At 50.5% G+C, this 69,231-nt stretch overlaps 5 protein-coding genes, 1 long non-coding RNA gene and 1 other non-coding gene across 7 annotated transcripts in view; 3 read left to right on the forward strand and 4 right to left on the reverse strand.

The window, feature by feature from the left end:
- Positions 1–3,833, reverse strand: part of shdb (Src homology 2 domain containing transforming protein D, b) — an 18,709-nt gene extending 14,876 nt beyond the window's left edge. The window contains 3 exon segments of the mRNA XM_067230255.1: positions 335–485; positions 2,508–2,890; positions 3,718–3,833. Of these exon segments, the coding sequence (XP_067086356.1) occupies positions 335–485; positions 2,508–2,846 (490 nt within the window). The 5' untranslated portion in view covers positions 2,847–2,890; positions 3,718–3,833.
- A 1,585-nt stretch (positions 3,834–5,418) lies between these two features.
- s1pr3a (sphingosine-1-phosphate receptor 3a) lies at positions 5,419–8,200 on the reverse strand. Its single transcript, XM_067230256.1, has 2 exons — positions 7,977–8,200; positions 5,419–7,345 (listed from the first exon to the last, which is right to left on the reverse strand). Exon 2 carries the CDS (start codon positions 7,229–7,231, stop codon positions 6,035–6,037), a length of 1,197 nt encoding a protein of 398 aa, XP_067086357.1. The 5' UTR covers positions 7,232–7,345; positions 7,977–8,200; the 3' UTR covers positions 5,419–6,034.
- Positions 8,201–18,758: 10,558 nt separating this feature from the next.
- Positions 18,759–20,807, forward strand: LOC136937021 (uncharacterized). Its single transcript, XR_010875206.1, has 4 exons — positions 18,759–18,880; positions 19,007–19,441; positions 20,375–20,585; positions 20,712–20,807. It is a non-coding gene; the product is annotated as an uncharacterized lncRNA (long non-coding RNA).
- On the reverse strand, positions 19,374–21,775 carry LOC136937020 (insulin gene enhancer protein ISL-2-like). The gene is made up of 5 exons (XM_067230745.1): positions 21,720–21,775; positions 21,138–21,266; positions 20,648–20,874; positions 20,369–20,530; positions 19,374–19,506 (listed from the first exon to the last, which is right to left on the reverse strand). The coding sequence occupies exons 1-5, from the start codon at positions 21,745–21,747 to the stop codon at positions 19,426–19,428; spliced, it is 627 nt and encodes a 208-aa protein (XP_067086846.1). The 5' UTR covers positions 21,748–21,775; the 3' UTR covers positions 19,374–19,425.
- A 2,736-nt stretch (positions 21,776–24,511) lies between these two features.
- On the forward strand, positions 24,512–33,359 carry mier2 (mesoderm induction early response 1, family member 2). Its single transcript, XM_067230253.1, is given in 17 exon segments — positions 24,512–24,537; positions 25,820–25,968; positions 27,203–27,328; positions 27,442–27,556; positions 27,732–27,823; positions 27,971–28,040; positions 28,235–28,320; positions 28,322–28,387; positions 28,577–28,658; positions 28,954–29,048; positions 29,219–29,248; positions 29,250–29,350; positions 29,625–29,740; positions 31,754–31,770; positions 31,772–31,849; positions 31,851–32,015; positions 32,017–33,359. Coding segments are annotated over 16 exon segments (1,599 nt in total). The 5' UTR covers positions 24,512–24,537; positions 25,820–25,827; the 3' UTR covers positions 32,236–33,359.
- A 3,291-nt stretch (positions 33,360–36,650) lies between these two features.
- On the forward strand, positions 36,651–54,892 carry plpp2b (phospholipid phosphatase 2b). Its single transcript, XM_067230556.1, has 6 exons — positions 36,651–37,055; positions 50,825–50,976; positions 51,501–51,763; positions 52,090–52,147; positions 53,387–53,563; positions 54,596–54,892. The coding sequence occupies exons 1-6, from the start codon at positions 36,995–36,997 to the stop codon at positions 54,743–54,745; spliced, it is 861 nt and encodes a 286-aa protein (XP_067086657.1). The 5' UTR covers positions 36,651–36,994; the 3' UTR covers positions 54,746–54,892.
- Positions 54,893–62,167: 7,275 nt separating this feature from the next.
- On the reverse strand, positions 62,168–62,239 carry trnaq-uug (transfer RNA glutamine (anticodon UUG)). Its single transcript has one exon. It is a non-coding gene; the product is annotated as a tRNA-Gln (tRNA).
- Between the last annotated feature and the right edge of the window lie 6,992 nt (positions 62,240–69,231).

Consider the following 69,231-nt stretch of genomic DNA (forward strand, 5'->3'; position numbering starts at 1 on the left):
AGGATCTAGAGGCAGGAGGAGAGCGTCCTCAGCGTACATGTCTGAGCGACTCACGGTGAGGGAGATGCCTGGTGAACCATCAGAAAAGCTCTTAAAGGGATGTTTGTGCCAACCACAAGGGAGAGAAGCCACACGCTTCCAGACCTTTCTAAAAGAGGGAAGACCTCTCTGGTAAATGTTCTTTTTTGTGCTTAAGTATTCTCATTGAGACTTGATTGCTGACAGACTGATGCTTCAGACCTTCCACTCATTAGACCAGGAAGTGAGACAGGTATTAGCTCAGTGGTTAGAGCATTTGACTGAGGTTGCAGGTTCAAAAAAACCCTGTTCTGACCTGTTATGACCCGTTGGGCCTCGTAGGGTTCCATGTAGCCACTGTTCTCACAGGGAACGGGCCCCTGGTCCGGTTCTGGTCGGGGGTCCGAACGCACGTCGAACGGATCAGAGTAGTCTGTGTCTCCTACTGCTGGTGCGGATGGAATCACCTGAGGAACACACACACACACACACTCACTCTCAGTTCTGGAGGAACACACAGTACACACCACACACACTCTCAGTTCTGGAGGAACACACAGTACACACACACACACACTCTCAGTTCTGGAGGAACACACAGTACACACACACACGCTTAGCCGTGTCATATATACATCATATATCATTGTTCCATTGAGGTATGTATGGTTTGAATATGTGATGCACAAAATACAGTATGAATCAGAAGAATCAGAATGGGATTTATTTGCCATGAAAGTTTGCACAGACAAGGAATTTGCTTTGGCAGGAAGGTGCATACAATAAACTTTTTTTTATTTTTTATATGTGGACTATCTATACTAAGGGTACATAAACTAGCAGTACTAAGTGGAATTAGAATTAAATAAAATATACAATAAAATAAAATATACAATAAAATAAAATATAAGTTGCCATAAAATAAAATATAAGGTATTAGTAACCATGGTTTGAAGGAGTGAGCGTTTGATCTCCCATGCACAGGCAGGATCAGTGGTCAGATGGCATACATTTACATTTAGTCATTTAGCAGACGCTCTTATCCAGAGCGACTTACAGTAAGTACAGGGACATACCCCCCGAGGCAAGTAGGGTGAAGTGCCTTGCCCAAGGACACAACGTCATTTCGGACAGCCGGGAATCGAACTTGCAACCTTCGGATTACTAGCCCACTTCCCTAACCGCTCAGCCACCTGACTCCTGGCGCATACTGACAGCTACACAGACACAGCCATATGGTCGCACACACACACTCCCCCACCGGCTACACACACACACACCTACACACACACACACACAAAACAAGCCAACAAAGGTGGCACAACATAGACCCGTTAGACACACACACACACAGTCGGTACACAAACGCACACGCAATCTCCCGTTGGTCACTGGAACAGGTTATCGACGCGCAGGAATGTGCAGGTTGATTAGGGCAGGGATATTTCTCACGACCAGATCTGCGGACTAACGAGGTCGGAGGATCCCGCAGATTGCCCAGGGTAATGACCCTGCCTCAGACCACAACTACCCTCAGCTTTCAGACAAACACGGAGAGGGAGAGGGGAGAGAGTGACCTCACAATACTCTCATTAACTTGCTCATCGTGTGCGAATGGGTTCTGTACAGAATCGATACTATCCCTTTATCCTGTTCTCACACAATAACACACTCACACACTGTCTCCTGACTTTCCTCACACACTGTCTCCTGACTTTCCCCCTCCCTACCTCTCTCCACATATATATATTCCATTTCTCTCTCCTTCTATCTCTCTCTGCCTCTCTCTCTGCCTCTCTCTCTCTCTCTCTCTCTCTCTGTGTGTGTCTCCTTCCTTCTATAGGCCTCTCTCAGTACAGCTGTGAATGCATTCCGCTTCCAGCCCACCCTGTACCGATACAGGCTGTGAAGCCGGTGTATCTGATGGGACCACAAGTGTAGCAGCATGTGGTGGTCTGAACAGCCTGTCTGCCCGGGGGGGGGGGGGGGGGGGGGGGGTTCACGGGGGGCTACGCTTGCTAAACCAAACGCCATTTATTATTTATAGAGGGACATAAACTCTGGAGACTGCCCCCTCCTCCCCCTCCCTCCCCCCCCCCCCCCCACACACACACCCATCCAGCTCAATGGTGCATTCAAGACATCAATAGCTCTTCCTGTCATTAACCATCTAGGCCAGTCAATTCAGGCGGCACTTCCAAGGTGTGATTCATGGTAAGGTTACCTCTTGACACCCAACACTGTGTCAGAATCATGTCACTTTCTTTTAAGGGAGTCAGGTGGCTGATTGGTTAGGGAATTGGGCTAGTAATCAGAAGGTTGCCGGTTCAATTCTGGCCTGGAAAATGACGTTGTGTCCTTTGGCAAGGCACTTGACCCTACTTGCCTGAGGGGGAACGTCCCTGTACTTACTGTAAGTCGCTCAGGAAAAGAGCGTCTGCTAAATGACTAAATGACTAAATGTAATGTAATATGTGGTGTGGACCTACGGGTTCCTGTGGTTCCTCCAAGGACATGGAGCTCAGCAGGATCTTGGTTCTGCCCAGGTCTTGGGAGTCCACCTTGATAAGACGATGCTTGGGCGACACCACCTTCATATCCAGGCTGGAGGACTTCAGCGGGGAACCGAAGGCGAGGTGATTGGAATCCGCCGTCACGGAGTCGCTTCTGGCGCGGCTCTCGGAGTCCTCGTATGGGTCTTCAAAATCCAGATTCTTCTGGAGCCGGTAGGCTTTCAGTATCTCGCTCTCGGTGTAGTCGGGGGTGGGCGGCTGGGGAGGCACGCGCCTGCTGCCGAAACTCAGGTAGTCTTTGAGCCACTTGGCCATCGGACCACTGCCGCCAAACACTCAGTGCTGTTAAAAGCTGGAAGCTGTTGATGGAAGTTTTTTTTTTTTTTTAAGGATCAAAATATAATTAATAGGCCTATTGGATCTGAGGATGTTAGCCTACAAATAGATTAAAACAGTGTCTGTTTTCCATAAAAGCGTCACACAACTTGTGAAAACTGAGGTTCGAATTCGACACAGCGATTTAAAAATCCATTAATGTTTTATTCTCTACTACGTTAATCCTCAACTCGTGGACCCGTGCTCTCGTCGACCAGTGCTCTCGTGGTCACAACTGTGCCGGAGCGCAGCAACAGAAACCCAAACAGCTGGATGTGTAGGACTGCTATTTTGCGCTCTGCTGAGCAACAACAATGTCTACACTGGACTTTGCCCGAGCAAAACGATTTCAGTTGACGCCCTGGTAATAAACGCTGATGTAATTCACAAATTAAATGTTTTTCGTGAGGGGGACACAAATAAAACCACAAGAGATGACCTATATATACAGAGTAGTTGGTTCTAACACACGGATTTCACACAGGGCATATTTACATCCTACTTTCTAATCATTTTAAATTTCATCGGAGCTATTTTACTACTGTAGTCTAACACCAATACAGCAATAGTGTGTCAAGTTTCGCATTGATTAGAAATACATCTCACTACAACAGTAGGCTTCGCATATAGGTTTCATACATATCCCATATGTATGAAACCTTCAAATATAACGAGAAAGAAGACGGTTTATTCCATTCATAATAACTTTGGAAAATCGTTAATTTTACTTTCTATAAGTTCACGCATAAACAAAGCCCACAATTCGAATTAAATGTCCTATAGTGACTGACAGCGCAGCTCTGAAACAAACCTCCAGTTCTCCTACCACTCCGGACCTGAGCGCTTCATTGCACGTATTTTCACACTGCTAAAATAAAGTGCAAAAGCCAAGAAACCTCCGATTAAACTGGCTGTTGTCGGAATGTGTACATCTGAAAGGAAAACGAGAAAAAACAACATCGGTTGCAGAGCGAGATGGGTGATGAAGCAGGGCAGAGTTCCGCTGTATGGAACGACTGATCGCAAATGTGAGCGTGAGAGAGACTGCGAGAGAAACCACGCGGTTAAAGGGGACGCTCTCGCTTTCCAGTTGGTTATTCCTTTTATGGTGAGCCGACTCTTTTACTGAACATGCGCAAGCACATCGAAGCCTCAAGCGGGGGTGAACCAAAATGATAGAAGGGTTATGTTTTGTGATCGACTTACATGTAGACAAATGTACACAAGTTGTCAATCAGTGTTGAAAGTCTTGGCTGTGGGGTTTTTGATACCGTTTCTGAAATAGATAGCTATTCCAAATGTAATACCAACTCAACGACATTAGTTTGCTTTGAAAGAAAATAATTGGGAGTACTGGGATTCACTGACACTTACACTTACAGGTACTAACAAGCAGCCACGCTATCAACTGAATCTCAAACTGTCTGTCAGAGACGGATGTGAAAATAAGTGGGAACCCAACACACACGCACACACACACACACACGCACACACACCCACACACACATAGAAACACAATTATAAGACAATCCCTTTTTGTTCCAAATATAACATACGAGTCCACGTGTCCGCACGTGCTCCATTCTTTCACATCTGTCACATTCCGACTTGAGTCGTTATAAGCACTAAGCTGAGTCGTGTGATATAAAGGTCTCTACCGTCTAGGGCAGTAAGACATCATAAATGCCTCTTTTTATGACAGCCATGATCTCACTCCGTCCCAGGGGGGTGGGGGGTGGGGGGGTACGGATGAGGTAATCACACCAGAAGCTCTTCCCATCATCCTCTTCTCACCTCCCCCCTCCCCTCCCTTTACACACCCCCTCATCCACACTCCCTCTCCCAAAATTGGTTCAAACAGCGAACAAAAGAATGAAGCAGGCAAGCAACGCACCGTCACTACCACTGCCAGCAAGCGAGAAAAACAAAGTAACAATGTGTTTGTTACTAACAGGTATTTTGTTATAAAATGGGGACACAGTTTCATGCGCTCACTTTTATGATTGTGATAGCACCACCTAGTGGACGAGAATATAATGCATTGCATCTTGACATGGGAAGTGCATCATATTTCACTCCAAGTCCCTTTAAGGTTCTCCTGCTGTCTGCATTAGTTCCATTCCTGTTTGGTCTTTGCATCAGGTGCCTTCATTGACTGTCTGACACCTACACAAGTCGTCGGTGATTTGACACCGCTAATTTCACCCACTAGATAGTGTTGGTCTGTCCATTGACGACGTCAAAATAATGCGGTGGAAACAAATCGTAGAAAAAGGAGGAATTGTATTTTATTCATTTGTAAAGGTATTCGAAACCAGAAATGTTTAGGTTGAAATGTAATCACAGTACATTTGCTAACTAGTAAAACTTTCATCCTTTTAAATCCAACTTTTATTCACTAGTGGTTAGTGTAAGTGTAAGTGGCATGTGTCTTTGTTTTTGGGAAGCAGAACTAATACTGACTGACGGTTCATTTTTACAAATCTTAACAATATTAATACTAAAGCCACTGTACCGTGAAAGCATTTAATACACACAAAGAATTATCACACATTTCATAATACTGAGAAGGCCTGGAACTTCTTGGAAAATAAATATTGTATCCTATAATTATTATAATAAAAGTAAAGGCAGGTGTACTGATAAGTTCATCGTGCACTGCAGGTGCAGTAAACAGTGACCTCATTTGTCCTCACAAGCCAGTCAGTGGAACACCGTGGAATGTCAATCACCAGCTCGCTCCTGCATCCTGATTGGATGACCCCCCAAAAGCATTCCGTTCCATCGCGAAAAGATTCATGTGTTTACACGGGCAGAAAACACCAGTTCAGTGGTGCTTTTGAAGCAGACTGTAAAAAATAGTGGCTTTATATGGTTAGAGTCCAAGATAGTCATATGTTTCTCCTGTTTGGACCCTCTCCCTCCGTGCTACAGGAGCCGTGAGAGACACCTGATGTTCTCCCACCAGTGCTTGTGGGCGAGCCGCCATGCTCTGAGTCCCCCTCACGCTCCACAGTCTCACCCTCTCACCACACATGACCAGTACCGGACAAACGGGCCACCTGACCAATCAGAGCTCGCTAACCCTAACCTGACCAATCAGAGCTTGCTAACCCTAACCTGACCAATCAGAGCTTGCTGAGGGAGGGCAGTGCCCCTGCCTTCACCAGCACGGCCGAGAGAAGGTCGGCGGGCCCCGAGGGGTGTGGCGTGCCGGCGGGCGACGGGTCGCCGTGCCCGTGGTTGGAGATGACGGGCGGGGCCGCTTTCCCCCGGGTCAGGGCGGGCCTGGGCCCTCCGGCCTGGCCGCTGCCCCCCATGCTGGTCTTGCTGTTCTCCACGGTGGGAGCCAGCGTCCCCGGGTGGGGGCTCCCCGGCGCCGGGGCCGTGGCCTCCAGCTGGCCCTGGCAGCAGCACAGCAGCCGGAAGAAGGCCGCCCTCATCTCCCTGCTGGACAGGGTATAGATGAGCGGGTTGAGGGCCGAGTTGAGCACGGCCAGGGCGATGAACCAGTCCACCTGGTAGAGCACGGGGCAGCGCTCTGGGCTGCAGCCCACGTCCAGCAGCAGCAGCAGGAAGAGCGGCGCCCAGCACAGGACGAACACGCCCAGCACGATCACCACCGTCCGCAGCAGGGCCAGCGAGCGCTCCGACGGCCGGCTGCTGACCCGCCGCCCGCTCGACGTCACCAGGCGGTAGATCCGGATGTAGAGGATGACGATGGCCACCAGCAGGGCGCTGAACACGCTGATGCAGAAGGCCACGTAGCTCTTGTCGTACAGGGGCAGCACGGTGGAGCAGGAGGCCAGGCGGCCCAGGCAGTTCCAGCCCAGGCTGGGCAGGGCGCTGAGCAGGAAGGACACGGCCCAGCAGCAGCCCAGCAGGGCCAGGAGGCGGCCCCGGCCCGCCGCCTCGCACGGCCTCAGACGCACCATGGTCATGTGCCGCTCGATGCCGATGGCCAACAGGCTGAAGGTGGAGGCGCTCAGGGCCACGAACATGCTGCCCTCGCGGGCCAGCCACTGGAAGGGGCTCAGGTAGAACGTCCGGCTGCCCGACGTGAAGATGTTGACCACGTACGCCACGCCCGCCAGCATGTCCGACAGTGCCAGGTTCCCGATGAGGAAGTACATGCGGCTGTGGAAGCGCTTGTTCCTCCACAGCGCCAGAAGCACCGTGACGTTCTCCAGGACGATCAGCAAGCAGATGAGCAGGAGGAACACGGTCTTGCAGGCGCCGCTGCTGCGCGGGCGATCCAGCTTGCCCGAGTGGTTGTAGTGGTGGACGATGACGGAGTTCATCCCCTCCTCCAGCTGAAACGCCATCCTGCCCGTCCTTCCCCTACCACACAGCAGAGGGCGCCACAACACTGGAGACTGCGCGGCGGACTGCGGCTTCTCTCCTTTGAACTAACAGCATCACCGAGATTCCACAGCTGCCTGCCAGGTAGACGACGCAGAACAATGTTATCAAACTGTCATGAATAACGTCAATAGAAAGGTTTCGATGTAGGTGATAGAGAGATTCGATTTTGAAGACTTTAAACCCCCTAAATAGACTCAATGTTAATACTTTCTTAGCTTATACATCCGCTGGTAATGATTTCTCTAAGTTAGTTAATTATTAATTTATTCAGATAGTTTAAACGAAGAGTTATGTGTGTCAAAAAGCCAGATAATTCAGATCAGGGTTGAAGAGTAGTGACATGTCACATGTGAAGTCAGACACAAACGTCGCCTACACAGATGAAAAACAACCGCCTTAAGCATTTTGGTTATAAATATTCAACTTAGCACAGTCATAAATACTCTTCATAACGATTTTTTTTTGGGGGGGGGGGGGGGGGGGTTGAATAAATGGAAAGAATGCATACTATTCAAACTATACCACAAACGTTAATCCAGTTACTCATAGAGTTATGTTACCCCTGGAGTTAAACAGTGGAAGTTTTTCCAAAAACATAAGATTCGAGAGACAGCAATCGGTTAATCGTACTGAACGTTTTCTCACTCTAAAAGTTGACCATGTTACATCAAGAGTGATCATTTTCCCTTAAATGTTTCCTCTTACCTGGTGCTTGGATGTTGGTTCAAAATGTATCCTATTCTTTATAACCTGATGTTCATCCAACTCCGTTATGTGTTATACTCCATCATTTAAAAACCCGAAAGTTTCGGTTGTTGATATTTTTGTTGATTGGTCAGTTCATTAGCTTTAGGTTATGTCCGTTAGAACGCAGTGCCTTAGCGGTTCTATCCTCTGCCTTCCTCTTTTTGGTCCTTTCAACGTTTTCAACTCTCACGCTACCCAACCTGGGAATGGGCGGGCTTGTCCCGTGTTCCTGAACGCGCTCTGGCCATTTATGAGTCACGGATAAAGACCCAAATCGGATGTGCTTGCTTGGCATGATTGTACGTTTTAGAAAGCCAGGGTTTTACTAAATCTATTTTAGTTTGACAGTATTTTCAAAGTTTTTGGAGGTTTGTTTTACTGACTGTCAAAAATGGATTAATTACACATGTAATTAATCCCTTTTTGTAGGTCAAGTGTTTTGTTTGTGTGAAATGCTTGGGTAAATTACTACTTTTGGAAGAGAGGGATCTTTTTGTGCCTTGAATGTGTCATTGACCCCTTCAGCGCATGACACTTTTGTCATCATTTAAGGATCTGTGTGGACTTCTGTGTAGCCTCTGGCTACTTTCCTAACCTGTATTTTACACCCATGTGAATCATGTCAACACCACACTGAATTTAAAACCACATACGTTTCTCACTGGAAAGAACATGAATGAGATCATACATGGTCTGTTTATCTCAGTGAGATCATTCCATGTCTTTGATAAAACAAAGAGAAAAAACAGGCGCTCATATTGTTTGTTTATTTGCCTTCTGTGGAATTTACCCTTTTCTGACTGGTCAAGAAGTTATAACCCTTCATAGGCTTTGATCAGAGGTTGTTTTTCATGCTCGGAATGAAGACTGTCTTTTCCGTCTCTGTCCTTCCTGAGTGTGAGATACGTCAGAGCTGAGTCCCTGCCTGGGAGGAGAGAGACTGACTGTTACTGTGCAGGCATGCTTTGTGGATGACACGCTCTTCCCCCGCCTTGCTGATTGTGTGCTACCAAGTGTTGGAATGGGAGGGAAAATTGCAGCTGAATATCCCCGGTCCTTCCTGGATGAGTTGCGTCCCTAGGCCTGTGACCCCAAGCACGCAAGTACCCCTGTCCCCCCTCCACCACCACTCATCACCCCTAGACATCCTCTCCTCCACCACCACTCATCACCCCTAGACATCCTCTCCTAAACACCACCCGCCCCTCCACCACCACTTATCACCCCTAGACATCCTCTCCTAAACACCACCCGCCCCTCCACCACCACTCATCACCCCTAGACATCCTCTCCTAAACACCACCCGCCCCTCCACCACCACTCATCACCCCTAGACATCCTCTCCTAAACACCACCCGCCCCTCCACCACCACTCATCACCCCTAGACATCCTCTCCTCCACCACCACTCATCACCCCTAGACATCCTCTCCTCCACCACCACTCATCACCCCTAGACATCCTCTCCTCCACCACCACTCATCACCCCTAGACATCCTCTCCTCCACCACCACTCATCACCCCTAGACATCCTCTCCTCCACCACCCGCCCCTCCACTACCACCCCCCCCCCCTCCACCACCACTCATCACCCCTAGACATCCTCTCCTCCACCACCCGCCCCTCCACCACCACCCCCCCACCACCCCCCACCCCACAACCACCCCCCCAATCACTTCTCACCCCCAGCCCTCTTCCCTGCCTCCTGCTGGTCTCGTGGTGTTTACAATATGACAAACTGCACATTCTTCTCTAATTCCCTAAAGGAAAAGTGGTCCAGTCTAATAACCCAACCATCAGAGCATGTACTGCCAAACATGGGCCATTATTACATTTTATTGTGTTTATGCACTGCATTCTTTTGGTGTGTGTGTGCAACTTCCCACTTGTCTGCCAATTTCTAATAGTTACCATAAAACACTTTGCAACCCTGGGAAGATAAGGGTCTGTGTAGTGAGGAGAGCGGGGCAGGGGGGGCGGGGGGGGGCGGGGGGGAGTCGCTAACGGGACTAAGATGGAGGACGGAGATGAACACCGATTGGGGACTGGAGCCGTGGTGGAACATGTGGAGAGCAGAGAGGGGAGAGACAAGCATGGTCCTGGGGAACAGAGAGGGGAGAGAAGAAAAGAAGGTAGAGAAGAGAGAGAGAGGAGAGAGAGGAGAGAGAGAGAGAGAGAGAGAGAGAGAGAGAGAGAGAGAGAGAGAGAGAGAGAGAGAGAGAGAGAGAGGAGAGAGGGGGGAGAGAGAGGCGTGAGGGGATACAGTGAGTGTGAGGGCTTACAGTGAGTGTGAGGGCTTACAGTGAGTGTGAGGGGTTACAGTGAGTGTGAGGGCTTACAGTGAGTGTGAGGGGTTACAAGCTCTCTGACCCTCTTTCACATGTCAGCTGCAGACCCTGCAGATTAATTAACAGGGCTGTTGACTTTACCCTGACCGGCCAAAGATGTGCAGACAATCTGACAACTCATTTGTAACCATGTGAAAACACTCCAGAGCTTGTGTTGTTGCGAGCCCAGAGACTTCCTGGATTTTCCATGCTGTTGGGAAAGAGGAAATGCTCCATTGGGTCAACAGAACTTGGCTAGTGAAGGTCTGTGCCGTGGTGTTCGTTTGAGTGTGTGCAGGCGTGTGTGTTTGGAAGTGTGCGTGTTTGTGTCCAGGTCTAATATCCGTGGTTTTCACGTGTGTGTGTGACTGTGTGTGTGTGTGTTTGCGTGCAGACCCAGCAGAAGGGGGTTTGGTGTGCGTGCCTGGGTGTGCGTCTCATTGTGAAACGAGGTCTGCTGACGTATGACCAGCCCATGAGTTAGCTGGCTTGGAATTCCAAGTTCAGTGGGAACTGGGGGGGTGTTGCCGTGCTGGGAAAGGAGGGTCTCTTGAGCCTTCACCTCTCTGCCCCCTCCCCCCCCCCCCCCACACACACACATCCCCAATCCCTCATAGCCAAGTAAAAAAGAAAACCTTCTAATCTGATGCCAACACATCTAGAATAGCATGAGTAAGGGTTGGAGTCATGCAGCTGAATACAACCACGGCATATGTCATCACGTATGACAGCACACGTTTGCTAAATTAAGCAGTTGTCGATGTGTTTTAACTGTGTTCAAAACCGAAAAATAGCCAGGCAAATATGCAGGCAAATACTGTATGTATGTAAAGATAAAAACGTGATTTATCACTGCTAATATGTTGCTGAACCAAAACCCGTCTACCCTCCCTACCAACCCTCACATTCCTGATATTCACCCACTTCATTCTGACAGTTCCTCTGTTGGCTTCTGCGTCCTGACAAGCCGGCAGCTTGTTAGGAAGCAGACGTTGAGACCACGACAGGCTGGTATCTGCCCCTCCATCAGGCCTTCTGTCTGGCGTCTTGATACCCCTCCGCAGGAGGTCTGGGGGGAAGCACTGGGAGCTGATACTGTATCTGGAGCACAGCTGCTGGGGTTATCTGGAGACTAGGTGAAGCTTACAGGGACCAGGCAGACCAGGGATATCTACAGACTGGAAATAGCTGCATCAAACGAGTGGATGGATGGAAGGAAGGAAGGATAGTTGGATGGATGGAATGAAGGATAGTTGGATGGATGGATGGGTGAACAGATGGATGGTTTTATTAATGGATGGTTGTCTGAATGGTGGGAATCATTTATGTATGTATGTATGTATGTATGTATGGATGAATGTATGGATGGATGGATGGATGAATGGATGGGTGAACAGATGGATGGTTTGTTTGATGGATGGTTGTCTGAATGGTAGGAATGATTTATGGATGGATGTTTGGATGGATGGATGGGTGAACGGATGCATCGGATGGTTGGATGGATGGCAATAGTAATGTTTTGGTCATTTAATCTTTCTGCGAAGTAACGTTGATGATGATATTTCACTGTATTAATGGAAAAAGAGATGAATGTGAATGAGAATAATGCTAGGTTTGTGGAACGGTGAGAAACTGGACTTCTGACTGAAGCCAGCCTTAACCGCCGGGTTGCTATGGAGAAGGGTATTTTATGAGCCATGACAACGTAGTAAAGAAAACATTAAATCAAACTGACGTCAAGTGCTTGTATACATGGTGCTTGTAAACAGAACTTGTTTATCTGAAATATTCATCACTGGCTCATCATTGCACCATTATCTTCTCTCTCGTGTAATTCCATTGTCATTAGGAGCTATTTTTATGTTCTGGATTCATTTTCCTTGTGATCGCTGCTTTAAACATGAATTTCAGTTGTGGTCTTTGCTCTCCCAAATGAATTAAAAATAACTTGGATCTCAGTCATGTAAACAAGCCTGCCCGTTGATTCTGCCCAGCACAGATGCTCTGATGCCTGGGAAAGCTTGAACAAACCAGACTCCTACGTGTCTGTGTGTTTGTCTGTTGTGCGTGTGTACGTGTGTTTGCGTGAGTCTGTCCCTACGTGTGTGTGTGTGACTTTGTGACTTTGCGGCTATGGATAGGCACTGCAGCTTTCTTGTCCTCGGTGTAGAATGAAAATAAGTTGACCGGGCTCTGTGTAAAAACACGAACATAATATCCATTCCCGTTCTAGGAAAAAGTGTATTTTGGCTGCTTCCATCGGCTGTGTATAGTCTGCTGTGATGATGTGTCGTACAGGCTGGGGGTCAAAGGTCAACGCTCCCCTGAGAGGCTGGGGAATGCTCCAAGTGTTTCAGTGTGTGTGTGTCCCTCCAGATGCCTTCTCTCTCATGTTCACCAGACCTCCGCCGTGTCTTTCGCCCAGGGGCCAGAGAACGCCGAGCACCGTCGATCTGACCCACCAGACCTCCCAGCGACGACAGCCAGGGGCCTGAGAACCAGCTCTACCCAGCAGAGGAACCCAGACCCTGGCCTGATCACAGCCACGCACACCTGCCCTGTGTGTGTGTGTGTGTGCTGTGTGTGTGAGTGCTGTGTGTGTGCTGTGTGTGTGTGTGAGTGCTGTGTGTGTGTGAGTGCTGTGTGTGTGTGAGTGCTGTGTGTGTGTGTGTGTGCTGTGTGTGTGCTGTGTGTGTGTGTGTGAGTGCTGTGTGTGTGTGTGCTGTGTGTGTGTGTGTGCTGTGTGTGTGTGAGTGCTGTGTGTGTGCTGTGTGTGTGCTGTGTGGGCTGTGTGTGTGTGTGTGCTGTGTGGGCTGTGTGTGTGTGTGTGCTGTGTGTGTGTGTGTGTCGCGCGGGTTCCCACGTCCTCGCGTTCCTGGTGTGTGTTTAGGTGAGTCCCCCGGGGTCCACTGAGGTGTGTGACCTCGGTGTGTGTGAATGAAAGGACCGGGTGGGGGGGGCGGGGTAGGGGGCGGGGGGAGGGCGGGGAGAGTGATGACCGGAGGGTCTCTCTGCCGGGTGACGCTCCGCAGACAGAGCAGTGATAGAGATCAGCTGAGGTGGCTGTGGATCCCGCTGACCCGGCAACAAGAAGAAGATAAACTACCGGCTCCCAAAAAGCTGCCTGGCTCCATGGACAAGCCTCCAGAACCATGGGCTGAAAACACACACTTCACTTCCCATTAGCCTGGGTCACTGTGACAGGGGGAAGGTCACCGCCAGACCTCTCAAACAAACAGAAACGTTTCTTTGGTATGCAGTCTATGCTTCCTGATAAAGAACATGAAAACGGGGAATTGATGTGATGTGGAGTGTTTGTTTTCCTCCGAAAGGGCTTCTGGGTAAAGGAAATTGCTTCGAGGAAATGTTGCAGTTCAACAACTTAGCTGTGCTTGTGACATTTGTGTTGTTTATTTATGTACAGTCTACACCGCTTTTATACTTATGTACACAACATCGCTGTTGAACTATGATTTTGTTGATGTACAGTGTACACATTTTCTATATGGACACAACATCAATATTCGCTGAATTTACAATTAGAACAGTTAGTTTACCTGCGTTTTAAAAATGCTTCTTTACCTGAATTTGGTAAACTTATGTCAGATCCGTAGGAAGTCAGCCAGACATACAGTGGAGTATAGATCTGTACGGTGTTCTGGAGTTTGTCAGTGTACGTCCAGTTTAAGAGCCTTGTCATTCCACAGTGGTACTGGCCTGTGTCTAACAAGCCCTGCTTCACTGGTGTGTGACCAGCCTCGTCCACACTTCCTGTTCCAAGGGTCATGGTCACAGCTGCCCTCGGGTCCAGATCTAGAAGCATGTTGAGGTCCCACATGTGTGTGTGTGTGTGTGTGTGTGTGCGTCTAGTTCAGGAGAGATGTGATGGTAAACTTAAGGGCGTCCATGTGGCGCACAGCCTGCAGTGTGTCTCCCCCTCAGGATGGAGGCTGGGGGCCGGGGATGGAGGACGAAGGCTCCATCCCCGGCCCCCAGCCCCCAGCCTCCATCCAAAGTCCCCTGCCCCCATCCTCCACCCAAGGCCTCCAGCCTCGGTCTATGGCTCCCTCCACATGCTGTGGTACACCTGTGTTTATAAGTCTGAGGCGAGATCTCCTGCCAGGCCTCATTGTTGACATCACAGTGACCACCCGCCCCCCCTGCCCTTCCACCCCCACCCTGGCAGTGGCAGCATACCACATCTGTCTGTTGTCTCTGCACATGTGTGGAGGGAGGAGGGGGGGCGGGGTGAAGCCCTGGGGGCCCGGGGGGCCCGGGGGGCCCGGGGGGCCCGCATGCTCCACTGCAGGATGAGAAAGGGCCACAGTGAGCGTGCTCGCTGCTTGGTCTGTTGATGAAGGACGGTGGGGGACAGGGGGGAGGAGACATGGACACAGGCAGCCCCCAAAGCAAAGCTAGCCTGTGGGGGTGGAGGTGTGGGTGGAGGTGTGGTGGCGCTGGGGGTGGAGGTGGGGATGGAGGTGTGGGTGGAGGTGGGGTGGCGCTGGGGGTGGAGGTGTGGTGGCGCTGGGGGTGGAGGTGGAGGTTGTGCTGGGGGTTGAGGTGGGGGTGGCGATGTGGGTGGCGCTGGGGGTGGAGGCGGGGGGTTCTTGTGGGAACTTAGCGTGAAAATAAACCGTCTGCGTCACAGACAGTAAAGCGAACAATGGTCTGTCAGTGAGGGCCCTTCCCGCTGTGTACGCTCTGTATAAACACAATCTCTGTCTCAGACCTGAGCTCATCTTTTCCCTCCGGGCCTGGCCTGGCCTGCCCTGCAGCTGCCCACCACACCACCACGGAGTTACACGAAATATCATCAACACCCACACAACCACGTACTATACTACACTGTACTGCTACAGAATAGTTCCCCCCAGGCAGCACCACAGTCCCAGAGTCCTGTAAACTCTGAATCCCTACACTCAAACTCTTCATAGGTGTCTTAGCTCCACCCCTGCAGTCTAAAACAGAGCTACACCCAATAAATCACCAAGGATACCTGGGTCTAGGCCTGCACCTATTAGGACTGGTTAAGAGGAGGCCACTCTGGAGCGGCGAGTCGAACTTATCTAATCTTGCTTGCATGTTAAACATGGTGGACATGCCTACAACAACACAGAAACGATTTATCATTATGCGATTTCATATTATCTTTTGAAATGTGTGTATTGGCAAAGAATGTATTGTTCGTGTGGACCGGTTTTGTATTTGTACCCACTGCTCACGTCTCGAAGTGTCAAGCTGAAACGTTCTCCAGAAGGCGTTTGGTTTGTACACCTCATACTTACGGCACGTTCTAATCAAGTTCTGCTATGGAACACTAGAACGTTAGCCTTCAGATACAGTTTTATCAACACCAAATTGCCCCAGGTCGAATCTCTCTTTCCGAGACGCGGGGAGAATTCCATCCAACCTCAGCCCCGATGAAGTGTTTTCCATGGATCTGAACCAAAAGATTAAGAATGGATCTCATTGCGGTCTGGCCTACTTGCTGACAGGCTTCATAGCGGAGTGTTCTTTATGTCTTGGAAATGTTCTGTTTAAAAATAGCTTCAGATGCCTTGAGGAACTGCTAGGATACTCTGGTACAGTAACTCTGACCTTACGATGCTCTGATCTTTTATCCTGTCTAACATTTAACACAACAGTCTTTTATCACAGTCAGTTTAGTGTTCCACATTCGATGAAACAATGCTGTTTAATAAGGCTTATTTTCATCAATCAGGTTGCCTCCTTGATTTTGCAGGAAAATTGTGGTTTGCCCCACCAAATTTCATTGCAAGGTTTTTGGAAAAGTTGGCAGCCCTTACTATACTATACTTATAAAATAAAACGTTCTGACTGACTGTAAACTACCCCAGTCAAGATGGTCTGAACCACCAAACCAGCTTGTTGTGAGTAGCCTATTTGCAGTCGTATAATTTCAAGCTTTACCCGAAATGTGATAGTATAGTAACTTGCTCCCGAGCAGCAAAAAGACCGTTGGGGTGTGATGAATCGGTTATAACAGACAGCTCAGGTAGATTACATGGAGAGCAATTCGCCGCAGATTTGGCAAAGATTTCAACAAGGGTGTGATTGTGTCTGGTGTCTACGCTACATGTGTACGCCCCAAGCCTCACGGGCCAAGGCTGAAAGCACTATGTGTCTGGGAGTCGGGTACTTAATGACACTACGTTGTGCACGTTGATTCACACTCAGGTTAGTGTGCGCTTCGAAAAGACAACATTGAACTCTTGCCAACACAGAATCCGTTGTGGAAGCCTTTGAGGAGGACGTGGAAGCATTCAGTGTTCAATGTTTGAGATTTATTTAGAGAATTTGGTACGTCGTTTTTATCCCGCCACCTTCCTCCAGTTTCTGTTTTTCTTGCGGAAGTCTAAAAAGCGCTGCACGTTTTAAATTGATTATGTAGTCGACAACTTTAGGCGATTTGTCGACCGACAAAAAGGAGGTGGGTGGGTGGAAGACAGGGATTTTGCTGTACCAGTGCAGAGCAAACTAGTAGGAAGGACGGAGGGAGGAAGGGGAGGGAGCCAAACAGGACACGGCAGAGTTGTACATCTTTCCACTCCAGTGTTTTTATTTAAACCGCTTGTGTCTCACAGGAAATGCCCTTCTGTGTTCCAGAACGGCATTTTGTATGGAGAAGGCTCCTAATAACAAAACATACCTCACCAAGTTTACATTTACATTTAGTCATTTAGCAGACGCTCTTATCCAGAGCGACTTACAGTAAGTACAGGGACATTCCCCTGAGGCAAGTAGGCTGAAGTGCCTTGCCCAAGGACACAACGTCAGTTGGCTTGACCGGGAATCAAACTGGCAACCTTCGGATTACTAGCCCGATTCCCTCACCGCTCAGCCACCTGACTCCCAAGTAGAGCCCCTTTCTTGATAAACCACAGATAGACACTCCTGACAGAGCCAGCACCTTCCTCAATATTTGCGTCTAGACTGGTTGTGTCTAGTGACCATTGCAAACCACAGGCAGCTGACATCCATTGTAGCATGAGGTGGACATACTAGGTATTTGAAATCTCATGACGATAATCTTTCCTGGCTAGACGTTGTTTCTGGTCTGTCACATGACACACACGTGGATCATGTGGATCTCAAAATTCCTACTGATCTGACATGTTGACTAGGGGAATTCCAACCTTTATGCTGCCTGTCTCAGTCATGTAAATACTGACAGTATGCCTACATGTAAAATGTTCTGTCTGTTGAAGCAGACTTGTCTCTGTAGAGTTGCTGGTGTACTTTAGCAGAGCGGCCAGGTCTGTTGGGAATAAATACTGACCATCCATAGAGATGTATGTGTGTAAGGTGATGGGTCTGCTTGGTCACCCAGAAGCCTAAAGCATGAGGCTTCTGGGTGCATGACACTGTTGCTGGTCACCAGGCTGTGTGTAGTGGACAGGCTGTGTGTTGTTTTAGTGCAGGGCAGAATGGAGGGTCTAAATCCTCAGTAATCTGCAGCGAGAGAGTTTCGCCACCCTATCTGATCATCACTGTTGAACTAGCAGGGCCATAAACATCCTGTTTATACTGGGCCAGGCTAGCAGAGAGAGAACGAGAGAGAGAGAGAGAGAGAGAGAGAGAGAGAGAGAGAGAGAGAGAGAGAGAGAGAGAGAGAGAGAGAGAGAGAGAGAGAGAGAGAGAGAGAGAGAGAGAGAGAAATAATGAGTCAGAGGAAGAGAGGGGGGGGGAAGAGAAAGGAAGAGAGAGAAAAGACAATGAGTTTGAGAAAGAGAACGGAAAGAGAGAGACAGAAGAATGGGAGAGGGAAAGCACGAGAGAGAGAGAGTGAGAGAGAGAGAGAGTGAGAGAAAGAGAGAGAGAGAAAGGGAGGAGGTAAGGAGAGAGAGAGAGAGAGAGAGAGAGTGAGAGAGAGAGAGAGAGTGAGAGAGAGAGAGAGAGAGAAAGAAAGGGAGGAGGTAAGGAGAGAGAGAGAGAGAGAGAGAGAGTGAGAGAGAGAGAGAGAGAGAGAGAAAGAAAGGGAGGAGGTAAGGAGAGAGAGAGAGAGAGAGAGTGAGAAAGGGGGGTGAGGGGGGGGGAAGAGGCCCACGATGGCGGAAAGACATTAAGTGGAAGAATGCATCTAATACGTCGGGAGGGCAGCACACCCTGAAGTGTGCTGATAAACTGCCGCTGAACGCCCGTGTGACCCCCCCCCCCCTCTCCCCCTGCAGCCAGCGGCCTCCCCTCCGGTCTGAGGGATGGCCCAGGAGCAAGGCACAAGGCCTGGTGTTGCTGCGCAAAATACACACACGTTCCTGCTGTGCCAGCGTTGAATGGAGCTGCGAGTTGGAACGCCATCCATCTTGAAGTCAGTGTCGTCCCCTGGTGGCGGATAGAGGTTCGTTTCTCAGCCGGTGTTGAAATAAGATGGTGAGCGGAGAAGTGAGCATGTGGAGAACACAGTGTAGTAAAGCAGGAAGACTTTGAAGTCATATGCCAGAGCAATTTGGTTCGGCTATCGATTCTGCAGAGTGAACCGTGTCGCCGGTAGAAGAATTAAGACGTTGAATATGTGAGTCGAGCTCCAACAACTCATTCCTGTGGAATCTTTGGGGTTTTGCTTTCACTTCGGAACGAAGTCGGTTTGGCCCGTGATGACTGATCAGGCTGTTTACTTCTGCTTCCTCTGTGGTTTCAGCGGTAGCTTCTAGCTACAGCATCGAGCGTGACTGTTATCGTCGGGTGGTGACATCACGTGGTGACGGATTACAGTGTCGCCCAGATGACACCTCAAGGAAGTGACAGGACTTCTGGCCACTGTTCAACCACAATACGCAGCCCCGCCCAAATCCCAGACCCCAAACAACATCTTTACGTCTTTATTGTCCCTCTCCCGGCCTCCTCCCCTCGCACGGAACAAAGAGAAATCCCATTTTCTCCGTAAATAATTCACAAAAAGACTCGGATTTTTACAGAATGATTTGCGTTTTTATTCCACATGCAGGATTGACTGCTGGTGTGTGCGTGGTGTGTGTGGAGAGCAGAGTTCAGGGTCGGAGGACAGCTGACTGCCGGCAGCTTCTGACTGGACCCGGGCCGGGAGGTCTTCCGCCCTCCTCACATACTCAGGAAGGTGAGAGAGTCGGCGTCGTGGCCGGCCGGAAGCTCTCCTCCCAGGGGCTCCGACGGAGACAAGCTCTGAGGGGCGGAAGCAGGAGAGGACGTTTGAGAGGAGTTTAGTGTGAGAGGTTAATGTGAGAGTACAGTGTGAGGGTTTAGTGTGAGAGTTTAGTGTGAGAGTTTAGTGTGAGAGGTTAATGTGAGAGTACAGTGTGAGGGTTTAGTGTGAGGGTTTAGTGTGAGGGTTTAGTGTGAGAGTTTAGTGTGAGAGTACAGTGTGAGGGTTTAGTGTGAGGGTTTAGTGTGAGAGTTTAGTGTGAGAGGTTAATGTGAGAGTACAGTGTGAGGGTTTAGTGTGAGAGTTTAGTGTGAGAGTACAGTGTGAGAGGTTAATGTGAGAGTACAGTGTGAGAGTACAGTGTGAGGGTTTAGTGTGAGGGTTTAGTGTGAGGGTTTAGTGTGAGGGTTTAGTGTGAGAGTTTAGTGTGAGAGGTTAATGTGAGAGTACAGTGTGAGGGTTTAGTGTGTGAGGTTAATGTGAGAGTACAGTGTGAGGGTTTAGTGTGAGGGCTTAGTGTGTGAGGTTAATGTGAGAGTACAGTGTGAGGGTTTAGTGTGAGAGTTTAGTGTGAGAGGTTAATGTGAGAGTACAGCGTGAGGGTTTAGTGTGAGAGTTTAGTGTGAGAGTTTAGTGTGAGAGTTTAGTGTGTGAGGTTAATGTGAGAGTTTAGTGTGATAGTTCAGTGTGAGAGTTTAGTGTGAGGGTTTAGTGTGAGGGTTTAGTGTGTGAGTTTAGTGTGTGAGGTTAATGTGAGAGTTTAGTGTGATAGTTCAGTGTGAGAGTTTAGTGTGTTTGAGAAGATTCACAATAAAGGCACATAATGAATGCACGTTAAACAGTGTGACCGTCTGATTCTGGCGGCGTGACTGTGATTCTGACCTGCAGACGCTCAATGAAGAGGAAGTCTTCGTCATCAGTCCAGGGGTCGAGTGGACTGTCCTGTTGCCAAGGCGACTCGTGGACTGTAATCGGGACTGCTGAGGCAGGGGGATCCGGAGAATCGACCACCATGAGTCTGGCTCCTCTAAGCTGTCTGTAGTTCTAGAGCATAGATGCCGATTAGAGGTCAAAGGTTATCACAGCAGGGCAACATGAGGTATGGACACGTCAACACACACACTCACGAGTTCAAACACACACACACACACACACACTCACTGCATCTCTCAGTTCTTCAGCCAGTCTCCTGGCTCTCTTATCCTGGCTCTTCTTGTCCTTGCAGCGTTTGTTCTGGAACCACACCCTGACGACCCGGGGGCTGAGACCCGTGTGCTGGGCGAGCCGAAGCTTCAGCGCCGCGTCAGGACGAGGCGTCCGCGAGTAACAGGAGCGCAGCGCCCCCAGCTGGCCGTCACTGAGGACGCTCCGCACTCGCACCCTACGCCCTAATCAGAATAAGAATAAGAATGACTATAACAAGAATAATAAGAATCATCATCATAATAAGAATAAGAATAATGATTATTAAAACATTATAATGCTTTCATTTAGAAGGTTATTTTATCCCAAACAACATCAAAGGGCTTCTATAGAGACAATCTAACATGTTCTTATGGGACAGCTGCGTATTTGTACAAATCAATAAATCTTGTTGAACGGCAAACTATTTAACTGTAAGTAGCTCCGTCACGGAGTGAGCCGTACTCACCACAGTACAGACGCCCTGCGAGCCAGGGCTGGTCCGAGCCCACCGACAACTCCCCTGGCTCTCTGATGGGCTCCCCACAGCCTAGACAGGGCCACACTGCCCCCTGTGGACCAGTCCCTGCATTGCAGCCTGGCCCAACCAGAAAAACAGGAGACACCGGTGTTACACTGGCCTAGGCTTCTCTTGCATGACATCACAGCTTAACCCTTGTGCTGCCTTCGGGTCACATGACCCAACGGTTCATAACGAACCATCGTTGTGTTTACCCAAATTTACCCAATACAAAAACAAATAAAAATAATTTTCTTTTAACCTTCGCAATGTGGGGGGTCTGAGACAGCCCAACGGTTAAAAGAAAATGCTTCACTTTGTTTTTGTATGCAGTAAAGTTGTTGCAATACGACGGTGGGTCACAATGACTGATGGGTCAGAATGACCCGAAGATAACACAAGGGTTAAAAAGTCTTAACACATCACGTGCCTTTTCATACGATGGAGGAGAACTACAAGTATTCTTGACCGGAGCAAGGGGAAATGTAGTTTTTTTGAGAGAAGCTCTGTGAATTAGATTTGGTCACTCACACTTGTTGGGAGGGATTCGGTCCTCCATGACGACTCCTCCTAAACTGGAGTCTGGAGGCTGGAGTCTGGAGGCTGGCAGGGCCGTCTGCCGTTCTCAGCGAATGGAGTCCCCTCCGGTGGAAGCTCTCCTGGTCGTCCTCCACGCAGCAGGAAGTGACACAAGTGTCCTGGATCAACACCCGTCTCCTCCTGCTTATATACCCGCACAACCCGCCCCAGATCACGTTGTGGGACACATGCTCGCTCACCCACGCGCCTGCGCGACCGTTCATCAAGGCCATCTATCAAATTAGCTCCCAGCAAACATCACCGCCTCCCTATTAGCGGAACAATGCCAGGGCTGCCCTCCTCTCCTGGTTATTAGAGTCCAGGCTGGAGACTGAGGGGGGTATGGGGGTGGGTACGGAGGAGGGGGGAGGGGAGGGATCAAGGAGGACTTCAGGACACGTACGGGGGAGCTCGGGCACATTCAAGGTCTTTCTTTCGGTTCTCCCTAAAGTGTTACGATTGGACAACGGCAGACAGCTCAACCGCTGTAACCAGGACACACACACACTCTGAGGCCCAACACACACGCACACACACACTAAGGCCCAACACACACGCACACAAACATCTCCATGCCCCAACATGTATATACCATAAACAGTATACCTTCCCTGAGCTCTTTCACCATGGGTCAATTAAAACCAGCCAGGGGGCAGCTTGGAGGGGCGGGGCAGGCCGTGATGAATACCCGCCATACTGTACTGATTAAGCTTGGCTCACACGCTCTCATTTGCAAGGCTTTGCCCCCTGCATCGGCCCAAGCACGCCCCTCCTCTCTCTCTCCGTCTGCTTAATAAAAGCGAGGAGGAGCAAATGAAGGGGCCGGCGTATTTTAATTTACATGCCATAAAAACAGCCCAGAATTAGGTATGTAGATGAATGTGGGCAGCAGATGTGAGACAGCGTCCTGCCCTCTTCCCTCTCTCTCTCGCCCTCCTCTTTCCATTCTATTCCATCCCTACCTCTCTTTCCTTACGTTCTCCTTTCTCTCTCTCTCTCTCTCTCTCTCGCTCTCTCTCTCTCTCTCCCCCTTCTCTCTCTCTTTCTCTATCTCTCTCTCCCCCTTCTCTCTTTCTCCCCTTTCTCTCTCTCTCTCTCTCTCTCTCTCTTTCTCTCTCTCTCTCTCTCTCTCTCTCTTAAATCCCACTGTCTCTCTGACAGTGGGATTGGATGCAGGTTGTGATTTATTCACTATTGCACGTGCATCCCTTTGGCAGTGCAATGTAATAAGTGTCCTGGATGGAACAAAGAACCCCCCGACAAACATGCAAATATAGTACTTCTGATTAATTAACCCCTTGTGTGTTGGGACATTTTAATTGGATCTGTTTTGCGGAAATCCGCGCGAGGGAGTGAGTTTGTAATGGAACCCGCCCACCTTTATGTGTGTGTGTGTGACCTTGGTCTGTGGGGAGTATGAACACAAGCCTACATTAACCCCTTCCAACTGTCATGTCAGCGCTTGTTACGGTGACAAAGGGCAGTGTGTGGCCTTACCTAAACTGACCTATCACTGCCCACCGTTCAGATACAGGCACATTCCCACACACACACACACATACCTATAAACATAATTAACCTTACACACACACATACATACTTAAAATACACACACAGACATACACACACATACCTACAAACATAATTTACCTATACACACGCACACACATATATATACATAAAATACACACACATACACCATTCACTCAAACTCAAACACAGACCCATAGTGCTGATATAACAAAGACGTTCTTCTGTTCTCTCCAGCGATGTTTCAGCCTGGGTTTGTTCAGCCTGGGTTTGTTCAGCCTGGGTTTGTTCAGCCTGGGTTTGTTCAGCCTGGATTTGTTCAGCCTGGATTTGTTCAGCCTGGATTTGTTCAGCCTGGATTTGTTCAGCCTGGCCTCTTTCTTGTTGCCACGGCATTTTACGCAGGTCTCTTTTTTTTTTTTGCACCCTGGTCAATTTTGGTTGGTTGAGGACTCACATTTTGTCCGATGATAGTAAGTACACACACTCATTTTTGGCTGCCAATGTATCTGTCTTTGTTGTTTGTTGTATATATAAATGTAAATGTTGGTGGTGGTTTATTACTTACAGTAATACACTAGATTAAAGTGAACTTTTAATTATGCATGCCACACGTGCTTGTTTCCTGTTCCTATCACTTGGAAGGAAGTAAACACTAAGAAGTTCTTACAGTCAACATTGTGTCTCCTCCAACAAGTTTATCAGCTCACGACATTTTTGTCCCCTCCCCTCACATCCTGCAGTCAGCTGTCCAGATCTGCACAAACTAGTATTCATGCTTGACTCTACTCCCTTGAAGTCAGTCACATGATCTGCGTACGACAGTCGAACTAAAAGAATGGATGTTTATATGTTTCCTTTTGAATGTGAATTATATTCATGGATTGATATAGTCTTCTGGTATTTCACATGTGTTGGATGCCTAAGCAACGTTCAGAAAAATGATGATCTGAACAACTGCACACACTTTTAAAGTTAGTTGTTCACTGAAAGAACTTCAAAGCTGAAACTTTATATAAATACTCAGTGATAAACCTAAACATTTATACTCGGGTTTCAAACTTTTTTATTTTATTTTAAACAGCCTCAGTTATAGTATATATTTTTAAATTTAGTTTAGATACACTACTGTTATCAACATTGCTGCCGTACCGTTGCGGCAATAAACAGAGCTGTACATAGAGTAGGCATACAACATCCGGGCTATGCTCGCAGCCTGCGCAGGAACGGAATGGCGGAGGTAAGTGAGCGAAAAAGGCTTGGATAGGATTGTAATGAACAAATCATACTGCTTCAGAAGCAGGTTTTAGACCTCGAGTCATTTCAGAACGTAGATATCGACTTTGACAATCATTCCAACGGACTACGGAGGGTCGAACGAGGGAAACGGATTGATAAAATAGGAAGCGAAAATGGGGTGTTCGTTCCCGTCTCGCCTCTCCGCGTTCTTCGCGTTAAAGAACCATTCCCAATGTGTCTTATAGTGCACTAAAGAAAACAATGAACCGGCTCGACGGTGGTGCTGAAAAAAGTGATTCAGTTGCGCCTCGTGAACAATGCATGATAAGTGTAAAGTTTGAGTGGTATCCAACTTAGTGCAGTTGTACCATGACATCTTTTTGGTTGAAAATGGAACATCTAGAACTATTTCCTTCTCGTGCCGCCAGTGAGTCAGAGCAGCGTTCAGCACCAAGATACGGAAAGCGCCCTGGTCAAGGCGGCGTCCCGAGGCGGGGTGGGCGAGACGGACAGTAGTTTTTCGCTTGACCTTTCTTGTCCGGATGTCCTATCTGAAAAAGTTGAGGTATCCTTCACGATTAAGTTATTTAATAACTTCTCGGTGCTAAGCATACAACTTATTTGTTGTTCAAGAACTTCAGAGTAGCAGAAGTTGGAGCTTTTTGCCAAATAATCGTAATGTACAATTTTTTCCATAGCTTGTTTAGACTTGTTTCCGAACCTTTTTATTCAAGTAATGTTTTCAAAAGGTCCAACGGACTTTTCAACTACAAACGAGTATCAGTTTAATCGATATTACAAATCACTGGATAAAATTAGGCCGTCATATTTGTAACATGTTTTTAAACAATACATCATTTGTGGAGTTCAGCACTGCTCTACAATAATGACAGCCCTCACCAGCGATCTTTGTGGTTCAACTTGAAGAATGTCCATAGCTCAAATACTTGTCATGCACCAGCAAAGGTGTGTACGCATACCATGTTGTTTGTAGTTTACAAATGGACTTTTGTGCTTTTAAGTTGTCGTAAGTGGCTGGTGATGGTAGCCCTGCCGTTAGGGCTGTGAGGAGCGCTACATGAGAACAGGTTATAAAGCGAAGCCAGGAATCAGCTCTGTAATAGGATGAACAGGAATCAGCCACGTCCTGATCCTCCATCTTGTTTGTTTTTTTTCTTCATTCTTTCACTAACCTGCACTCTCTCCTGTGGGTGGGTATGTGTGGGTCTGTGTGTGTGTGTGCCTGCGGGTGTGTGTGCCTGCGTGTGTGTGTGTGTCTCCAGCTGATTCGATGGGCTCTGGAGGTCAGCGTGTGAGGCTAGCAGCGTTCCTGAGGCAGGGCTATGAGGGTGGGCACCAGGAGCAGGAGTCCCGGGCCCTAGAGGAGCGGGGGAAGCAGTGCCCCATGAAGATGGCTGCTCGCCACCACGCCGTGAGTTCCACCCCCACCTGGCCAGCCCCGTACCCCACCCCCACCTGGCCAGCCCCGTACCCCACCCCCACCTGGCCAGCACCGTACCCCACCCCCACCTGGCCAGCCCCGTACCCCACCCACACCCCCACCTGGCCAGCCCCGTACCCCACCCCCACCTGGCCAGCCCCGTACCCCACCCCCACCCCCACCTGGCCAGCACCGTACCCCACCCCCACCTGGCCAGCCCCGTACCCCACCCCCACCCCCACCTGGCCAGCCCGTACCCCACCCCCACCTGGCCAGCCCCGTACCCCACCCCCACCTGGCCAGCACCGTACCCCACCCCCACCTGGCCAGCCCCGTACCCCACCCACACCCCCACCTGGCCAGCCCCGTACCCCACCCCCACCTGGCCAGCCCCGTACCCCACCCCACCCCCACCTGGCCAGCCCCGTACCCCACCCCCACCTGGCCAGCCCCGTACCCCACCCCCACCTGGCCAGCCCCGTACCCCACCCACACCCCACCTGGCCAGCCCCGTACCCCACCCACACCCCCACCTGGCCAGCCCCGTACCCCACCCCCACCTGGCCAGCCCCGTACCCCACCCACACCCCCACCTGGCCAGCACCGTACCCCACCCCCACCTGGCCAGCCCCGTACCCCACCCACACCCCCACCTGGCCAGCACCGTACCCCACCCCCACCTGGCCAGCCCCGTACCCCACCCCCACCTGGCCAGCCCCGTACCCCACCCACACCCCACCTGGCCAGCACCGTACCCCCACCCCCACCTGGCCAGCCCCCGTACCCCACCCCCACCTGGCCAGCCCCGTACCCCACCCACACCCCCACCTGGCCAGCCCCGTACCCCACCCCCACCTGGCCAGCCCCGTACCCCACCCACACCCCCCACCTGGCCAGGCCTGTACCCCACCCCCACCTGGCCAGCCCTGTACCCCACCCCCACCTGGCCAGCCCTGTACCCCACCTGGCCAGCCCCGTACCCCACCCACACCCCCACCTGGCCAGCCCTGTACCCCACCCCCACCTGGCCAGCCCTGTACCCCACCCCCACCTGGCCAGCCCCCGTACCCCACCCCCCACCTGTGGTGTGGTTTGGATTCACTCCCGGGGTGTGGTCACACTGTTGTAAGCCCTTCTCTCTTCCTGTCCTCTTTCTCCACACCTCCCCTCCTCCACACCTCCTCCCCCCACACACCTCCCCACCCCCCCTCCTCCCCCTCTCCAGCGTCCTGAGCTTCCCCTGGAGGATCTGTTGGGCCTGTGTGGGCACGAGGTGTCTGGGCCCCTCCTGCAGCAAGACAAGCAGCCCAACGAGCTGGCTGCCAGCCTGCCTGACATGACCCTGGACAAGGTGACACACACATACATGCACACACACACACACACGCCTGCCTAAGCACACACACGCATATACACGTGCGCGCGCACACACACACACACACCCTAATCTGCCGTCTGTCCCAGGATCAGATATCCAGGGACCTGTTCCCTGGCGAGGACGGCGAGGAGTCGACGTCTGATGACCTCACTCCCTCCGTCACCTCCCACACCTCCGACCTCCTGCGGTGTCACCTCCGAGGTACGGCCCGCCGCCTCTCCCCGCGTCCCGCATCGTTTGGCTCTCTTCAGATTCCCCCGGGAGGCGTTTCCCCGGTCTTCCTCGAAGGTTTAGGCTGGCCAGAGGTGCCGATCAATGAGACTGTCACTGCTAAAAAGGGATGTATCAATACATTTTGATTTGATTCACCCTGTAGCCTCCCCGCACTCCGCGGCAGACAGAGCTTCGACCAGCTCCTCCGACGAAGACTCTGACGACGGCTCCGTCCCCTCCAATGACGGACGGAAGGTGAGAAGACCCTGGCTTGCGATTGCCCGATGCGTCCGGACACTGGCCTGGATTGTCCGAGGCGTCTGTGCCACAGGCTCCACAAAGTCCGTTTTTTTTTACCGGCCTATCACGCTTGACTGATGGTGTGCTTCTGTCCCCTGATAGGACATCATGGTGGGCTCTCAGTACCAAGCCAAAATCCCTCCTCTCAACCCCTGCACCTACCAGGAGAGAGGTAACCCTCGTCTCAGACCTGCCACATCCTCCCAGGTCTGGTCTGCACAACCCTGACGACTCGACACTCATCGCTCTTGTCTCTCTGTGTGTCTCTCTCTCTCTCTCTCTCTCTCTCTCTCTCTCTCTCTCTCTCTCTCTCTCTCTCTCTCTCTCTCACCCTCCATCGCTCTTTCTCTCCACTCCTCCCCCCAGCCTATGAGAGTGAGGACCAGCTGTTGTGGAGCCCTGGTGTGCTGTCAGGCCAGGCTGTGGAGGACTTCCTGCTCTGCTCCCAGAGGACGGGGGCCCCCTCGGGGGGCGGCCGACACCCCACTGCCTGGGGACTCCGTCAGGGACAATGAGCAGGTACAGGGGCCCTGTGGAGGACGGGTGGGGCGTCTACATAATGAAGGAAATGGCTGTGAACAGGGTTTCTGTGTGACATTATGTTTTGTCTGTGACACACTTTTTGCCTCTCTCTTTTGCTGTCTCTCCTGTTGACTCTCTACCTTTTTTTGTCTCTCTCTCTCCTGTCTCTTTGTCTCTCTCACTCAGGCTCTGTATGAGCTGGTGAAATGCAACTTCAACACAGAAGAGGCTCTGACACGACTGCGCTTCAATGTGAAAGTCTTCAGTGGTAAGACGGTCAACCCCCCCCCCCCCCCCCCCCCCCACCCGCTCCGCCGGCAAATCCTATCCTACCACCTTAACTAACACACCCTGCACACACTGTGCTTCCGTCATCAGTGACAGAGCCAGTCTTGTATACAGTATAACCCACTTCTTCCGGAAAGCCCACTGACTGCTAAATAGCCCCCTCACCTAGTGTGGTGTTGCATCAGACCCATGAACACCGGGTGGGTAACACAGACACAGCACACAAGAGCTAAACCCTTCTGCTTCCCCCCCCGACGCCGTGGCGTTCCCCGCAGAGGAGCTGTGCGCCTGGAGCGAGGAGGAGTGTCGCAACTTCGAGCACGGCTACCGTGTTCACGGGAAAAACTTTCACCTCATCCAAGCCAACAAGGTAGGCCCCGCCCGTGTGTCTCTAACGTGTGGGAGTACCCCTGTAGCCTGACATGCAAATGTCTGGGTCTGTGTAGGCGTGATTGGAGGCTCTGCATGTGCAGACGTGTGTGTGTGTGTGAGAACCAAAGTGTCAGTTCCATACGAGAGACTTGTGTTGTTCCCTGGCAGGTACGCACGCGCTCCGTAGGGGAGTGCGTGGGAGTATTACTACATTTGGAAGAAATCGGACCGCCACGAGTTCTTCACCCAGCAGACCACCAAGCTGGGCCGCAAGAAGTTCAGCCTGCAGTCTGGCAACATGTGAGTCAGGACTGATCCGGGGTCAGATCCTCCCCCCCCCCCTCTCCATCTTTCCCTCTCCACCTCACCATACCTCCCCTCTCCTACCTCTCTCACCCTCCCTCCCACCTTTGACGTCTTCGTTTGCGTTGGACCGTTGATGAGGTTGACCAGGGCCTTGGAGACAAGCTGGCTGCAAGGTCGCGGAGTATTTGAGCTGTTCTGTAGTTGAAACCTTCTGTAGTTCTTTTGGAAATCCTGATGGGTATCTTGTCTGGCTGTTTGTGTCCTGCAGAGAGGATGGCGAGCAGGATGGAGAGGGGGGGGAGGTGGAGGGGGGAACTCACTCCCACAGCCCCCCTGCCAGGCAGCTTGACCCCCCCTCACCTCGGCCGGACTTGGACCAGCCAGGTAACCCCAGACCGGTGCACCCCCAGACCGGTGCACCCCCAGACCGGTGCACCCCCAGACCGGTGCACCCCCAGACCGGTGCACCCCCCCCCCCCCCCCTGCCCCTTCCGCTTCTTTAACAAGTCTCCAGTTTCTCTCACCTTATCTCACCTCTCTTCTCTCACCTCCCTTATCTCACCTCTCTTCTCTCACCTCCCTTCTCTCACCTCCCTTCTCTCACCTCCCTTCTCTCACCTCCCTTCTCTCACCTCCCTTCTCTCACCTCCCTTCTCTCACCTCCCTTCTCTCACCTCTCTTCTCTCACCTCCCTTCTCTCACTTTCTCTCACCTCACTTCTCTCACCTCCCTTTTCTCACCTCCCTTCTCTCACCTCCCTTCTCTCACTTTCTCTCACCTCTCTTCTCTCACCTCCCTTCTCTCACCTCCCTTCTCTCACCTCCCTTCTCTCACCTCTCTTCTCTCACCTCCCTTCTCTCACTTTCTCTCACCTCCGTTCTCTCACTTTCTCTCACCTCCGTTCTCTCACTTTCTCTCACCTCCCTTCTCTCACTTTCTCTCACCTCCCTTCTCTCACCTCCGTTCTCTCACTTTCTCTCACCTACCTTCCTCTCACCTCCCTTCTCTCACTTCTCTCACCTCCCTTCTCTCACCTCCGTTCTCTCACTTTCTCTCACCTCCCTTCTCTCACTTTCTCTCACCTCCCTTCTCTCACTTTCTCTCACCTCCCTTCTCTCACCTCGTTCTCTCACCTCCCTTCTCTCACCTCACGGAGGATAACCCTTTCGCTGGCTAGCTGCTCAGTGGCTTTGGAAATAAGGAACCCATGTCCACCACTCTGGACTTGTGTTCATGTATTACAGGCCCTTCCCTCCACATACGCATGACGCCTCATCCTTCTGTCCTTTTATCCCGTTCTTTTATATCCGTCAACCATTGATTTAAACACACTGTGCTCGTTAAGCTATGATTTGTCATCATTTTTATTTGTTTCTCCATCGGTGCGTGTGTGTGTGTCCGCGTGGCACTCCAGAGCAGGAGGGTCGTCCCCGTCGAAGACGAACGCCCCGCTTCCTCTTAAAGCCCTGAGCCCACTGCACGTAGACCACACACTGCACAGGGCTGCAGGTAACCACACAGACAGGAGCTCCCGGGGAGAGGGAGGCTGGGAGGGAATGAAGGAAGAGAGGTAGTGCCAGGGGGAGGGAGGCAGGAAGAGGATGGAGGGATGGAGGTAGGGAAGAGGAGGGAGGGAGGGAGGGAGGGAGGGGGGAGGGAGGGAGGGAGGGAGGGAGGGAGGGAGGGAGGGAGGGAGGGAGGGAGGGAGGGAGGGGAGGGAGGAGGGAGTGCCAGAGGGAAGATGCAGGGAAGAGGAGGGAGGGGAGGGTTAGGGAGAGGAAGAAGGACGGAGGTAGTGCCAGAGGGAGGGAGGCAGGGAATGAGGAGGGAGGGAGGTAGGTAAAGAGAGATGGAGAGGGAGGGAGGGGAGGGAGGGAGGGAGGGAGGGAGGGAGGGAGGGAGGGAGGGAGGGAGGGAGGGAGGGAGGGAGGGAGGGAGGGAGGGAGGGAGGTAGTGCCAGAGGGAAGGATGCAGGGAAGAGGAGGGAGGGAGGTAGGGAGAGGAAGAAGGACGGAGGTAGTGCCAGAGGGAGGGAGGCAGGGAAGAGGAGGGAGGGAGGTAGGTAAAGAGAGATGGAGGGAGGTAGAGAGAGAGTGGGGAAAAGGGAGAGATGGAAAAAGAGTCAAGAATTAGCTTCACTAACTCTACAGGCTAGATACCTTTAGGCCTCCCCCGCCCCGCCAGGCTAACCCTAACTAGAGTGTACTCAGCAGGACTGTACATGACCAGCTAAACCCCGACCATTCTCTGGTGTTCACGTAGCCTCACGTTGACCCTGAGAACAACCCATCCAGAAGACGTTCTGAAACCCTGTTGTCCTATAGATCCCAGCTGGGTTAAAGGGGTCCACGGAGCCCCAGGAATGACCCCTGGTCTGACGGCCGCTTGTCTCCCCAGGTGCTCTGCTGGGACCGGGGGGTGTGGGACTTCCTGTGGGTGACCCCGGGCGCCAGCCCTCCGGACGACCGTCAGCTGTCCAGCTCTTACCCTCCACCCCCCCCCTCCAGACGACTTGCGCCAGCCCGCGTTCCGCTGCCCCAGCCCGGGCAGCCGACCCTCCGCCTGCCCCCCTCAGCTCCAGCCCTCCTCTCCAGCCTCCGCCGAGGGGCCTTGCCTGCTGGGCCCTGGGTTATACCACCTCCAGTTGGGGTCCTTCTTCCCGGGAGGGCCCGCCAGCTGGGCCTGGCTGTGGCGGCGCCCCCCAGAGGACCCAGGTGGACTTCTCCTTGCCCTCCGCCACCCCGGCGACCCCCACGCAGGCTTCCTCCTCCATGTCCTCGGATTTCGGGGCCATCAGCAGCTTCCTGGGGGCCCCTCCCGTCCAGCACCCCGCTCGCTCACACAGTGAGGGGCGAGGGGAAAGGTGCGTTCGTTTTTAACACCGAGCACATTCCTAGACGACACGGTGCTTCCGGGGCACTTGATGAAATCGGACCAGAGGTTACCTTGACCTTGGCTGTGGCGAGCTCTGCAGGAGAGGAAGTGTATCCTCTAACTTACTGTAGCAGTGCATGCTGGGAGATGGGGCCTAGCTGGACCAGTGTGTTTACAGGGAGCCCAGGAGCACAATACGCCACCTATCTGTAGGGGCCAACAATGCAGCTACTCCACATCAGGTCATGTTGAAATGTAGGTCCCTTGGCAGAACATGAGAAAGACATGAATGTGTTGCAGACAGACAGACAGGTATGTAGGTAGGCTGACAGACAGACAACTGGCAGACAGACAGTCAAATGGACAGAGGGACAGACAGACGAACAGCTGGACAGAGGCACAACAGCTGGGTGGAGACCAGTAATTCCTTTCTCTGCTGGATCGGAGTGTGTGTGTGTGTGTGTTTCACGAAAGTCTCCGTGCTTGCTTGGCTAAGTCTGGTGTAGCAGAGGTCAGTCTTCAAGTCTCTCCACATCTCAGCCCTCTGAAGGCTCCCATCTCCTCTCATGTCCCCTGGGTCCCCCTGGCTCTAGCTCCCAGCTCTCCACTGGATCTGAGATCGGCTCGCAGTTAAGTTCGTCCCAAAACGACAATCTGAGACTCTTGTGACCCAGACTTTCTCCATCTCCCCTCCCAGTTCACGTGAAAGACCCTGACGCTCCTCTCTCGGTCGTCGAGTACAGGTCGTCGCCGCGCTGGTCGTCGTTTTGGCCCGGTGTTGTACAGGCTACTGTAGATTAGTCAATAAATACACACTTACTCAGGGGGTGTGGTGTTGGAGTCATCCTCGCATCTCAACTGTGGGACTTGGCAACGTTCGGACGACCCGGACGACCTTCGTGTGGTCATCCCGCTCCTGCTGTACCCTCCCCTACCACTAGAGGTCACCCACGTGGCCTGAGGAGGTTCCCGGGGCCCGGTGACCCCACCCCCTGGCTGTGCTAGACGGACAGACAGAACTGTATTTATCCCCTGGAGAGGAAGGAGCCACGGCCCCTTCAACTTCGTCCGTCCCTCGTCCCTGGGACCCCGCTTCCGGAGCTGCCCCTCTATTTATTTCCCAGGTCTGTTGCCTCTCTGTGGGGGTTGAGGGAGGCGGGGGGATGGGGGTGGGGGGGGTAACTATCCTCCTCAGCCCTCCCCCTGCCCTTTGACCTCTGACCCTCATCCAATGTTTGTTTCTGTTTAAATGTTTACGTGTGGGATGTGACCACCAGGCCAGCGAAAGGGAGTTCAAACACTGCCTTTATCCATTTTTAGCTATTTCAATTGTTCTGCTTCTGTTCTGTTTATTTGTAATTAATTATTATATTTTGTAAAAAAAAATAAAAAAAATCTTATTAAAATTTTGTCTTTTAAATATGCGATTGCACATGTTCTATGTAGATGTGATTGGATCAGCAAGCAATGGCAATCATGAATAATTGAAATGTGTTTGTTGTTGAAGACTTGTTTCTCACATACAAGTAGGGTCAAAAGCACCTACCTACATTGAATACACTTGCTGTTTTGTCTCAAATGTTGTTTCAAAACTTTTAAAAGCACATTTTGCACAAAATAAAAGCGCAAAAAGAATGGCTGGGGTCCGATACTCTCACTAATGAGGTGTCACGAAATAAGTGAGTTGTGTTTCGGTTTAAAAAAAATCTGCCTACCTGCTAAGGTAGCCTAACTTAGCTCTGTTTCTGGTGTTTGAATTGTAATGGCTGCCCTTCACTGAGGTGGATGCAGGAAGTGACTGTGGCCTAATCTGGATGTGCTACTGTCAACAAAGGCCAGCCTGTTGTGTTGTGTGGCGTGAGACTGACAGGATTACCATGTGACTTTGGAGCGTCTCCAGAGGGTGTGGAGGTCACAAAGTGCTGAGGACAGTTTGGTGACGTGTGTATGCACGGCAGACTGTCTTCACAAGCTGCCACTACACCAGGGGGTAAAACACCAGGGGGTAAAACACCAGGGGGTAAAACACACCCCACAGTACCCTGTGTTGTGTGTGTCCCGCATGGCTGGTAGCTACAGGGACACTGCTAATCATTTTAGGGGCCCATAAAGAGATTTCATCTAGGGCCCCCTCCTCCATATTTGTTTTTATTCAACACATTTTCATTCCAAGCTTTTGTGGCCCTGGGCCCTGGTTTCATTCCATTGGGGCCCTGGGTAGTCAGTCCCGCCTCCTCCACACACACACACACACTTCAACACCCTTGAGTAGCTATAGGTGTCCTGACAGGAACGTCATCCCCTTCTCGCCGTTTTATCTCTGGTCGTCTCCCACTGTAACTCTCTGCAGCGCCCTCTGCTGGTCACAGTCTGCAGGTGCAGGGCACAGACTACAAACACTGCTGCTCAGACAGACACCAGTAACAGTAGCATGGCTTCTAACAGAACCTGTGTGCGTGTGTTTGTTCTCAATCCTGTTCCTGACCCCGTCACAATGAGCCGGACCTCTAGGGCGACCGATGTGGAAAAAGACAGATTGTGTTGTAGTCGCTGATGACTCACTCTCCTGCACTCTCACAGTCTAAACACAATCTGACCTTCAAACCTTTTCCAAGACAGTGGACTACAGACACAAGAAGACGATGATTACAACATTATCTTGGAACTGTCCTGCTGCACATGAAACATTGCCCGGTCTTATCAGCATTCTGCTTGTTGACCTGCATATTTTTCTGATGACAAGGCTGGCTGGCTTCTGGTCGTGTGGAAGGCTGATTCAAGTATCTGTTCTCTGGGGATAAACTCTGGCCTCTAGTCTCTGACCCAGACCACTGTTGTCTGTCAGCCTGAAGCATCCAGTCTCAACACACCTTGCCCAGGGAATCAGTTTTAGAAAACATTCTAGAAAACAATAGATATGCTGGCATCTGCCAAATGAGATATGTATTCAGTGAATCAGGTGGCTGAGCGGTGAGGGAATCGGGCTGGTAATCCGAAGGTTGCCAGTTCGATTCCTGGTCATGCCAACTGACGTTGTGTCCTTGGGCACCCTACTTGCCTCGGGGGGAATGTCCCTGTACTTACTGTAAGTCGCTCTGGATAAGAGCGTCTGCTAAATGACTACATGTAAATGTATTCATAGATATAGATAGATCAATAGATATGTATTCATTTGGCAGAAAAAAACACAAAGCAATGTTAGGGAAGATTTCAACCTGACTTATTGATCTGTGGTCAACTCCTTACAACTGAGTTATACCTATCCCCCTACAGGTATCTAAAGTTACAAATAAACTCCTTACCTCTGAGATATACCTATCCCTTAAGACTAAGCAGGGCAGGGCATGCTGGCTGCTGTAATTCTGTGCCACTCTATATTGAGTTCCACTCAAGCAGAAGATTCCCTAGAACACTGACATACTTTGAATATAATTTGCTTGCAGATAAGTGATCTCTCAAACCTCCCAGAATTTAAAAGAAAAGAAATTTGCTTCCCATAAACCCCACTAGAGGGCAGGGATCAATTGGGATAAAGTACACTTCAGAGCCAAACAATGGGATCAATGGAAGTCAAAAGCTTCTTGAGGATAATGTTTATTACGTCAATAAACCAGTTGCAGATATGTCTAAGCAAATACGTGCTATCTCTCTCCATATTCTGGCTTAAGGGGAGAGGCGCATTGTTAGTTTTTCATGTTTAACTGAGTTGCAGTAGCATTAACACTTTCTGAAGATTTTCTGCGGGTGGTAAATCATAAGTGTGTCGATGGAGGGTTTTGTGGTGCAGCGGTAGAATGTCCCTCAGTCCTGTCGTGATGAGGGCACACGGTCTCCAAGCACTTAGGAACCCTGCTGGTGTTAAGCCACGCTAGTTCTACAGTCCCAGCAGGTCTTGTAAAAACCTCTATTTTGCTTTTGTCCGAGTGGAAGTTTTGTCTTTTCTCACTCCGTTTTAAAGACTGTGCCGTGAGCCGCGTGCCCAGTGTGGGTCCGGGCCCCTTCGTGGGGCCTTTGATTAATGTCCAAAACTAATGCTTCGTTTACAGCCATTTTCATTTTACTGCCTGGCGTCAAGCAACCGAACCTGGTTATGGCTGAGTCAGCATCCCAGGGGAAATTGATTCACTCCGTATTGGGTTGCCCAGGCAGGAGAGGAGAGCGTGTCGTTAAACAACCAAACTGAAGTTATATGAAGGGTCAAGCACTTTTCATTTGTGACGATGCGTGAACTTAAACGTTAAAAGTGAATTTGTGTTGATTAGGACGCGCAACTGAAGTAGTGTTAGTGAACTGTCCGGATTACGTTGACGTTCTCGTGGATTTCCATAGGCTCAAGCGGGAACAGAACCATTTCGACGTCAGGCTGAGGCTGGGGTTGTGAGGAAGTGGAGAGGAGGGATCTGTGCGTGTTGCGTGGAGAAAGGTTTATATTGGATTCTCTGTTGCCTCAAGCACTGTGAAATCGAGGATTCTTCTCAGTCCTTTCGTTGAGCGCAAAGTCTGCTATGTGCGCACAGCGTTGCAAGACAATACTGTTGCAGCCTAATCTCTTTTTATTTGTTGTTAAGCAACATTTTCGTTGGACTGTAAACACATATCTTGTCTGTCGTGGACAGGTAGGGGAATTGTAGACAGAAGAACTCGCCATACAGGTTGTCCTTTTACAACTCTGTACCGTCAATGGACTTCGCGTCAACAATCGTTCACTTACATAAGTTTTAAAACATTGTCGACTGAGCTACATCGTCTATCAACGGACAGGGTATGACGGACTTCAGGAAAAATAAGATATACGTCCTGGTAGACGTGCTGTGCGTGGTAGTGGGTGAGTACAGTACCTTACAGTAACAGTTTAAGGTAGGCTACAGAACAAGCTACTCAGGTAGGCAGGCTACCACCAACGTAAATATGTGCCCTTTAAGAAAATATAAAAGAACAGTGAAGAAAATGTCACATATAGATGTACTATTTTGCCTTTTAGTGAAGGCATTTAAGTAAATGTATTTGCTACATGATTGGCACAGAAAACACACTAACCACCTACATATCATCTGCCTTTCAAGTAATTGTCTCCATTTTCCTTTAATCTGGTGCAATTTACAAAGAAGCAAAAACTAAATTATGGAATAACCCCTACAGATTGTTGCCTACACTTTTACACTTAGTGTTTTCATATTCCAGACTACAAAAGAGTAAAGTTTTGTCCACAATCACTAGGCCTATTTAGGGTGTTTCACATAAAGTAGAGATAGTCTTTAAAAAAAGAAGTATATTTTTAAGTATACAAATAAATTTCAGCTGGTATGATGGGGTTTTGAGTTGCACCATGGGAAAAGAAGAAAATCTAATTCTCGCACCCATCACGGCTGCTATACTGCTGGTACACTGAGTTTGCAGGATTTAACTGAGTTTCCGGAAACTGTACGTTTGTTTATGGAAATGTGATATACATGTGCGTGCACTTTATTCCCTTACGCCTCAATATGTGGTCTGCCCAGAACCATGCCCCATTTCCACATTCAATACATTTTCTGGAATATTGCTTACATATGTTACTTCAATTAGGAATTATTTCAATGTGGCTCCTGTGGAGTAATTGAGACTGACCTCAGGTGACTAAAACACACAGGCTAAATGCAGGTAGAATGTAAAAACATCTACTGTAAAGACACAAAACAACTTTTAATATTGTTTTAATATTTGATTCACATTTCATTCTCTTTCAGTTTTAAAATAAATGTTTCCTTCAGTGGCCGTGTTTCTCAGACAAGACTCAACCATACGCCAACTAACAAAACAACCTCCAGAACATGATAAACCAGCCTCGTTTACATGTAATCCCTGTCTGACATAACCTACCACTCTCCCTGTGCAGTGAATTTACATTTACATTTACATTTAGTCATTTAGCAGACGCTCTTATCCAGAGCGACTTACAGTAAGTACAGGGACATTCCCCCGAGGCAAGTAGGGTGAAGTGCCTTGCCCAAGGACACAACGTCAGTTGGCACGGCTGGGAATCGAACTGGCAACCTTCAGATTACTAGCCCGACTCCCTAACCGCTCAGCCACCTGACACCCTAGGAGTAGGTAGAGGCATCCGGTTCTAACCACATCTGCAGTTGGCAGACAGGTTTTGCATATCGCTGTGGCCCTTGGCGGCATGTTTCTGTGTTGCCGGTTGTGTTGCCGTGGGAGATGACGAGGATGCTCTGTGACATCATCGGCAGCAGCGCGTTCCAAGGCTGTTCAGTGGGAACAAACGTCAAATCTAAGGGGGGCTTCTATTTGATATCATCTCCATTTTAATTATTATTAATTATTAACTTGTATTGTTTGTTGGGATTTCCTCCACAGCAGGCCTGCCATGTTTACATTTAGTCATTTAGCAGACGCTCTTATCCAGAGCGACTTACAGTCAGTACAGGGACATTCTCCCCGAGGCAAGTAGGGTGAAGTGCCTTGCCCAAGGACACAATGTTATTTTGCACGGCCGGGAATCGAACCAACAACCTTCTGATTAATAGCCCGACTCCCGAACCGCTCAGCCATCTGACCCCCTGCTTGGATGGTAGGGTCCGATGGGAGGGATTCTCTAGTGGTGAGAACATGGGGGCTAGCGAGCTCTGGTTCTCCCGGCCCTTTTCTTCTGTAAGCCTCTGTGTTTCATTGTCACAAGTCTGGGATTAAGCCGTTGGGTCAAATTTAGACCACCGCTGCACCCCTCCCCGCCCCGCCCAGAACAAGGGACAACCAAACCCGAGCCTTTGTTCTCAGAAAGAAAGTCATAATGTGGCCCGCCAACCTCAGTAGAACGTGCCACCGGTGAATGTACTCTGACATCTGTTTCGATATCACAATAGCTTTTCTTTAATAAACGGAAGGGCTGAAACAGAGAGAATTTCCAATTGAAATGCTTGTGCCAACTGACTTGTTACGAGAGATCTCGTGTGCTATCGATATTATCACAGCAATGTTGCAATGTAGTTGCTAACAGCTTGCCTTGCCCAGTTTCGGTCAAACTATCAACTGGTGTGTGTGCTAGGAAGGAGTGATGGTGATTAAGTCGCCATGACAGGTAGATATGCTGGACGTTGCCAGGCTTCCTCACAGCAGACATTCTCCCAGGCAGGGAGGGGTTCTCTAAGGAGGAGGATGAGGAGGATGTGTAATGAAGAGGGTTGGTGTGAGTTGAATTTGACAGTGTTCAGTCTTGTAACCTCATCCATCCTGTGGGATCCCCCGCCCCCCCTCGCCCCCCCCACGGGCCCTCGTCCCTCCCAGGCCTCCCTTCATTCCATTTCTTTGTGTTTTTCCTTCTGATTTGCCTTTTTTGTAATCTCACCCACTACTTCCTCGTTCTGTTCCCCTCCCCGCCTTCCTCCCCTCCCCTTCTGCCTCCCTCCTCCCCTCCTCCCCTCCTCCCAGGAGGCTGGGAGGAGGGGAGGAGGGGAGGAGGGGAGGCATCTCTTTCCTCTCCTTTCTCCCTGCCCCCTCTCCCCTTCTCTCCTCTCCTCTCCCCTCCCCTTCCTCCCTTTCCTGTGTCTGTGTAAACCTACACTCGGCACAAACAGACTGTGGGCGTTGGCTCCGAGCTCAGAGGAAGGGCAGGAGAGACTCGCTCCCTGCCTCTAGATTCCTCCGTGGAGGTAGCAGGCCCTCTGCTTCAGCTGGAGGAAATGTATTAGGAAATATCAACCTTATGACTTATGAGTCAAATATCTTCTGAGGTTGCCACACAGCGAAGTGGAATTTTCATATACACGCACACAGTCAAATTTTTTTTTTTTTCCTATTAAGCTATAACTAGTCTGCCCCGTGATAACATGCACGTTGGAGAAGTTATTAGAGAGTATCTGATTCACCCACCTCACTGATGTTTCTGCCCCCCTGAGGGCTGTTGTGGTGCACTGGAACTAACATACATGTCATGTGACTCCTCACTGTATCATGTTATTATTGTTCTTTATCTTTATCTGTCTTTATCCAACTTCAACATCATTGTAAAATGGAATATCCCTATTTCCAGGAAGTGACTTATCAGTTAAGGGCTTTTAGTGCGGTTTTAGATTGTGGCTGTGTATGCTTTGGACCACATCCCCACACGCTCCCCGCCCCCCTCCCCCCCCGCGAGGCGGTCGGGGGTGGCTTTTAGATGGAGCCACGTGTGGTTCTGCATGGAGCCTAAGTTCCCAGGCGGTGGCTTTGTGAAGAGCCACCGTGGTGAGCTCTCAAGGCCAGGGCGGGAGACACATCCAGGGGACGGTTCCTCAGGGGAGAGCCGCTCTGTTGTGGAAAGACGAGGAGGACGAGATGATCACGTACCGTCACGGCGGCACCGCCAAGAGGCTGTATAGCAGCCGTGGAGGGTAACCCGGTGTCGAGTCGTTCCGCTAGCTCCATAATACACTTTTACCTGAAGCTTCACTTTCCTTGTGGACGAGCTACTCTATCCACTTTACATATGGGGAGTCAGGTGGCTGAGTGGTGAGGGAATCGGGCTAGTAATCCGAAGGTTGCCAGTTCGATTCCCGGTCATGCCAACTGACGTTGTGTCCTTGGGCAAGGCACTTCACCCTACTTGCCTCGGGGGAATGTCCCTGTACTCACTGTAAGTCGCTCTGGATAAGAGCGTCTGCTAAAATGACAAAAAAAAAACGCTCAGCCACCTGACTCCCTCCCTCAAGTGTCCCAAGACACTTGATGTCTTTGGAACACAAGTCATGCCCCTTTATCAAGACCATGCATGGCTTCATCTGAGCAATGCTACTACAATGTACCCCCCCCCCCCCTGCTGTAATGCCGTAATCTTGCGGGATCGACACAGAGGCACAGGGTTTTTAGTCATAAAATCGAGTCAATCAGAAACTACAAGTCCCAGGGAACTGCCTATTGACCAGCTGCTCAGTTGCATCTGCGGTTGTAGTTGTTGAGCGACTTCCAGGTTGAGCTACTTCTCTGCTCTGCTTGCTGCTCGGAATGCGCAAATGATGAAGGGAGCGAAACAGAGGGATTAAGATGAAGGGCTGGCGAAGCCGGCTGGCTTTAGTGTGACTGTGGACGTTTGGGCGTTTTCTTGTGTGTGAATTGGAATGCCAGACTGGAAGGCAGAGGTTGTCCGCTCAGCACATACCTTCCACGTTAGTCAGCTCAGGCAGGGAGAGGAGAGACAGGAGCAGGAGAGAATACCTACTGGAGGGCCCTGCAGCTGCTACCACAATGCCTACCTGGAGAGAGAGGAGAGAGAAAGAGAGAGAGGGAGAGAACAGGGAGATTGTGAGAGCGAGAGAGGGAGAGGAGAGAGAGAGGGTTAGGAGAGAGGGAGAGAAGAGGGAGATTGAGAGGGTTAGGAGAGAGAGGGAGAGAAGAGGGAGATTGAGAGATAGAAGGGGAGAGGAGAGAGGGTTCGGAGAGAGAGAGGGATTGAAGAGGGAGATTGAGAGAGAGAGGGGGAGAGGAGAGAGAGGGAGACGGCAGACAGTGAATGAGGGAGAGGAAGACAGGAGGGGGGGGAAAGAGAGGGAGAGGGGAGAGAGAGAATGAAAGAGGGAGACAGGAGAGAGAGAGAGTGAACGAGAGAGACGGGGGAGAGAGAGAGTGCAAGAGGGAGAGGAGAGATCAAATGAGACACGGGAAACATAAGTCGTAAAGGACGAGAGGGAGAGATTGTGAGGCCAGGATGGCCCTGAGAACAGAGAGAAGAGGAACATTCTGTCCTGTGAGAAAAGGAAGTGTCCCTGAACTTCGACCCCAGCCCCGACCCCGAGGGGAGGCTGGAGGGAGGCCCGGACAGGAAGTGACAAGGGGAGGCTCTGCGCCCGGAGTGAGACTGTGAGACTGTGGTCCACATCATCACGTGTAATTGCACATCTCCCAGCTAAATAAAGCAAGCCTCCGTTCAGACACTATATTTACCCCCGAGAGAATGTGTGGGAGGATGCCACAATTGATGGAATGGAGGAGAACGAGAGGATTGAATGAAAGAGAGTGAGGGGGGGGGGTTAAATGACTGAATTGAAGTTGGTGAGCTCAACACTGACCTGAAACCCCAGCAGCGGCGATGGAAGGACATCCGTAGCGCTTGAACATGTAATCCTGAGTTTGGGAGAGACCAGGTAGCTTCAGTTGGAAAAGGGAGGATCTTGAACATAGGAAGTAGAATTCTGTGCTGTGGTGTCTGGGAAGGTGATGGGTAGCTTAGGTCTGAGGTAACACACCACCAGGCCTTCTCCAGGATTTGAGATAGACGCTCCTGAAGCCTAACAGCCTTCTCCCGTCCATCTCTCTGAGAAGAACCAGGGGCCAGGCAGGCCCAGGGGCCAAGCAAGCCTGGAGGCCAGACAGACATGCATGGCAGGGGGGGGGGGGGCAGAACCTCAACAGAAGCCTGGTCTGGAAGGTCTCTAAGCTCCATGGATGTGTCATGGGGTATTATGGCGTGTTCTCCTTTTGCTTCCTTCCGCTCTCTCTCTCCCGACACAGGCTCTGGTGTTGCTGGGTGGATGTCAGTCTGGGTGTCTATTTCTGCCTGTGAAGGCCTGTGTTTGTCTCCGTCTGTGTGCGTGTTTTCAAGACGGCGGGTCGGGATTGGTTGAAGGGGTGGTTATGGCACACGCTGCGCACACACACACACACTCTCTGTCTCTCTCTGTCTCTCTCTCTCTCTCTCTCTCTGTCTCTCTCTCTGTCTCTCTCTCTGTCCCTCTCTCTGTCTCTCTCTCTGTCTCTCTCTCTGTCTCTCTCTCTCTCTGTGTGTCTTTCTCTCTCTTACACACGCCTTCTCAGAAGTTGTCGCTCAACCCAAGACAGCGATCCAGATGTTTTGGCAGCTTCTTCTGAAAACCAATATTTTAATAAAAACATGGAGATTTACGGCCGACATGTTGGGGAGAAGTGTCTCTTGAATAAATGCTGTGTTGTGAATACAGACATTTAAAGGCACACAGATTTACAAGCCAGGAGAGGGTTATTTCAGGCCAGGTGTCCCGGTTGGGCTCTGCTCAACCAGCCGGCTGTGTGCCCAAGCACAGCACACTGTCGGATTTGAACTTGAAATGCACAAGAGCAACTTATGTTCGTCTTGGGTACAGTAGATCATCATAATAACAGATTTTGACACATTATATTAAGCTGATTCAGGGATCACGTTGAAAGAAGGTGTTAAAAGTATGATTAACAGTTTAAAAAAAAAACACAAAAAGCGGTGTACAAAGAGTGCTTATACACCGTTTCTACTATGCAGACTTAAGTATAAACTACCAGCTTCAAGTAATTTTCACCACGTTGTGTTAGGGAAATAAACATTTCCAAAAAAGACCGTCCAGACCAGGTTTCGGTACAAAAGTGCCTGCTGCTGTTTATGTGTGTGTCAAAGTTTGTTATAAGCACGGAACCAACCGGAAACACGGTCTAGTACGACCCAGAGGGCTGAAATCTGTCACTTTTTCATCACCGTATTTAATCCCTTACATGCTGTGAGTATTCCCACCCCCTGGTAGCATGATCGTGAAGGAGAAGCAGGCAGGGGCAGTTGACCCTCTGGTGCTGGACGAGGAGGTGGTGGAGGAGGTAGAGTAGGTAGTGGAGCCGGTAGAGTAGGTGTAGCAGGGAGAGGAGGTGGTGGAGGAGGTAGAGTAGGTAGTGGAGCCGGTAGAGTAGGTGTAGCAGGGAGAGGAGGTGGTGGAGGAGGTAGAGTAGGTAGTGGAGCCGGTAGAGTAGGTGTAGCAGGGAGAGGAGGTGGTGGAGGAGGTAGAGTAGGTAGTGGAGCCGGTAGAGTAGGTGTAGCAGGGAGAGGAGGTGGTGGAGGAGGTAGAGTAGGTAGTGGAGCCGGTAGAGTAGGTGTAGCAGGGAGAGGAGGTGGTGGAGGAGGTAGAGTAGGTAGTGGAGCCGGTAGAGTAGGTGTAGCAGGGAGAGGAGGTGGTGGAGGAGGTAGAGTAGGTAGTGGAGCCGGTAGAGTAGGTGTAGCAGGGAGAGGAGGTGGTGGAGGAGGTAGAGTAGGTAGTGGAGCCGGTAGAGTAGGTGTAGCAGGGAGAGGAGGTGGTGGAGGAGGTAGAGTAGGTAGTGGAGCCGGTAGAGTAGGTGTAGCAGGGAGAGGAGGTGGTGGAGGAGGTAGAGTAGGTAGTGGAGCCGGTAGAGTAGGTGTAGCAGGGAGAGGAGGTGGTGGAGGAGGTAGAGTAGGTAGTGGAGCCGGTAGAGTAGGTGTAGCAGGGAGAGGAGGTGGTGGAGGAGGTAGAGTAGGTAGTGGAGCCGGTAGAGTAGGTGTAGCAGGGAGAGGAGGTGGTGGAGGAGGTAGAGTAGGTAGTGGAGCCGGTAGAGTAGGTGTAGCAGGGAGAGGAGGTGGTGGAGGAGGTAGAGTAGGTAGTGGAGCCGGTAGAGTAGGTGTAGCAGGGAGAGGAGGTGGTGGAGGAGGTAGAGTAGGTAGTGGAGCCGGTAGAGTAGGTGTAGCAGGGAGAGGAGGTGGTGGAGGAGGTAGAGTAGGTAGTGGAGCCGGTAGAGTAGGTGTAGCAGGGAGAGGAGGTGGTGGAGGAGGTAGAGTAGGTAGTGGAGCCGGTAGAGTAGGTGTAGCAGGGAGAGGAGGTGGTGGAGGAGGTAGAGTAGGTAGTGGAGCCGGTAGAGTAGGTGTAGCAGGGAGAGGAGGTGGTGGAGGAGGTAGAGTAGGTAGTGGAGCCGGTAGAGTAGGTGTAGCAGGGAGAGGAGGTGGTGGAGGAGGTAGAGTAGGTAGTGGAGCCGGTAGAGTAGGTGTAGCAGGGAGAGGAGGTGGTGGAGGAGGTAGAGTAGGTAGTGGAGCCGGTAGAGTAGGTGTAGCAGGGAGAGGAGGTGGTGGAGGAGGTAGAGTAGGTAGTGGAGCCGGTAGAGTAGGTGTAGCAGGGAGAGGAGGTGGTGGAGGAGGTAGAGTAGGTAGTGGAGCCGGTAGAGTAGGTGTAGCAGGGAGAGGAGGTGGTGGAGGAGGTAGAGTAGGTAGTGGAGCCGGTAGAGTAGGTGTAGCAGGGAGAGGAGGTGGTGGAGGAGGTAGAGTAGGTAGTGGAGCCGGTAGAGTAGGTGTAGCAGGGAGAGGAGGTGGTGGAGGAGGTAGAGTAGGTAGTGGAGCCGGTAGAGTAGGTGTAGCAGGGAGAGGAGGTGGTGGAGGAGGTAGAGTAGGTAGTGGAGCCGGTAGAGTAGGTGTAGCAGGGAGAGGAGGTGGTGGAGGAGGTAGAGTAGGTAGTGGAGCCGGTAGAGTAGGTGTAGCAGGGAGAGGAGGTGGTGGAGGAGGTAGAGTAGGTAGTGGAGCCGGTAGAGTAGGTGTAGCAGGGAGAGGAGGTGGTGGAGGAGGTAGAGTAGGTAGTGGAGCCGGTAGAGTAGGTGTAGCAGGGAGAGGAGGTGGTGGAGGAGGTAGAGTAGGTAGTGGAGCCGGTAGAGTAGGTGTAGCAGGGAGAGGAGGTGGTGGAGGAGGTAGAGTAGGTAGTGGAGCCGGTAGAGTAGGTGTAGCAGGGAGAGGAGGTGGTGGAGGAGGTAGAGTAGGTAGTGGAGCCGGTAGAGTAGGTGTAGCAGGGAGAGGAGGTGGTGGAGGAGGTAGAGTAGGTAGTGGAGCCGGTAGAGTAGGTGTAGCAGGGAGAGGAGGTGGTGGAGGAGGTAGAGTAGGTAGTGGAGCCGGTAGAGTAGGTGTAGCAGGGAGAGGAGGTGGTGGAGGAGGTAGAGTAGGTAGTGGAGCCGGTAGAGTAGGTGTAGCAGGGAGAGGAGGTGGTGGAGGAGGTAGAGTAGGTAGTGGAGCCGGTAGAGTAGGTGTAGCAGGGAGAGGAGGTGGTGGAGGAGGTAGAGTAGGTAGTGGAGCCGGTAGAGTAGGTGTAGCAGGGAGAGGAGGTGGTGGAGGAGGTAGAGTAGGTAGTGGAGCCGGTAGAGTAGGTGTAGCAGGGAGAGGAGGTGGTGGAGGAGGTAGAGTAGGTAGTGGAGCCGGTAGAGTAGGTGTAGCAGGGAGAGGAGGTGGTGGAGGAGGTAGAGTAGGTAGTGGAGCCGGTAGAGTAGGTGTAGCAGGGAGAGGAGGTGGTGGAGGAGGTAGAGTAGGTAGTGGAGCCGGTAGAGTAGGTGTAGCAGGGAGAGGAGGTGGTGGAGGAGGTAGAGTAGGTAGTGGAGCCGGTAGAGTAGGTGTAGCAGGGAGAGGAGGTGGTGGAGGAGGTAGAGTAGGTAGTGGAGCCGGTAGAGTAGGTGTAGCAGGGAGAGGAGGTGGTGGAGGAGGTAGAGTAGGTAGTGGAGCCGGTAGAGTAGGTGTAGCAGGGAGAGGAGGTGGTGGAGGAGGTAGAGTAGGTAGTGGAGCCGGTAGAGTAGGTGTAGCAGGGAGAGGAGGTGGTGGAGGAGGTAGAGTAGGTAGTGGAGCCGGTAGAGTAGGTGTAGCAGGGAGAGGAGGTGGTGGAGGAGGTAGAGTAGGTAGTGGAGCCGGTAGAGTAGGTGTAGCAGGGAGAGGAGGTGGTGGAGGAGGTAGAGTAGGTAGTGGAGCCGGTAGAGTAGGTGTAGCAGGGAGAGGAGGTGGTGGAGGAGGTAGAGTAGGTAGTGGAGCCGGTAGAGTAGGTGTAGCAGGGAGAGGAGGTGGTGGAGGAGGTAGAGTAGGTAGTGGAGCCGGTAGAGTAGGTGTAGCAGGGAGAGGAGGTGGTGGAGGAGGTAGAGTAGGTAGTGGAGCCGGTAGAGTAGGTGTAGCAGGGAGAGGAGGTGGTGGAGGAGGTAGAGTAGGTAGTGGAGCCGGTAGAGTAGGTGTAGCAGGGAGAGGAGGTGGTGGAGGAGGTAGAGTAGGTAGTGGAGCCGGTAGAGTAGGTGTAGCAGGGAGAGGAGGTGGTGGAGGAGGTAGAGTAGGTAGTGGAGCCGGTAGAGTAGGTGTAGCAGGGAGAGGAGGTGGTGGAGGAGGTAGAGTAGGTAGTGGAGCCGGTAGAGTAGGTGTAGCAGGGAGAGGAGGTGGTGGAGGAGGTAGAGTAGGTAGTGGAGCCGGTAGAGTAGGTGTAGCAGGGAGAGGAGGTGGTGGAGGAGGTAGAGTAGGTAGTGGAGCCGGTAGAGTAGGTGTAGCAGGGAGAGGAGGTGGTGGAGGAGGTAGAGTAGGTAGTGGAGCCGGTAGAGTAGGTGTAGCAGGGAGAGGAGGTGGTGGAGGAGGTAGAGTAGGTAGTGGAGCCGGTAGAGTAGGTGTAGCAGGGAGAGGAGGTGGTGGAGGAGGTAGAGTAGGTAGTGGAGCCGGTAGAGTAGGTGTAGCAGGGAGAGGAGGTGGTGGAGGAGGTAGAGTAGGTAGTGGAGCCGGTAGAGTAGGTGTAGCAGGGAGAGGAGGTGGTGGAGGAGGTAGAGTAGGTAGTGGAGCCGGTAGAGTAGGTGTAGCAGGGAGAGGAGGTGGTGGAAGAGGTAGAGTAGGTAGTGGAGCCGGTAGAGTAGGTGTAGCAGGGAGAGGAGGTGGTGGAGGAGGTAGAGTAGGTAGTGGAGCCGGTAGAGTAGGTGTAGCAGGGAGAGGAGGTGGTGGAGGAGGTAGAGTAGGTAGTGGAGCCGGTAGAGTAGGTGTAGCAGGGAGAGGAGGTGGTGGAGGAGGTAGAGTAGGTAGTGGAGCCGGTAGAGTAGGTGTAGCAGGGAGAGGAGGTGGTGGAAGAGGTAGAGTAGGTAGTGGAGCCGGTAGAGTAGGTGTAGCAGGGAGAGGAGGTGGTGGAGGAGGTAGAGTAGGTAGTGGAGCCGGTAGAGTAGGTGTAGCAGGGAGAGGAGGTGGTGGAGGAGGTAGAGTAGGTAGTGGAGCCGGTAGAGTAGGTGTAGCAGGGAGAGGAGGTGGTGGAGGAGGTAGAGTAGGTAGTGGAGCCGGTAGAGTAGGTGTAGCAGGGAGAGGAGGTGGTGGAGGACGAGGGTACAGGGGGGGAGGGGCCCGGGGGGAGGGGCCCGGGGGGAGGCTGCTGCAGGTGTCAAGCCGTGGCTGAGTCTGTGTCCCTGACAGACGAGCCCCTGTGTCAACACTGTCTCCCTGCCTTTCTCTGTGTGCGATGAGGGGAAGGGAGGCTTTCAGTCAGACCAGGTGGAGCACAGCTGCTGCTGCTAGCAGACATTGTGGTGAGGGGAGGGGAGGGAGGGAGGGAGGGAGAGGAAAGAGGGAGGTGGTGAGGGAGGGAGGGAGGGAGGTGAGGGAGGGAGAGGAAAGAGGGAGGTGGTGAGGGAGGGATGGAGGGAGGTGAGGGAGGGAGAGGAAAGAGGGAGGTGGTGAGGGAGGGAGGGAGGGAGGTGAGGGAGGGAGAGGAAAGAGGGAGGTGGTGAGGGAGGGATGGAGGGAGGTGAGGGAGGGAGAGGAAAGAGGGAGGTGGTGAGGGAGGGAAGACACAGGTGACCTGTTGAAGTGTGAAGTCGTCACTCAGTGACGCAGGCTTGTAAAATGACACCTAATGGTTTCTCATTTCCCCAGTGTGTTTGGTTGCGTGCTTGTGTTTTAAATTGGCTTTTAAATCCTGTCCAACTCGAACACAACTACACGAGAGGTCTTTCTACGAATCTTGGAAGTCTCTAAAAGTGGGGGAGTCAGTAGGGAGTCAGGTGGAGTCAGGTGGCTGAGCGGTTAGGGAATCGGGCTAGTAATCTGAAGGTTGCCAAGATTCCCAGCCGTGCCAAATGACGTCGTCTCCTTGGGCAAGGCACTTCACCGTACTTGCCTCGGGGGGAATGTCCCTGTACTTACTGTAAGTCGCTCTGGATAAGAGTGTCTGCTAAATGACTAAATGTAAAAGCTAGTTGTTATCTTGGGTGTATCAGTTTCCACGCTCAGTTTTTCCAGAGTTTCGTGTTATTCACAGTAGCAGCCAGGCTGGGCTTAGAGACAGCACTCTGTGCCTGTATATCCTGTTGTTCCCCTCGACACAAAGCTTCTATTTAGTGCTGGCCTTGGTGTCTTCTCAGCCAATGGTAGCCTTTGTTCCTGAGGTGTCTTTACGGGGAGTGTGTGTGTGTGTGTGTGTGTGTGTGTGTGCGTGTGTGCGTGTGTGCGTGTGTGCGTGTGTGCGTGCGTGCGTGCGTGCGTGCGTGTGTGAAAGAGATGGAGATGGAAAACAACAGTATCTTTCTTCATCTCATGTACACCAGGCTACAAAGTACCATGTAGACAAAGCTGGCTGGAGCTTGACACTGTACATGACTTGACTAGGGCACGATAGCACTGTTATTTCTGGTTATATTGGTGTGGTGAATGATGTCAGTGTATTAGTCCTACCCTTCTACAGATGTATCTGCTCCACCTTTGTCGTTAGTTTGCTCTTTTCATATTTTCTATGATGTATTATTACTTTTCAATTATTTCTCTGTGAGTCATTGCTTGATCAGCACTACTGTTTGTCTGTCTGGAAACAAACCTGGAATTATGTCATTAACAGAAATTTTTTATAATGGGAGGGAGTCTTTTAATAGAAATACACACTTTGAAACAGCATTTTTTACAAGTGTATGTAATATTTTTTCACAACTGTTTTTCTTTCATTTAGTATGCGGCAGCAAGGCATTTCCATCCACCCCAAGGCACACACACACACACACACACACCCTGCAGCCCACTGTGTTCCACTCCTGGTTCTACACAGAAGTGCTTGAGGTTTGACCAAACCACCCCACACTTTAGCAGTTGTGCAAATGAGCTGTTTTAGTCGCACTGTCTGTGAGCGGTGCTGTCTGTGAGCAGCACTGTCTGTGAGCAGTACTGTCTGTGAGCAGTACTGTCTGTGAGCAGTACTGTCTGTGAGCAGTACTGTCTGTGAGCAGTACTGTCTGTGAGCAGGACTGTCTGTGAGCAGTACTGTCTGTGAGCAGGACTGTCTGTGAGCAGCACTGTCTGTGAGCAGGACTGTCTGTGAGCAGGGCTGTCGTGAGCAGGACTGTCTGTGAGCAACGCTGTCTGTGAGCAGGGCTGTCTGTGAGCAGGGCTGTCTGTGAGCGGCGCTGTCTGTGAGCAGTACTGTCTGTGAGCAGGACTGTCTGTGAGCAGGACTATCTGTGTTGAACAGCTTCTGGTCTTCATCTGCTGCAGTGCTGAACAGGAAGAGGACTGGACTGCAACAAACACTTAACGACCTGCCTGTGGCTGCGCATCACACAGTGTGTGTGTGCGCGTGTGTACTTGAATGTGCGCGTGTCTACGTGTATGTGCTGCGTGTGTGCGTCTGTGTGTATACACGTGCAGATTTGAGCGAGTTGACTGTAGCAAGATGGCCGCCACGTGCGGACGTTCTAGACTCCGCCGTAAGACATCTAGTGTTTATATATATCTATGTGCACATGAACCTGGGGAAGACATACATCCAGACGTGTTAGCGCTCTCAGCCACATCCCTCTTGTTAAAGACGTATAGTTGGGAGAAGGTTCTGGGTGTGCGTGACGCACCCACACGTGTGTTTTAAGAAATCCACAGCCGTGCAAACGCCTCGTCTCATTTAGTAATTTTTTTTTTTTGTCTTTTTTTTTTTTGTCTCAGATATGCATTGCATCTGTGTGAGCTCTGTCTTGTTAAAGGTTTCTCAGGTCATGTCAGGACTGTGTTTCTACGACTACACGCATCACATTAATGAACCGCAGGCCTCCAGACAGTTAGATGTGATGTGATGTTCTGTCTTCTGATTGGTTGTTGTTTCGTCCAATTAGCGGCCCTGCCCTTCGTGGTCATGAACCTGGTGTTCCGGCCGTACCAGCGCGGCGTGTACTGTGACGACGAGACCATCCAGTACCCGCTCAAGCCCGACACCATCACCCACGGCACCCTGGCTGTCGTCACCATCTCCTGCACCGTTGTCATCGTAAGCCCCGTCAATCTCCGCCCCCCCCCTCGCCGACGCCCGGCCTCGGCCTGCGCTTCGTCCTCCGATCGCTGAGGAAATACATTTGCACTCTGTCTCGCTCTCTCTCTCTCACACACTCTCTCTCTGTCTCACTCTGTCTCTCTCACACACTCTCTCTCTCACTCTGTCTCTCTCTCTCACTCTCTCTCTTTCTCTCTCTCACTATCTCACACAAACTGTCTCTCTCTGTCTCACTCTCTCTCTGTCTCACTCTCTATCTGTCTCTCTCTCTGTCTCTCTCTCACACTCTCTCTCTGTCTCACTCTCTGTCTCTCTCTCTGTCTCACTATCTCACACAAACGTTCTCTCTCTCACTCTGTTTCACTCTCTCACACAAACGTTCTCTCTTTCTCTCTCTCTTTCTCTCTCTCTCTCTGTGTCTCACACAAACGTTCTCTCTCTCTCTCTCTCTCTCTCTTTAATCCCATGTCTCCCTCTCTCACCCCCTTCCTCTTCCCCCTCCCCCCTTGTCTCTCCCTCAGATCTCCTGTGGGGAGGCCTACCTGGTGTACAGCAAGAGGATCTACTCCAACTCAGACTTCAACCAGTACGTGTCGGCGCTCTACAAGGTGCTCGGCACCTTCCTGTTCGGGGCCGCCGTCAGCCAATCGCTGACCGACCTGGCCAAGTTCACCATCGGGCGTCCAAGGCCCAACTTCATGGCCGTTTGCGCCCCCAAGGCGTGCAAGGGCTACGTGCTGGGGATCAACTGCACTGGCCCCTCCCATGCAGTCACAGAATCCAGGTGCCGCGCTGCAAACATGCCCAGTCAAAGTCAAGAAATATTACTGACAAACTTGCTCATGCTTAAAGCAAGTCACGCTGGCTGCCAGTGAACATTTCACCTGATAATATCTCTTAAAAATAATGTGTTCACTTACATGAAGTCACTAGGTGAGCCATTTATACCAGACACATATCCAACTCGATTTATATGTCAAACAAGATGATCACACGTACTGTAGTTAGATGTTGAGTTTTTGCAGTGGGACACAGGCTGACAAAACCAATCCTTTGGCCATAGGCTTGTTGCAGGTTTCAACCTCCAATCGTGTCCATTTTGTTTTACAGGCTATCCTTCTACTCGGGCCATTCGTCCTTTGGGATGTACTGCATGCTGTTCCTGGCGGTGAGTCTGTAGGAGGCGGGACGAAGAAGACACGAGTCCTTCAGTGTTTTGATCCCAACTAATTGTCTGGCTGGGAGGAAAAACAAACAGGCTTGGTAGGGTCGGACTCATGGACATATAAGGGCAAGGGTGACGTCGTGGAGACCAGGGGAGTGACTTGGTGTTGGACGGAGCTGATGTTTCCCAGGGTTCTCTGGGATTATCTAGTTCAGGGCCTGGGCCTTGTCAGTCTGTGTGTTTATGAACGGGCTTGGCCATGGACGCCTTGGCTTTTCACGGCCAATCAAAACACTTAGTCACCGGTTAGTCGGTTGTGTTTGCGATCGGAATCATGGCCCTGGACTCCATCTTTTGCCCTTCTTTCTGCGGGCAGAGTTAGCCTTGTGGCCACTGCACAGACTGCGTGTGTGGTAGAGAGACCTTGCAAGGATGCCAGTTTCTACTCCCTCTCCCTCTAATAGGACCCCATTAGCTAACTGTGTATGTGTGTGTGTGCGTCAGTTTCATATTTTCTGGTAGCAACTGTGCCTCTGTGAATAGGTTTTTCAGTCCATACTGAGCATAAATTAGACTCACATTCAACACCTTTTTAAGCGTTTTCGCGATTCTCCCTCGCTCTGCCTCACTCTTGGATTTGAAACAGAACCTTCAATTTCTGTTATCACACTGCGGAGCTGGTGTACTGCAGGGCTGGTGTACTGCAGGGCTGGTGTACTGCGGAACTGGTGTACTGCAGGGCTGGTGTACTGCAGGGCTGGTGTTTGCAGACAGATGTTAGATATCAAACTCTTGTTGAGGAGTTGACAAGTTTTGTTTTGGTTGACCCATTTTACTGTAATCGTAATGCTCCACTGTTTGTATGTAAACTGACCAGACAATAGAGACTATCGTTGCACCATCTCGGAGCAACGTAACCTTATTTGGTCACATGGCCAAAACCACTAATGGCGTCGACCAGCAGTAATGGAAAATGATCTATTGAAAGCAATACTTATAGGTCGACTGTCTGTCTACTTCCTCCACATGTCTCTCTCTCTCTCTCTCTCTCTCTCTCTCTCTCTCTCTCTCTCTCTCTGTCTCTCTATCTCTCTCTGTGTCTCTCTGTCTGTCACTCTATCTCTCTTTCTGTGTCTCTCTCTCTTTCTGTGTCTCTCTATCTCTCTCTGTCTTTCTCTCTCTGTCTCTCTCTCTGTCTCTCCCTGTGTGTCTCTATCTCTCTCTATCTGTCTTTCTCTGCAGCTCTACGTCCAGGCGAGGTTGGCGGCTAAGTGGGCCCGACTCCTCCGGCCCACCATCCAGTTCTTCCTGGTGGCGTTCGCGGTGTATGTGGGCTACACCCGCGTGTCGGATTACAAGCACCACTGGAGCGACGTGCTGGTGGGGCTCCTGCAGGGAGCCCTGGTCGCCGTCCTGAATGTGAGTCTCCCAGCTGGCCTGGAACCGTGGGGGGCGGGGCTTCCTGTGTTGATTTGAGCCCCAATGCAGCTTCACCTGGCGGTGGAGGCCTGGAGATGGACGCGGGGCTCGAGTCGTGCCTGGGAAAGGGTCTCTACAGTACCTGACTCAGGTGGCTGAGCGGTTAGAGAATCAGGCTAGTAATCAGAAGGTCGCTGGTTCAATTCCCAGCCGTGCCAACTGACGTTGTGTCCTTGGGCAAGGCACTTCACCCTACTTGCCTCGGGGGAATGTCCCTGCACTTACTGTAAGTCGCTCTGGATAAGAGCGTCTGCTAAATGACTGAATGTAAAATGTAATGTAAATGTCTCTCAGAGGGCTGGGTGTAATTGGAGACCCTCCAGGGCCCACCGTGTTTTATGGGCTTGTCCGGCCCGCCTGGAGGAAGCAGCTTTCTGTGTGTTCCTCTCAGATGTGTGTCTGGCAGCTGTGAGGGAGCTCCGCGCCGAGGTCCTGCAGTCACACTTTCCAGCCCTGGCCCTGAGAGCCTTCCCTGGGGGGGAATGACCTGCCCTTAGACCGCAACTACTCCCTCACGCCTCCTTCCGTCTCTCTCCCTCCCCCCCCCCCCCTCCACTCTCTATACTTTAACCCTCTCTTTCTCCTCTACCCCCTCTCTCTCGTTCCTCCGCTCCCTCTCTCTCTCACGTCTCCCCTCTCTCTCTCTCTCTCTCTCTCTCTCTCTCTGTCGTGTCTCCCCTCCTCTCTCTCTCTCTCCCCCTCTCTCTCTCTCTCTCCCTCTCTTTCTCCCGTCTCCCCTCTCTCTCTCCCCTCTCCTCTCCCCTCCCCCCTTCTCCTCCTCTCCTCCCCTCTCCTCTCCCCCCTCTCCACTCCCCTCCCCCCCTCCCCTCTCCTCCCCCCTCTCCTCTGCCCCTCTCCTCTACACTCCCCTCCCCCCTCTCCTCCCCTCTGCCCCCCCTCTCCTCTGCTCCTCCCCCCTCTCCTCTCCTCCCCCCTCTCCTCTCCTCCCCCCCTCTCCTCTCCTCCCTGCAGGTGCGCTTCGTGTCAGACTTCTTCAAGCAGCGTCCCCAGCGCTGCTCCGCCCCGCAGGCGGCCGAGAACGAGGAGTCGGAGCGCAAAGCCAGCCTGCAGATTGTCGACGCCGAACACAACAACCATTACGGCTACCCGGGTCCTGTATGAGCAGGGCCCTGGAGCCCCCCACAGCCCACAACCACTCTCACTACATATCCCACAAACCACTGGACCGACTGAGGGCGCTTCCTGTAGTCTCCCGGCCTCCGGCAGGATGCAGGGTGCAACCGGCCCTAACTCGAAAACACGACTGCCTCTCCCTCCCCCTCCCCCGTGAGGCAGACTGCCTCTCCCCCTCCCCCTCCCCCGTGAGGCAGACTGCCCCCCCCCCTTCCCCCGTGAGGCAGACTGCCTCCCCCCCCTCCCCCGTGAGGCAGACTGCCCCCCCCCCCCCTCCCCCGTGAGGCAGACTGCCTCCCCCCCCTCCCCCGTGAGGCAGACTGCCTCCCCCCCCCTCCCCCGTGAGGCAGACTGCCTCCCCCCCATCCCCCGTGAGGCAGACTGCCTCCCCCCCCTCCCCCGTGAGGCAGACTGCCCCCCCCCCCCCATCCCCCGTGAGGCAGACTGCCTCCCCCCCCCCCCATGAGGCAGAGGCACCTTTACCGGGACACGCTTGTTGACGTCTATTCCTTTAGCGTTTTTTTTTTTTTTACTTCTGTGTTTTTTTATTAAATTTTATATATGTTTATTTCAAAATAACCAAATATTCGGAACATTCAGAGATTGCAGCAAATGGAAGGGCAGATACGCAGGCATTAAGACCATAGTCAAAGGGGGAATGTCTACATTAGTCTCATTTTAGTGCACCTTAGTGAGTTTGAGATTGGTGTGAATATTTTAGCTGAGTGAAATGAACTGTAGTGGGTTGGTGATGTGGATTGTGTGAGTTTGGTTGGATGTTTAAGAATGGTATACCACTAGATCACAATCACTGCATTGTTTTTAGCGATAAAAAAACCCGTCAAATTCGGTCTCTATATTTTCCCCAGTCAGAAACCCACATATTTAGTTTCTCCTTTGAACATAGATGAAGGTCGTAATTTGTTGAAAAGCCATTTTGAAAATGGTTTTGAAATGGTAATTTATTTGTCTTGTTTCTTGTGTATTCAGTTTGAATGTGTCTAATACGCGGGCGCTGTTCATGTGTTGTGCCTTCACAATCCTGACTGCCAGCCACTATGAGCCTGACTGTACCTGACAAAATCATGTTTCATGTTGAAGGAAAACTTTTATACACATGTATGTTTTATTATCTCAGAATTAAGCGCTGTTTTCCATGTGTGCACACCAGAGCCCATATTAAATCAGTTTTTTCTCAAACCGGTGCCTTCACAACGCCACAAATAGATCCTATTCATGTTCAAACACAGACCAGATGAGTTGGAATGAGATTTTGAAAGGAGGTCGGAATGATTAAGCTCTCCGTCGCGAGCCTTTTCGCGGCTCGCGTCGTAATACTGTTCAATCTCCACTTCAAAGCTTCCATTTCCCTTCTCCGTTCCTGTCCAGACTTAAGGAGCTCGTTTGTGAATCGGGCTCCTGTCCTGTACGCCCCTTTCGGCTCACCGGGCCCCGCGTGGCACTAGGACGGGAGGCCCAGCTGCCTGGCTCCAGACCCAGGATGGGCCCTGGGTCTTGGCTGGTACTGACTGAAGCTGTGCCCCAGAACCACGGAGCGACAGGGGCCTAAAGAGCCCCCTAACCCAACACCACCACCACACAGTCCCTCAAGACACACGTTAAAGCACTTTTATTTCTGCTTTGAATTCCAGAGAATTGGAACCAGCTGGAGCAACTGTTGTGTAAGTCTCACCTCAGTTTTACCAAACAACCCCACCCGTACCAAATATCCTATTAGTCCACATTTGGCAGAGAGCAAAAACACAGGTGCGGAACTGTTATGATGTCTGAGTTCCCTCCGGCTTGGTCAGGAAAAGCATTTCAGTCGGACACTGTGACGTGAGGCTGAGTGTGTACAGCAGAGCGAACTTTCTCACCTTATGTTTCTGGTTTTAATGAGATCTGTAAACTCTTCGGTGATCTTTCCTGAGCTAATGTACGTGACAGAATTTCAAATAAAGACAATATAAAAGTATCTTTTATGACGGGACGTGTGTTTCTTATGGAGAACGTAACTTCTCAGAGTTAAGTACTGTAGGCTGGGGGGGGGGGGGGGGGGGGAGTGTGCAGTGTCGAGTAACTTTTGAAGGGAATCTCTTTCACAATAAGTGATACAAGATGCCCCTCTAGTCATGGCTTGTGACATGTTCCAGTTCAGCTGGCAGGGCTGTTTTCCTCACCACTGTGTAAAGACATCTCCGCCTGGGCGTGAACGTTTTACAACCTGGGTATTGAAATCCGATCAGAGGAATGTGGGTAACTTTCAGTTTATTTTACATGTGGCCCACATTTAGGGTGTGTTTGTCGGATCAGTGGTGAATTGACATGATTCGTACTGAAACTGTTTTCAGTTAAATCACTTCAGTGGAGACATTTTGGCTCACTGTCTTAGACACACTAAGTATTTGGACATACTAAAACTTTACACAGTAATGCGGTAGGATGGTTATTGGGACACAACTGAATTCTTTACTAACTGGGTCCAGGTTCCTCTTCCTGTGTACGTTCTGGAGGACATCCTATCCGTAAATGACTCTTGTTTAACTTCTCGATCTATTTGGCAGTTGGCACTTGTCTTTCCATTGTGTGCTGTCCATCCTGTGTACAAACCCCTGTCATCAGAGGACTGCCAGTTAAAATGCCAGTTTTTAAGACTGTATATCAGCCTAATTTAAAATATCTCTGACTTATGATGTTGGGGTTGCAGCCACTCAACAGTTGCATGTTAGGAATATAGTTGACAGAGCCAGATTTATGATTTAGAGGCTTGTAACATAGAGCCATCTTGGGAACAGGGTGATTCACTACCCCTCTGTCCTGCTTTACAACCCCCCAGAATGATCCCTGGCACTCAACGAGACTAATTAAAACCAAGTGGGAGGGACGGAGAAAGGTTGGAAAAGACTCGCTGTTCTCTCGCTGAGAGCCATCATATAATTGGAGCTCTCAAGAAACACTCATACTGTATTTATATCAAAATAAACATTAGACCCCGTCCCCGAGGGTTATTTATTTAGACGCATTGGCAGCTGTATTGAAAGCCACAACCGAACCGTTATTGGTCGTTTGGAAGTTCTGTGAATGTGATTTGTTTTTGTCCTAGTTGTGAAAATTCTGGTATCGGACCACAAACAGTAGGCTACATTGTGCTATAGCCTCGGTGAATGCACCATCACTAGTCATGTTAATGAGAGAGATGGTTACTGTGGTAACAGGCTTGTCTCCAAGAATTTAACAGATTTGAAATATACACTGTGTTTACATACACACACACACGCACATTTACATTTAGTCATTTAGCAGACAATCTTATCCAGAACGAATTACAGTAAGTACAGAGACATTTCCCCGAGGCAAGTAGGGTGAAGTTAATTGCCCAAGGACACAACGTCATTTTGCACAGCCAGAATCGAACCGGCAACCTTCTGATTAATAGCCCGATTCCCTAACCGCTCAGCCATCTGACCCCCCCTATGCACACACTATATCTAGTGTATAGGCCTACTGTAGGAGTAGCCTTCGAAAACCACTCAAGATTTTATTGTTTTCTTACAAGACTGATGGCAAAGCCTCAACATCCCTGAATGGTCTGCTGCTTAGAGAGTTTGGTGAATGACTCTGGGCCTGGTGAAATGTGGGCGCTGAAACGATCTCTTTCCCAAACCACCGCTTGAGAACAGATCTGAGCATGCTCCGTTTGTTCAGACCTGCAGCGCTGTCCGCGGAAGCTCACGCTCGCAGCCTGACGGTGTGGTCTCCAGCAGGAATGCTTGGACAAACAGTAGCGAAAGTCAGATTGCTGCATTCCTATAAGTTGTTAGGTTGCGGCTGCCACTGGGCTCGAGCCCTGTTTACGTCTTTATGGGGTTGCTGAAAAAAGAATCTAGTGCTTCACACTTCAACATAACAAGCGGAGTTTGCTACTGCCACTCGTCTGTGAAGGGTGTGCATTCTCCAATATTTGGTGCCACATACCGATAGGCTACCATACATTTATGCCCTGATAAGTCGTGCATCCATACTGAAAAAAATGGACGTCACACACTCAAACGCACCGCACTGGTGCGGAAATACAGACGCAAACGTTGAGAAAAGCGTCATCAGTTCCCAGAAGTGTCCAACAGGCTTCGTCCTCAAGCTCTATCCTGTGCTTGCGTTAAGTGGCCTGGTGTTTACCTTGTACTTTCATAGGACTTCAACAGAGCTATTTTCATGGGCTGGGCTAATTGTCTAAAGGTGTGTACCGTTTAATCCTAGTAAACCCTTTTCTGGTCCAGCGGTAACAAATTGACACATTTCAAGTAGTTCTAAAAGGAGAGCAAGGTTTTGCAAACCTCATCCACTACAAAACCACAGCAAGCATTCTTAAATCTGGTAACATTTTTGTCCAATGCCTAATTTGTCCATCCTTGACCAGTTCATGTTCTGTGAGGTTAGACAGTAAAACATAAAGGGAGGTGTTCACCAAAGGAGACACTTAGCAAAGCACAAGCCTGTTTATTGTGAGGGAGTGTCATCCATCTAAAATAACCTTTGTGGGGATCGTGTCCAGATCTCCATGGTAACCATACTCCCGTACTGTATATGTTGCAGCAGGAACCAGTGAAACCGATCATACCAGCCCCATCTTGTGTGGAATACCAGCCACACAAGTATAGCTGGGGCTGGGACTGGGGCTAGAACTGGAGCCTGGGGCTGGAGAGTGAGGCAGAGGCCTGACTGGACAATGCTGCACTTCTTTCAGCCTGTGGAGAGCACTAGCGCCTGGCTCCTGGCCATCTCCGCCACCAGCGACCCCGACGACGGATTTATATATTTATATGTTTACACACCCCCCACTGTTACCATCACCTCCACCAGCGCTACATCTGCTGTTATTTCACAGCAGGGCACGCTCTGCCCTCACCCAAACATCCATAAAGCCTCGGATGACTTACGGGGGTCACAGAGAACGGGCGCCTCTGGCCCGTTTCGGGAACGTAAACAAGCGCTCAGCGCCCCCGAACCTATAGGGTCGACAGCACAGCACCCTGTCCCCAGATAAGATGATGTCACTCCTCAACCACCAACACACGCTCTCCCACGCCGCTACTGTATTAATGATCGTCGGAGTGGAACTCTGTGTTTATGTAACATTACATATCAAATGAAATTACATTTACATTTACATTTATTCATTTAGCAGACGCTTTTATCAAAAGCGACTTCCAAGAGAGAGCTTTACAAAGTGCATAGGTCACTGATCATAACAACAAGATAGCCACAAAAACATTGCGAGTAGCCAAAACATGAAGCACACATTGTGAACAACCAAAGTAAGTGCCAAAGGGAAGAACCATAAGAGCATGTAGTTAAACAAGTTACAATTAAACAACATGAACCGCTATAAGTGCAAGTGTACCTGTGGAAAAAGCAAGCAACAATAATAAAAACAATATATCACAGCGAGTACAAAAATACAGAAATACCGCGTGAGTTGATGAACTATACCCACAATGCTGGGACCATGCCTCACATCCATGAGAGAGCATCTGTACACCCGGTACAGTTCTGTGAGGATTTATTCCCTGTGGAGATGTTTGCTGTGTTTATATGTTATCTTTAAATGGCCGTGTTTGGATCAGTCTGAGTTATGTGTTTTATTTTGAGGCAGAGATGAGATTTTGTAACATGCTTGGATGAAATCACACAAGCTGTTATTGAAAGATATTGTTCATATTCGCTAACTCAACATGTCACACTGTGATAATGTTCTATAAATATCAATGCTTTCCTAAATGACATTTTAACAATTTGCCTGAAACCATACTGTTTTGGTTTAGCCGGTTACTAAATCACATAGCTGAACTCACAGTCATGAATTTCCAGAGGGCAGTATATCACTCCGCCAAGAATTTGTCAGGAATCTCTCCTGTACACAACCACAGTTAGACCTCCCCTGGACAAAATCACAGTCAAATGCAGCCTAGAGAATAAGTGTAGAAAGTGTGCTAACCGTATACAACTTGGGATATCAAGTGGAAAAAGATTAACTTTACTTCTAATTTAAATGAAATGAGAGCTTAAAACATTTCATTTGCCTGTGCATGTGTGTGGGCAACCCCAGAAATTCCCCGTAACTTTTGTACGCGTGTTTGTGTAGCCTACGTGAGTGTGTGTGTGTGTGTGTGTGTGGGGGGTGAGGGATGACATGGACAAGTGGGAGACTGCATTGCCAATTGAGTTCCTCTGGAAAATACAAGGTCCCTTCCTCCTTTCCTGTGCAGAAATCTGGAAAGGGAGAAACAGAGATGGAAATAGGAAAATGTGAGTGTGATTTTGGCCTGAGTTGTGGAGAGCAGTTCAGCTCCCCAGCTCCCCCCCCCCCACCGCCCCCCAAGGAGAAGAGAGGCTGGAGGCCAGGGGAGAGGAGGCTGGAGAGGCCAGAGGAGAGGAGTCTGGAGGCCAGGGGAGAGGAGAAGAGAGGCTGAGAGGAGAGGAGGCTGGAGGCCAGGGGAGAGGAGAAGAGAGGCTGAGAGGAGAGGAGGCTGGAGGCCAGGGGAGAGGAGAAGAGAGGCTGAGAGGAGAGGAGGCTGGAGGCCAGGGGAGAGGAGAAGAGAGGCTGAGAGGAGAGGCCGGAAGGTGGGGTGAGAGAAGAGGCCAGGAGACTGGATAAGATAGAAGACACAGAAAAGGACGAAAACCACAGTAAAACAAAATTGACAGTATTTATTTAAGGGTGACCGGAAGTTTGTGCAAGTTTTAGATTAATCGGTAAAATAATATAAAATTCAAGCCAATCTTTTCTTCCAACAAACCTCCTTGTGGTGATAGCTATACTTGGAAGGGATTGGTGTCGTTCAGTAAATCATCATGGTTATAGCTTAATAAACACACTAGATTAAACACACACACACACTCTTTGGGGTAACTGCACTATTCCATTGACAGTGAGTTTTCTGAGTGAACTGCACTGACTCCTTGTGGTAATTTCTTAGAAATGCATGCACATTGTAGTACTCAGACAACCTGTGTTGCGTCCAGAGCCACGTTTAGGTATTACTTTTACTAGCTTCTGCAGCTGGCTTCATAAAGTCCATACTTTTGCATGCAGTATGGTGAATGCAAGTCCTTATCCATGCGCTATTGCACTGTTGGTCAGCTGCAAAAATTATTGTCAGAGTCAGAACAGCTAGAAAATCACACTGACTCCCATAACCTACTGCAAAATGCTACTGGATGTGGTTGGACTTGTATATTGAGATATACAAAATATTTTTTTCTGGCATAGCTCTAAATAGAATTATAGTTTAGGTATTGGAATACAGATATTTTTTTAAGGTATGGGATTGAACCGTTTCTTATGAAACGTTTGCTTAATTCAACGTTTAATTCTTAAGCCGTTGACGTAAACTCGAACTGTCAAAAGACAGGTTCTACCGAGATTTGAACTCGGATCGCTGGATTCAAAGTCCAGAGTGCTAACCATTACACCATAGAACCTTCTTGCGCTGATGGGTCAGAAATTGAGTATTTATTAATATGCTAGGAATATAAAGCGTAATAATAATATGATATAATGTAAAGATACATACTTTTTTATGTAAATGCATTCCCCTTTTTTTTTATAAACTGGAACTTTTCTCATTTTGACAATTACGTTGACTGTAATCCGACGCATGGCCAGGGGGGTGGCAATAGGAGCTCACTTCCAGCATCAACGTAGAGTTCATCCAAAATAAACCCCGTCCTTCCGGCATTCAGCCGTGTGCAAAGATTGTGATTGTGTGTTTACCTCTACCTGTTTTTAGAGTAAGTAAATAATATATTGGTCTGTTTACCTGTTTTATTTTTGAAGGATTGCGTAATTTGGCAGGACAAGCACATCCCTTAAATTTCAGCGAATTGATATAATCCTATGCAAACATAGAAACATCGATCAAAATGTTTTATTTAGGTGCATGAAGTACAGAAAAATACGATGCTTCGTGATCCTGTATAGGAATGAATGTATGGACACTGTTAGAGACTCTTATGCAGGATACACAATGTAATGTCAGAACAGTGAAATTCCTGAGTTTTCCAAATACACATGCCTGTGGGCATGATGTGCCGAAGCGTGTATAGTGCTTGTGTCTGTGTGTGCGCGTGTTTGTTTACAAACGTGTATGTGTGTTGGGTCTCTGAACATATGTCTGTATGTGAGCGACTGTTGTGTTTTAGAGTGTGCCTGTGTGTGTGTCAGTGAATTCTGCCCAGTTTCTGAGTGTGCAAGTGTGTGTGAGTGTTAGACAATTTGGCGCTGTTTCTGTGTGTGTCGCTGCTGATGTGGGTCATTACTCTGTCTTTTCCCCCACGGGCTTGGGGGCGGGTGGGGGTGTAGAAGGAGGAGAAGGAGGGGTGTAGTAGGGGATGGTGGAATGGGGGGTGGGTGTGTGTATGAGGGAGGAGGGGGGGTTCCCAAGGGAGGACAGACCAATAAATCACTGTGCTGTCTCTGTGCTGACACCAGGCTTGTCTGCCGGGCGGGGGGGGGAGGGGGGCTGCAGAGGGGGGTGGGGGTAGGGGGGCTGCAGGGGGGGCCTCTGTCTTTCTGTCACTCTGCCCCACGCTGGGCAGGAGCCATCCCCATGCTGTCCTTCGGGGGGGCCCGGGGGAGAGGTGTGGTTTGTGAGAGCCCCCCCCCCTCTAGCTGCATCCCTTCCTCCTCTTCATTCACAAATGGCTGAAACTTCGATGAAAAGCATTTGGTTGGTCGGTTAATGCTCTCCCCTTTGTGTGTGTGTGTGTGTGTGTGTACAGTATGCATGTGTGTGTGTGTGTGGGGGGAGATGTTCTAAAAGTTCATTTGTGTTAATTGAATTGAATTCCTTGCACACCCAGTGGGCTTAATGGTGATGTATGTACATTGTACATTGGTGTCTTTGACAACAGGACAGTTTCACGAAACCATGCAGCTCTCCAGCCACAACAATCATCCCTTTCCTATCCCACTTGCTGTCTCGTGAGTGTGAACTGTTGAGAGAGAGAATGGTTGCATTAGGAGCCACAGAAATGGACCTGTGGGCTTTAATCAGAGCCCTGTCACTACTCTCCCCCCGCCCCCCCACCTCCTCCCACCCCCTGCCCCCCCCCCCCACCCTTCACCACCCAACTGCCAATACCAATAATGTGTGTCCTTCACTTATCACATTCTATCATCTATTATTATGCTTCCCCCCAGCACAACACAACACACCTTCATACATCCTGCCCTCCCCCCCTCCCCCCCTCCCCCCCCAACATGAACCATCTCAGAGTAGCAGCACGAACAGCAGCCCTACACCGCATTCCTCGTGAATTTTTCTTTTTTTTCTTTTTCTAATAAATGTGATCCCAGACCCCGGGAGGGAGAGACCAGCAATGTGCATTAAAATTCATGGGAAAAAAATTGCAATAAAATCTCTCTCTCTCTTTCTCTCTCTTTCTCTCTTTCTCTTGCTTACTCACTCCCCTTCTTGCTCACTCTGTCTCTTGCGCTCTCGCTTTCTCTCCAATTCTCACTCTCTCTCTCTCTCTCTCTCTCTCTCTCTCTCTCTCTCTCCTCTCTCTCCTCTCTCTCTCTCTCTCTCTCTCTCTCTCTCTCCCACTCACTCACACAAGCAGGCACACACCGTAACACGCACACACATTTTTTTTTTACTGCCCTAGTGCTCTCCCTCCCTCGTTCAATCTCCAACTCTCCCACTGGTTCTTCTTTCTTAGCACCCCCCTGCTGTCCTTCCTCCCTTACTCTCTCCTTTTTTCTCACTCTCTCTCTCCTCTGTATTTTCCAACTCCACCTCTGGCAGGTTGTGATTTCCACTGTAAGAAAATTGCTTTTTCAATATCTGTCGCTCTAATTATGAGGCCTGCTAAAGGGGTCGTGCCACCAGAATACCAATAAATGTTTCCAGAATTCCTCCCTTCAATGGAATACTTTTCTGCATTTAAGTGTATGCACAGAATTTTCTTTTTCACAGCCAGAAATGTATCGGCAGGACCAACCACATAGTGTTTTCACATTTGAATATAATTTTTATTGAAAAAATCTATCTATATATACTGTATATATTATAAGAAAGCTACCACAACCATATTGCATTCTCAATCACCTCGCTCACCCCTAAAGGGTTTAACTTGTCCTCTGAGCTGTTTTGGTGTACTTTGATTGACGTTTGGAGCTCATGCGTACCACTCTCGTCCAATCAAGAAGCGGTCAGTGCACCCCACGTGGGTATGCCGAATGCTCATTGGTTCCTTCCCACAGAGTAGATTGAGGCTAGGCTGAACCCCACGTGGAGATTTCATTCAATCATGAACAATTCCATTGCACCCCCACTTTATATCGAAAATGTTACATAAAATGTATTTTCTTACATGTGTGAAAGATAGAAATATCAAACAGGCCTGCAAATAGGAACACGTTACATACTACAACAATGGTATTTACACATTACAAATATCATCAGGCTATTTGAACAGCATACATTTTTAGATTGCTTAAGAGGACTTTGAAAATTGTTTATTTTTAGAACAATCTTTCGCTTTGGCTCTACCGAGAAACATCCTTCATTAGAAAGAGAGATTGGCTAACAAGAATGCCAAGCAAATAGTTGTGCTTTTAGATTCCTCCTCAAGACAACAACTCGTATGGCCATGTCCCATTGAAGATCAGGCGAGGATATGAGAAGGGGGGAGTGAGGGAGCGGAGAGGGAGTGTTGTGTGAAAAGACTAGGGCAACCAACGAGACAAAAGAGGCTGCGGCTGTATTGAATGTGACGGTGTCCGTCTCGGAAGCCACATAGTATAACAAGCCACAGCCACGTTTTTCTTTATGAAAGACGGTGAGAATACACCGAAGAGGGGAACGGTTTACGCGAAGAGCCACCGATGTTTTAATTATTCGAAGTATCGAGGACTTGAAACATCTTGGACTGGGCGCATCTTTACTACGTGGAGTGTTCTGTGGGTTGGAGATTTACCAGAACAAAGGGAGTCTTGAGCAAGGAATGAGCGAGCCTAGACGAGCTTTGCCATAACCGCCACCGAAACCAGGCCAAATGCGTTTCTGAAACAAACAGTCGACCGTTTTCGTGTTTTGTTGTCCAAGCCGTTTCGCTGTAAGAGAGAAGACGATAAAAAAACAACAGCCAGGCGCCGACAATGTTTCCTCAAAACCGACCCCCGGTAAGTGTTCTACATTGTAACGTTCGGTAATTGGTCAATCCTCTTTTATTTTACAAAGGCCATCGCAACCCTTAAACCCTTTGTCTACGAAGCTGTGTATTTGTAAACGAATTGTAAACTTGAGGCATTATAAAGCGAGGAATTCGTAACTTAACCAAGAAGGGTTACTTTCTATGCAATGTATCTTTTTGTCACGTATCAATGCTAATCTAGAATGACTTTCAGGCCATAAAGTAGCAAAACAAAACACAAATAATTATGCTAGGTGTAAGGTATGTCTTACACGGGTCAAATGTGGGTCTGCTATTATCCACAGTAAGCCGTTGGGATTTCGATGGAATCGATGGCAAAGCTCTCTAAACAAGATGGCTTTAGTGACCCCTCATCGTGTGCAAATTCTAGTCGTTCTCTGTCCTGGGTTTTATCTCATAGCTATAATTCGGACCAGATAATTCCGGCAAATTTATATTTGAACTGGATTATGAACTGACTCAGAAGGTGAAGTGATCTGCCCCGGTTTGTTTGTCCAACCAGAGAATGAGTCAGCTGGTTATGTTGACACATTTTCCTAGTGATCTACTTCATTGAAGTGCCACTTGTTTGTCAATCATTTACTTTCCTCTTTCAAACATACTCTTACAAACGTACCATAAATTATTAAGAACGGCATAGTTTAAAAAACCGCCAGTCCCCTCTTCGAGACTTTTCTGGCAAGCTGCATCTCTGAGATATTCATATGTGACCCAGTTCCGTATTTAGCTTTACCTGTACAGTTGATTGGCTGGAGAGCTTTTGAACATAAGTGAAGGCATAAACACCAGCCCTCCAGCTATGTGGAGTATCAATTAAGTACTACTCATTTGCCTAACCCCCACGTCTCCCTCCCTCCCCCACACCACCCCTGCACCCCACCCGTGAGAGTGCTTTTGACATTCATGTCCTATGGATTGCGACAAGATTTAAAGCCACTCTTAAGCATGCGCTCAGTCTAAGGAAGACGAGGTAGTTCAGCAGGCCTCCACCCAGCCAGGCCTCCACTCAGGCCTCCACCTACCCAGGCCTCCACTCAGGCCTCCACCCACCCAGGCCTCCACTCAGGCCTCCACCTACCCAGGCCTCCACTCAGGCCTCCACCTACCCAGGCCTCCACTCAGGCCTCCACCCACCAAGGCCAGCCTCCACCCAGGCAACCCTCTACCCACCCAGGCCAGCCTCCACCGACCAAGGCCTCCCTCCACCCAGCCATCCTCCACCCAGCCTAGCCTCCACCCAGGCCAGCCTCCACTCAGGCCTCCCTCCACCCAGCCAGCCTCCACCCAGGCAGGCAGCTGGGTGGTTCTACTGGAACGTGGGCCTGCGGTCGGAGCTGTTAAACCCAACACCCCTCATCCTCCCTTCCTCACCCCTCATCCTCCCTCTCCTCACCCCTCATCCTCCCTCTCCTCACCTCTCATCCTCCCTCTCCTCATCCCCTCTCCTCACCCCTCATCCTCCCTCTCCTCACCCCTCATCCTCCCTCTCCTCACCTCTCATCCTCCCTCTCCTCACCTCTCATCCTCCCTCTCCTCATCCCCTCTCCTCACCTCCGGTGACTACCCACCACATCTTAATGTATGACTGTGCATCCTGGAGTGAGGCTGTGGGCCATGGTGAGAAGCGAGGCTGGGGTACGGTTACAGCCAACCACAACAGACCTTCCACACTGTGAAAGGCTATCCCCCTCTGTCCCCCCTTCAAAGGCCCTGGCTGAGAAATAAGGCTCGTTTTCCAGTGCAGGGGGGTGTCCGACAACCAACCCCATAGCAGTAAAGTATGTCATTTGGTTTCTTACGTCATATTGTAACATTTATATTGGTAAAGAAGCATCAGGGTTAACTCTTACTATTACACTTATGGTCAATATTTGACCATAGAGTAGTTTATGCTTCGCCGGGGTGGAATTAACGCAGCGGTGGTGTTTTAGTGACCCATCAGTTCTGTAACCGTAGTGATGACAGGCAGCTTAGTTTAAGCAGAAGCGGAGAGCGGTTCTATTTCTAGGAAACCAGCATAATGTGGACCCGAAGAGCTATCAGCACTGTGTCTTAAATACTTAACATCATCACCCGGTTTGACTGGTTCACCCGAGGTAACCCACAACTCGCACACACAAAACAAACGCAGTGGGCACCCAGAGAGCAACCAGGGCATAGCTTGTTATACCACCACTCCTGATTGCCTTGCAGCTAGGCAGAGTTTGTCCTTTTCTACCCTGGGACAGGGGCTGGTGATGTGGGCCAGGGTGGCAGGATAACAGGCCTCAGTGCCTTCACAGTCCGTGTTGACCACTTCCTGTGTCCCAGCATGCTTTGGGGCTCTCCGTCTCCAGTGTTGTTCTCAGAGAGAGGCTGTCTATCGATCAGGAGGCCGCCGGCCCAGCCAACAATTATCCAGCATGGAAGAAGGAAACAGAGAGAGCGAGGAGAGAGCGAGAGCGAGAGAGAGAGAGCGAGAGAGAGAGAGAAGGACAGAGAGAGAGGGACAGAGAGAGACAGACAGAGACAGACAGAGACAGACAGAGACAGACAGAGACAGACAGAGACAGACAGAGAGAGACAGAGAGAGACAGAGAGAGACAGAGAGAGAGAGAGCGCTCAGGTTTACACACGTTGCGGAGGTGTGGTGGAATGGAAAAGAACAAACATTCTCCCGGTTACCTAATAAAGGAAGGCACCTACTGCAATTAGCACAGCTGACAGCCAAAGTGTTCTGCATAGCTAATGTATTCTGACAGGGGGGAAATTTGAATAAAGAGCTTTCAGGAGCCAGGATGGGGGGGAGGGGGGGGGGGGGGGGGGGGGGGGGGAGGGGAGGGAGGGAGGAGGAGGGGTGGAGGAAGAGAGAGAGAGAGAAAATGTGTGGTGGTGCTAATGAAACAGGTGCCTAGTCGTCGTCGTCCCCCGTCCCCCCCCCGTCCCCCCCCTCCCAAGTGAGGGAGTAAGTGAGAGATTACCGAGGCGTTGGTTGCCAGCACAGAAAGCACACAGACCCACAGGAAGAGGCTGCAATCGATACAGGAGGACAGGCGCTTGTCACTCTCCCCGCCAGACGCTTCTAGAACATGCTAATGTTCCCCTTTTGTTTGTTTTGGTTTTCCTGGCCTTTTCCTTGTTGACATCTCAATGTGAATAATTGGAAATTAGAGGGTTTTGGACTTCAAACGTGTTTATAGGAAAGTTGGTATGTGTTTCATGGTAGGAAGTATTGGAGTGTGTGTGTGTGTGTGTCTGCGCTCTTTATTCCACCC

The sequence above is a fragment of the Osmerus mordax genome, chromosome 27, assembly GCF_038355195.1.
Source record: "Osmerus mordax isolate fOsmMor3 chromosome 27, fOsmMor3.pri, whole genome shotgun sequence".
In the NCBI taxonomy this organism is placed as follows: Eukaryota; Metazoa; Chordata; class Actinopteri; order Osmeriformes; family Osmeridae; genus Osmerus; species Osmerus mordax.

What these genes read in the sequence shown, in the direction of transcription:
- s1pr3a (XM_067230256.1), bottom strand. Translation starts at nt 7,231, where the DNA reads ATGGCGTTTCAGCTGGAGGAGGGGATGAACTCCGTCATCGTCCACCAC.
- LOC136937020 (XM_067230745.1), bottom strand. Translation starts at nt 21,747, where the DNA reads ATGGAGGACCGAATCCCTCCCAACAAGT. An exon ending in CGCAGGGCGTCTGTACTGTG is followed by an intron (nt 20,875 to 21,137) that starts GTGAGTACGGCT and finishes TATTCTGATTAG; the next exon opens with GGCGTAGGGTGCGAGTGCGG. An exon ending in CTGAAGAACTGAGAGATGCA is followed by an intron (nt 20,531 to 20,647) that starts GTGAGTGTGTGT and finishes TCTATGCTCTAG; the next exon opens with AACTACAGACAGCTTAGAGG.
- plpp2b (XM_067230556.1), top strand. Translation starts at nt 36,995, where the DNA reads ATGACGGACTTCAGGAAAAATAAGATATACGTCCTGGTAGACGTGCTG. An exon ending in TCTCCTGCACCGTTGTCATC is followed by an intron (nt 50,977 to 51,500) that starts GTAAGCCCCGTC and finishes TCTCTCCCTCAG; the next exon opens with ATCTCCTGTGGGGAGGCCTA. An exon ending in CCCTGGTCGCCGTCCTGAAT is followed by an intron (nt 53,564 to 54,595) that starts GTGAGTCTCCCA and finishes TCCTCCCTGCAG; the next exon opens with GTGCGCTTCGTGTCAGACTT.